The sequence below is a fragment of the Hordeum vulgare genome, chromosome 2H (assembly GCF_904849725.1).
Source record: "Hordeum vulgare subsp. vulgare chromosome 2H, MorexV3_pseudomolecules_assembly, whole genome shotgun sequence".
Taxonomy (NCBI): Eukaryota; Viridiplantae; Streptophyta; class Magnoliopsida; order Poales; family Poaceae; genus Hordeum; species Hordeum vulgare.
In genome coordinates this window covers 630,506,291-630,578,379 of record NC_058519.1, presented here as the reverse complement: position 1 = coordinate 630,578,379, position 72,089 = coordinate 630,506,291, and the positions used below count along the sequence as shown (strand labels likewise).

General features: G+C 42.8%; 4 protein-coding genes and 3 pseudogenes across 5 annotated transcripts; 6 read left to right on the top strand and 1 right to left on the bottom strand.

The window, feature by feature from the left end:
- Nucleotides 1-783: 783 nt before the first annotated feature.
- LOC123430994 lies at nt 784-2,353 on the top strand. Of its 2 annotated transcripts, none has more exons than XM_045114818.1 (2): nt 784-2,004; nt 2,036-2,353. In XM_045114818.1, exons 1-2 carry the CDS (start codon nt 1,415-1,417, stop codon nt 2,040-2,042), a joined length of 597 nt encoding a protein of 198 aa, XP_044970753.1. In that variant the 5' UTR covers nt 784-1,414; the 3' UTR covers nt 2,043-2,353. The 2 variants fall into 2 exon arrangements, with proteins under 2 accessions (XP_044970753.1, XP_044970754.1); XM_045114819.1 differs by having other exon boundaries at nt 784-2,007; nt 2,039-2,353.
- Nucleotides 2,354-19,175: 16,822 nt separating this feature from the next.
- On the top strand, nt 19,176-25,173 carry LOC123428084 (probable glutathione S-transferase GSTU6). The gene is made up of 5 exons (XM_045112248.1): nt 19,176-19,641; nt 19,744-20,939; nt 21,451-21,572; nt 22,540-22,597; nt 24,822-25,173. Exons 1-2 carry the CDS (start codon nt 19,297-19,299, stop codon nt 20,128-20,130), a joined length of 732 nt encoding a protein of 243 aa, XP_044968183.1. The 5' UTR covers nt 19,176-19,296; the 3' UTR covers nt 20,131-20,939; nt 21,451-21,572; nt 22,540-22,597; nt 24,822-25,173.
- A 9,012-nt stretch (nt 25,174-34,185) lies between these two features.
- LOC123428846 (serine/arginine repetitive matrix protein 1-like) lies at nt 34,186-35,994 on the bottom strand. The gene is made up of 2 exons (XM_045112967.1): nt 35,936-35,994; nt 34,186-35,067 (listed from the first exon to the last, which is right to left on the bottom strand). Exons 1-2 carry the CDS (start codon nt 35,992-35,994, stop codon nt 34,479-34,481), a joined length of 648 nt encoding a protein of 215 aa, XP_044968902.1. The 3' UTR covers nt 34,186-34,478.
- Nucleotides 35,995-37,414: 1,420 nt separating this feature from the next.
- On the top strand, nt 37,415-38,227 carry LOC123430993 (protein SRC2 homolog). The gene has a single exon (XM_045114817.1). It carries the CDS (start codon nt 37,508-37,510, stop codon nt 37,946-37,948), a length of 441 nt encoding a protein of 146 aa, XP_044970752.1. The 5' UTR covers nt 37,415-37,507; the 3' UTR covers nt 37,949-38,227.
- A 14,845-nt stretch (nt 38,228-53,072) lies between these two features.
- LOC123428845 lies at nt 53,073-54,933 on the top strand (annotated as a pseudogene).
- Nucleotides 54,934-55,883: 950 nt separating this feature from the next.
- On the top strand, nt 55,884-56,711 carry LOC123428843 (annotated as a pseudogene).
- A 5,077-nt stretch (nt 56,712-61,788) lies between these two features.
- Nucleotides 61,789-62,703, top strand: LOC123430992 (annotated as a pseudogene).
- Nucleotides 62,704-72,089: the final 9,386 nt, after the last annotated feature.

The window sequence follows — 72,089 nt, the reverse complement described above, 5'->3', positions numbered from 1 at the left end:
TTTCAAAAGTATAGACTTGGTTCTTCAAGATTTTATAGTATACATTTGGTCCTTCAAATCTCAAAACCGGATAAGTTTGATCCAAAACCAGATGTTGAACACGTTAACCAGGGTTTGACCATAGTTGACTGGATTTGACCATGGCTGATTGATGAATAGTTAATTTGAAAGAAATAGCAAACAAAAATTAAAAAAACTGAAATTTTTTGATAACTAACATGCTTGGGCACCCTAGGTGTGTGTAAATTTTTGTGGTGAAATAACATTCGAGGATCTCTAGCAAAAAATAATTGATTTTTTTGTGAGCATTTGTTTTATTTGCCACAAGCTCCTCAAATGTCGAAACACCACACAAATTTTCATGCACCTAGCATACCCAAGCATGTTGGCTGCCATAAAATTTCAGCTTTTTTTAATTTATTTGCCATTTTTAAAATTTATTGTTCCTCAGTCAAATCTGGTCAACATGGTCAAATCCCGGTTAACATGTTCAAAATTTGGTTTTGGATTAAACTTATCTGGCCCTTGAGAATTGAAGAATCAAAATGTATACCAAAAAAAAGTAAGGGGGCAATTCTATACTTTTGGGTAAGTGGAGGGACAAAAACATACTTCTCTTTCTACGATATAAGTAGTCACATAACGGAAAAACTAGACGTGGAAACTAGAAAATATCCAGGGTCAATAAACCGAATGCCTGCGTGACCACTACCTACTGTTAGAAGCCAATTAGCAGTTAGTAGCAGTTAACAGCAGTTAGCATGTAGTCGGTAGACGTAGGCTAACTAGGCAGTTACTAAATCTGGCGTTGTCCAAACGCTGTGTCCATCCAAGAGACACCACGACTAATAGAACAGTCGTGATATCATTGTAACCGACGTTGTAAGCGCCTGTTCAGGCAATATAAAAGCCCAGGCATCAAATCAATACGACAACTCATTCACTTCATTCCTTTCTACTCTCTTCACGTTATCATGCACGCATCGCTCTAAAGAAGAGTAGGCTACAGGAGAGAAGAAAGGTGAGAAGAGATGGATTCTCTGTCGGACCTTGCTTTTGCTTTTGCCAGGTTTGTGGCCAGGGAGCACCGTGTTTTTCGCTTTCCTCGTCGGACCTTCGGTCTGGCCGTCGCTCGTCGCCGGCGGCCCTTCGGCCGCCGCTATCAGCGTCGCCCGAATAGGAACGGTGGCCTCCGTCACCGTGGGGCACCATACCGTGTTCCTCGCCGTCGATATGGACCGGGTGGTGGCCTCCGCCGCCGCCATACCCATCGCCAGCACTTCCACCATGTGCATCGCCGAGTGGTAGCGTGGTTGCTGCAGTGCCGGAAGTTGCTGCAGAGGTTGGCATCGATGAGGCCTCTGCCTCCAACATCACCACTCAACTGCCGCCTTCTCCGCCAGTGTGCGCACCTATGGAATGGATGCTTGCCGGACCAAGCGCCGGATGGCTCGTTGATGACCCAGATCGCTCCTTCACCGACGAGGAACTCGCGGCACCGCCTCCGCCTCTGCTGATGTACTCTTGCCCAGCCTACGGGTACGGGTCGAGACTCCCGTCCCCGACGCCATCTGACGAGGACCCGGAGCACTTCAACCCGCCAGGCTACGATCCACTGCCGGAGTTCTCCTCGTCGCCGGCTGCAGTCCCTCTGGACGCACTCAAGCCCCGGCTCGTCATCAACCTCCTGCCAAAGGTGAAGACGGAGGAGATCGAGGCTACTGCACCGACGCTTGCTGTCGCGACGCTCCCCGACCTCAACCTCCCAGCGCTGGAAGTGGAGGAGGAGGAGCACCAGGAAGCAGCGCCGCCGTCGGCCCTCCCGACGCCCTCGCCGGAAGCTCGTGTGCTACTGCGCCGCTTCGCATCCGCCATGGCTGTCCGCCCCGCAGGAATCCGCGCCGGCACCTGGTCACCTGAAGCACTCGGCCTCACTGGCCGCATCGCGGATCTTCGCCTTGACGAGGCCGCCCTCCAACTCCCCTCCTCCTCTGCGGAGGGGCTGCTCCGCAACTGAGAGCTGGCCCGGAGCGCCGCTGTAAGCATGGCTAGGACTGAGTGCGATTTGGAGGAGAGGAAGTATGTGATTTGGGGTCGTTCCCTTATTCTAGCTAGTTCCCAGGCTTAAGCGGTGCCGACAAACAGCCATGGGCCAAACAGGATAAACAAGACACGGCTGGTTGTTTCTTTATTGTGCTAATGTGGAGTACTAAATAGACGTACATGCAAATTGTATTTAAGTGTGTTATATATGTTTAGGATTCTAGTTTGTCCTTTAGTCTGCATAACCATGTATGGTATTGTAAATATATGTTCTAGACCTTATGTATATTAAAATTTCAAATTTGTAAAATGACATGTTGTTAATAAATTTGCTTTTAGTATATTATAACATGTTATTTGATACAACAATTTTACTTTTGCATTTGAAATATAATTTTCTTGCAATTTTTTTTATTTTAAATATGAGATAAATGCCAAATAAAATATGAGATTATTTTGAATTATATTTATGCAATCACACAGTAATGACATCTCTACTGTATATTACAGTTTGCCTATTACTCAGAGGTATTTTCTTTATGCCTCCATAAGTGCTCTTCCAAATATATCAAAATTCGATAATTCTCTCATATATGGCTTACAAATTATAAATGTTCCTCTAGAACATATTTGTTGTTTACCAAAATAAAGTTTACTACCAAGTAAAATTAATCAAATGCATGCTCATACATGCAGAAAATATGGCTGACATCAATAAGAAAGAATTCCAAGAACTACAAATAGATAGAAGTAACTATCTATCATGGGTCATGGATATGAAAATATTCTTAAGTGGACGTAGCCTTGGTCCTTGCATTGCCGCACCCCCCGAAAATGCTCCAGAAATACCTCAAATGGCAAAGTATGCAGCATTGCACTACATAAGGCACCACCTCCATCCTGATTTAAAAAATGAATATTTGATATATTATGTATGTAATTTGATGAATATATGAATAAGAAGTAAATTTATTCTAAAATATTCTCTTTCTATCTATAGAATTTTAACGGGAACAATCCGATGGAAGAAGAGTTATGTCTAGTGGATAGTGCTACCAATAACACGATTCTAAGGGAAGCAAAATATTTCCAAACTCTTACTAAGAGAAAGGAAAATGTTATGACCATAACAGGAAGTAACAAAGCAATTATTGGTTCAGGAAGAGCCACATTCACACTCCCTATGGATACTACCATCGTAATTCAGAATGCACTCTTGTATCCTGAATCTACACGTACCATTATAAGTTTCAAAGATATCCGATCTAACAATTTCCATCTAAAAACAATAGAGGTGGATAACAAAGAATTTTTGCTTTTAACAAAAAGCAACGGATATGCGGAACAAACTCTTGAAAAATTCCCATCATTTTCATACGGATTATACTTTACATACATAAAACCCGTACCTTATGTTGCGTACAAAATAATTTTTCAAAATCTTGATAAATTCAAGACTTGGCATGATCGCCTTGGTCATCCCGGAATAGGTATGACGAAAAAAATTATAAGTAATTATGTTGGTCATAATTTATCAATTAAAAGATTTCCCAAATCATCAGATTTTGTATGCACCGCGTGTGCTACCGGGAAATTGATTATTAAGCCATCTTATCTTAAAATTAAAAATGAGTCACTTAATTTTCTTCAAAGAATTCATTGAGATATATGTGGTCCAATACAACCTCTATCTGGACCATTTAGGTACTTCATGGTGCTAATCGATGCATCTACTAGATGGTCATATGTGTGTCTATTATCCACACGTAACCATGCCTTTGCCAAATTAATTGCTCAAATTATCAAATTGAGAGCAAATCATCCTGAATACGGGATAAAAACAATAAGGATGGATAATGCTGCTGAATTTAGTTCACGCGCATTTAATGATTATTGTATGGCTTCCATCTAGAACATTCCGTACCTTATGTTCATACTCAAAATGGAATGGCAGAATCTTTAACCAAAAGAGTAAAATTAATTGCTAGACCACTATTACAGAATTGCAATTTACCAACCTCTTGTTGGGGACATGCAGTTTTACACGCCGCAGATCTGATGCAAGTCAGACCAACTGCATATCATGAAACTTCCCCATTTCAAATAGTACGTGGCAATCAGCCAAGTATTTCCCATCTGCGAAAATTCGGTTGCGCTGTATACGTACCGATATCACCACCGCAGCGTACATCTATGGGCCCTCATAGAAAACTAGGAATCTATGTGGGATATAATTCTCCGTCAATTATAAAATATTTAGAACCCCTAACAGGGGACCTGTTCACAGCCCGGTACGCTGACTTAATTTTTGATGAGGACCATTTCCCGGCATTAGGGTGAGAAACAAACCACAAAGAATGCCAGGAAATAGATTGGAATGTTACAGGCATTCGGTCCTTAGATCCACGTACAAAAGAATCTGAATCTGAAGTTCAGAAAATTATAGATTTGCAACACTTTGCAAATAACCTGCCAGACGCATTTACTGATCACAAAGGTGTCACTAAATCTTATATCCCCGCCGTGAACGCACCAGAACGAGTAGAGGTACCAAATAAAACTACTCAACTCCCAATTACAAATAAAAGGGGGAGAAATCTGGTCACAGGGGAAAAGGCTTCTCTAAAGCCTCCGCGAAAACATAGAAAATCAAAATCTATGACAGTAAATGCAAATCAACACCAAATAGATGTTCAACATCTAGAACCCAACATAAATGTGCACACAAATTATAATGTTGGGATATCGAAACAATCAGACTCCGTTGTTACGGGAAATCACACGGTGCCTGAAGAAATTAATGAAATATCCATAAATTATATTGATTCAGGAAAAACATACAATAGAAGCACTACAGTTGTCGACACAGATTTCTCCTCGAAAATTGCTGAAACCCTTCAACTGGATCCAGAGCCAAAATCTATGAAAGAGTGCCTCAAGAGATTGGCCTAAATGGAAGGAAGCAATTGAGGCATAATTACACTCGCTTAACAAAAGAGAGGTATTTTCTAAAATAATGCCTACTCCTCATAGAGTCTTCCCTGTGGGAGCTAAATGGGTTTTTGTTCGAAAAAGGAACGAAAACAATGAGGTGGTGAGATATAAAGCGAGACTAGTTACTCAAGGGTTTACGCAGAGACCCGATATCGACTACGACGATACATATTCTCCTGTAATGAGTGGAATTACATTTCGATATTTAATATCTATGGCGGTACAAATGAATCTATCAATGCAGTTAATGGATGTAGTGACCGCTTATCTATATGGGTCACTTGATGCAGAAATTTATATGAAAGTCCCTGATGGACTTAAAATTCCGAATCCTAATATAAATCGCAACATGTATTGTGTAAAACTACAAAAGTCACTCTATGGCTTGAAACAGTCGGGAAAAATATGGTATAACCGACTTAGTGAGTTCCTTCTCACTAAAAGATACTCGAATAACAATGATTGCCCATGCGTATTTATAAAGAAATCCTCAAATGGATTTTGCATCATCTCAGTATATGTTGATGATCTCAACATCATTGGCAACGCAACAGATATATCTGTAGCACGCAATAATTTAATAACGGAGTTTGAGATGAAAGATTTGGGAAAAACCAAATTCTGCTTAGGTTTACAACTTGAGTATTTTCCCTCAAGAATACTCGTTTGTCAACCCGCTTATATTCAGAAAAATTTGAAAAAATTTAACATGGATAAATCATATCCATCTAAAACACCTATGGTCGTCCGGTCCCTTGATATGAATAAGGATTCTTTTAGACCTAGGGATGATAACGAGGAGGTATTGGGGCCTGAGTTCAGTGCCATAGGGGCACTTAAAATTCCTTTCTACTCTCTTCACCTACTACTCCTAGCAACGAGCAAACACGATCACGTCAACAGCCACCGCAGCCTCCGCCACCGCCACCGCCACCGCCACCGCCACCGCACCCTCCTCCGCCTCCGCAGCCACCGCCACCGCCCCCACACCCTCCTCCTCCTCCTCCTCCGCACGCGGCGGCCGAGCTGACGACCATGCTCGCCAGCATCCCAGCTGCTGCGCCGGCGGCGAGGTCGTCCGTTGTGGTGCCGCTGGACGACCCTGTTGTCGTCACACTCTTCGCAGCGCTGGAGGCATGCGCAGGCTTGGCCGGAGTGGGAGGTGTCGACGTCCTGCAGCCAGATCCGCCGTGGTAGTAGATGGTGCCGCTGACGCTCTTCTGGGGCGGCTTCTTCTTGGCCCCCTTGGCGCACCCGAACGCGGCGATGGCCGCCATCGCGACGACCGCCACTGCGAAGAGCACGATCATGGCCGGGTTCCCCTGCAGGTCGCGGACGACGTCGTGCGCGGTCAGGGGGTCCAGCTTCACCATTGCTGATCGAGGCCGGAGGGGTCTGGCTCAAGGACTTGTCGACGAATAATTCTCTGCTCGATCTGTCTTTCGCGCGTACGCAGATACGATCGGGACGGAAACTCGCGCGGCCGGATACTCGATCTCTACGTGTGCGCGGGGTAATTGTAGGCCTATATATGTTTGGAATCCGGGTAGGCAACGACGACAAGCGAGTCAAGTTTATTGTGAAGAGACACGGACTCAGCCAGTTCCACTTCCGTCGGAACTACTCCTAGTCCTAGATGCAATGCAATGCAAGCCAAGGCTCCAGCACCGAACCTCGCACAGAGCTTGAGCGCCAGCACAATCCAACGCGGCCAGATTTCGAATAAAGCACGGTGAACAAGCTAGCCAAGGACAACACAAAGCCCGGCACCATGGAAACAAAACCAAGAGTCCAGACGTCCTAGTCAAAGTAAGTAACCATGTCGTTCATGTAGTTTCTCTGTTTGTTTGGCCTGACATGTTGTACTTTGTTTACATAATACTAGCACATATGCCCGTAAATTGTCACCGAAGAGAAAATTGACATGTCCATCGTCAGCACGGCCTAACAACATCTGAATTGTGTCCGGTCAGGCAGAGAGATGCACACTGAGGTATAGCAGAAATTCATATCAGTACAACTTTTAAAAAGCATAATATACATTTAATGATTCTCATACGGTTTTTGTATGACGATTTTGATCTTAAAGAGCCTAATTTTTTATTTTTCATACCAATGCATTATTTATAAGTTGAAGCAATGTTTGGATGAGAAAAATTTCAATAAAAGGATTATGTTAAATATGTTTTAGCTCATCTTTGCATACGCTTAAAGACTAACAAAAAACTGTCTACACATGATCGAGCGAAAAGATCCTAGTTCGTTACATACAACTCGACGCACTTATTCGATTGAAAATAACGGTCACGCACTGCATAGTAACGCACGTGCCCCCCCCCACATTCCTTGATATTATTTCTTTTTAATTATTGCATTGCATGCCTGCCACACCCTTGATATTAATACCAATTTTTTTTTTGTTATTCTCTCCTTCATTTTTTGGAATCCTTGTTCTTTTTTTCTATCCCTAGTGATCATGCCCTTTATTCTCTCCTTTCTTTATTACTCCTATGTGCCCATTGAGATTGATCATTTATACTCCCTCCGATCCATATAGGCCCTCATAACATATTTCATATACGTAACAGTTATATACAAGTTATATTGTGTTAGCATTTTCGAAAACACACCACAAATTAATTAGGTTAATTAAATTATATGCCCTAAACTAAATTTTGAAGTAGTTAGCAGGAACTAATAATTACAAGGTTGGAAATTAGGCATTTTTTGATCAAATTACATACAAATTATTTTGATTGAGTTAGGGTTGCAAATTTATAGTATAAGCATGTTTAACATATTCTCTATAAATAATAAAAGCCAGGGACCTAACGGGACGAAAACTGATTGAACTGGACCTATTGCAGCTAAACGCGGATTATTAACCGTCGCCCAGGCCCGCAAGATAGTCGATGCCGCAGTTGGCCCGAAGCCCAACATAGAAAGATGTTTTACAACTTCTCAAAAACTTGTTAGATTCAGCTTCTAAGCTTGGCTTCTCAGTTCTCACTTGACCTGGTGTTGGGATTTCGTTCGGTAGCAGTAGAGCTTCTCGTACGCTGGCTTCTCGCTACAGCACGCTTCCTGCCGAGATGATGGGGACTGCAGGCTCGCTCATTCCAGCTTGGGTCGGCTGGAATTAGTGCAATGCGAGGGCAAAGTACGTGCAGCCCACAGGCTATACAGAGATAGAGAAATGATGGCTGGGCTGATTTTGATCTTCTTTTAGAGCAACAATTTTCCTGCGATTTTGTGGTTGTACACAGAGCTATACATAGTGCTATTTGTAGTACTGTAGTGTTCAAAGTATAGCACAAATGTAGTTTCCAAAAGACTAGTAATATTCCCTGTTATGACAAGTTATAATAAAGATGAATGAATAAAGTTTTTTCATGTGTCGTACAACAAAAGCTTCATGAACATGCTGTGTCATATTTGCATATAAGTTTGCCAACCAAAATGGTCACACATCTAAAGACAGGAACATGATTACTTCACCAACTAAGAGCAATGGTGGTAGCTAGTTCAAGTCTAAATAAATCCATGGCAGGACCACTTTTCGCCAGTGTTGAAACATGTGATGCATTTGGAGGAATAACATACTTCTTGTATCTCTCTGGAATAGTTGGAATATAACCTGGATCTCTCTCCACCAAAGAAAGTGGAGATCCCCTTTGCCATGGAGACAGACGTAGTTGTATAGTGTCATGGTAGCCGCAAGAATCATTGTTTGTGTGTTAATCGAGTAATTCGGCATCTTAAGCAAGATTTGCCATTTCATCTTCCACACACCAAAGTCTCTCTCTATGGTATTGCACTTGGAGGAGCGGATCGAGTTGAACTTCTCTACAGGAGTAGTTGGAGGTGCACGTCTCTCAAATTCTGGGATCTGACAGAGTCTCATTTGTACGGTGCTAGGTAGCCATCCCTGTTAGGATATCTGGCGTCCACAAGGTAATACTTGCCTATAGAAAGTAACAACAAACATGATTCTGAGTTGGGGATATGTTACATAAGTTGCAATAACAAGAAATACTAACCCTTGGGAGGATGTGGGAATGTAGCATTGCCATTTTCAATTGCATGGAATAGCGCACTTGTATCATGCATATAATCCGATTGCCCAATTGAAGTGTAGGAGAAATGCATATCAAAGTCGCGTACTACCATCTGAGTTGTCGCACCAGTCTTCCAATATACCTTATTTTTGAAGGTCCTTCTGGAATAGAAGCCCTAATATATGTCCCATCTATTGCACCAATGCAATCTTTGAGGTGAGGATAATCCATTTTGTCACGATTAATCCTATCATGCATGAGTGAAAGTTTGGGTCTTGAAGCCTAATTTAGTGATATGACATACTGACCACACATTGTAGAACCTCATGACTTACAATGCACTATATGTGCTCCATGTTTGTAACGGTTTTGGGTTCGCCTATTTGATTCACACCCCTCAAGGCCCACAAGAAAAATAGCAAGACACTCATAAGTGGTAACAAATCATGGTTATTTGAGGCCATACTCTGCCACCAACTTGTCAGGAAGATCAAAGAAAACATTTGCACTCATCCTAAACATTGTGTAAGTCTCTTCGGGTGTTCCAATCATCTCTCGCAACCTTTCAAAAGCAATCAATCTAGATGCCCTAGGCTCGGCCTTCATGACACAACTTTTACAATACTTCGCGACTATGGATGACACACTCGAACAACGCTTGTCCATATCATGTAGATAGTAGAAAACCATAACTTTCTTTCTTTCATAAATAGAGTCATCATCACTTTCACTATCCGATGACATCTGCATATAAACAACCACCAACAAGTGTATCAAAAATTAGCACCAATTGGATACATAATGCATAAATAGAGAGATAACACTAGGTTCACAATGTTTGAAAAGATATCAATGAGTTCCCATCACTGAAGCACCATGTTCAACATAAAAGCCACAATTGGTTTTGATAGCATAGGATACATAAATAGGTGAAAATGTATCAAGTAGGCATGCATATCAACTAGTTACCATGCTTCAATTCATACTTCTTGCACAACCAACCCTTTCGGGACTCACATGCATGTAAAGAAACATCTCCCTTTGCGCCCTATTCATGAACTACTCGGTATCCATGAAGAACTCATCGACACCAGTTGTTGCACCACAAGCACTCGCTTCATTCATGACCGAGTTGACATGGTTTGCCTCATCTTGCTGTAGGAAATAGTTGAATGATGAGTGAGGAGCCTCGACAAAGACACCAGTTCTTGTAACTTGCGTAGACGCTTCTTCGGTCTTGAGTTTCTTGTTATTCTCTGGAATGATGATCCCAAGCCTCACTTTAGATGAACTAGGTGTTGCCCAAGATGCCTATTCTCCGGTATCATCCAAATCAAGATCTTCAATATAATTAGCATTGATAGTGGATTTCAATGCCGCACTACAGAGGGGAGGTATGCCAGAAGATGGATTCCAATGTTTAGACCCATCACTTGCGATATCTCTAAACACAATCCACAAGTTTTCCTAATTAGCAACTCCTTTATTCTTGAACTGGCCACAACCTTTAATGTACTATAATACAAAAAGGGAAACACATTCTTAGTAAATAAAGTGGTCTGAATAAATTAAAATATGCAATATAACAGCCAAATAATTCATAATTTGAGCATTTTTCAGCACTCGATATCTTGTGATACGGTATTGTTCACATTGTCCCATCCGGCTGCCATCTCCCGAAACTTGAGTTTCTTGAAAAAGTTGAAATCACTTTTAAGGCTGTCCATTTGTGTTTCAATTGCGAATATGTGTAGTCAAGCCTAGTTATCATCTTAAATTGCCTTCCCAGCTCATCAAATGCATTTGGTGTCAACTAATTGCCTGGCCTATTTCAAGTGTTCACTTGTGCAGCAAATGACTCGGAGATAATCCGAGTGTTTTCAACACTCCATTCTGCAGCCGTCCTCGACACTTATCTAAGAAAACGCATGTCACTTTGTCCCTCAATTGTACTAGGATATATATGAAAATTGTATTGTCTGAACTATGCAAATTGTACTATTAATATATGCATGCTTTAGTGGGGCTTTCTCAAATCCAAGAGAAATCAAAGTCCGATCAAGTTTGATGTTCCATGCCCGAAGGTCTTGCCGTCGCCCATACAAGACTTTGTGTAGCTGCAATACCTTGTTTTCTTCTCCCTCTTTGATGAAGCTCAGTGGTTGATTTACATACACATCTCCTTCTATTTCAATGTTCAAAAACGTGGATTTTACATCCATGTGCTGTATCTTCCGTGATCCTTGAGCCGCGAGAGAGATGAGTAATCTCACTAATTCCATCCGTGCAACGGGAACAAACATTTCTTTGAAGTCTACACCTTTCTCTTGCATGTATCCTTTGGCCACTATCTTGCTTTGTGCTTAACACAATTCCCTTCGGCATCTTTTTTTATCTTAAATTTTCACTTGAGATCTATGGCTTTTACATAGTTGAGAAGATCCACAAGCTCCCGTGCCTTGTTGTCGTGGATCAAATCCAACTCTTCTTTCATAGCATGACGTCGACACTTCATATTCGCATCGTCAAAATCCAAAAGTTCCTTGGCGTTTGGTAGACACCATCATCCACTCTTCTTCATCTTTACCGGGCCAATCTCCGAACAATATTCTCCACATATATGTCGATCACCGGACGTAGACGATCGGTTGTAGGTATACTTGGCTTATCTTCCTCCACAGGCACTAGCATTACCTCGTCGTTCATGTCTCTTTGTGTTGCATTGACCGTGCATGGAAAAATGGCACACACAATCTTTCCATAGCCTCCACTGAACGAGCTACCTTGAAGTGGAAGCTCGCCACGTCTAGCTAGCCCTCCTGAATCGGTGGCAAGGGTCCTAGGTGGAGTGCACCTTATTGGGCCCCCTCCTCCTTGCATACCATGCAGCGATGCAGCAGGCACGCTTGGGCTATGGTCCTGTAGCTGATCCGACTGCCATGTTGTCGTATCTTCGACGTGGCCACATGGCATGACTGTTGCACACTGACAAACAACCATCATCAAGCTGGTCGTGCTTCCGGTGCACTTATGTGCATGTCTTAAGCTAGCTTCATGACTCGATGCACCAGCTTCCTCTCGTACATACATAGTGGCTGCAATCATCTCCATTTTGGCATTAGCATCAACAACAGAAAAACAGAGGTTGTCATGCGCTCTTTGATTTTGTATGCACAATCCCTTAATGCAAACAGACGTCATGTTATATTGCCCTTTATAATAGCAACCTTTATTATGCAATCTGTCGCTTTTATTACTTTGCCATCACAAGTTCGTACAACGCTCAATTTTCTCTTACAGGAAATGATATTTAGAAGCAATTTTTATTGCCTTTTTTGCACAAATGACAACTTACTTGAAGGATCTTATTCAATGCATAGGTAGGTATGGTTGACACCATGGAAAGAAACTGGGCTTAATGGTTTTTACATACACAAGTAGTATCTCTACTTCGTACGAATTTTTGGCTAGCAAAAGATCCTAAGCAAACACCACATGTTGGAGGATCCATAACAATATAACTTCTATGCAAATATACACAACCATAACTCATTACGTTGTCTTCCTTGCACAACTTCAACTAATTTGCTCAAGTTTAAAAATAATTAATGGGTATTCACAATCAGAGAAGACGTCCAAGATAATATATTTATATGTGAAAGTTCTCTTCCTTATATCAATCATTCATGAATTGCTTGTATGGCCAATATTATGATTGTCAAGCTTCAAAAGATTTCACTTTATAAACCAATGTGAAGGTACTACTAGGCATGACATGAACATAGAATTTCAACTTGATGGTATTCAGTTCATTCAACGATTTACTCACAGGATATAAGTGAAGCACAAAAGCAAACAATCAAACTACTCTCAAAAGATATAAGTGAAGATCAAAGAGTAGTTAAACAATCAAGTAGCTATGTGAGGACTCTCTCTCAATAAAGATTTTCAGATCTGATATTTTATTTCAAACAGCAAATAAAACAAAATACACTCCAAGAATAGAACATATCATGTGGACAAATAAAAATTTAGGCTCAACACAGGCTAACCGATAGTTGTTGATGAACAAAGGTGAGATGCGTAGCATCCCCAAGCTTATATGCTAGAGACTTCTTGGAATATTTACTTGGGGTGCCTTGGGCATCCCGAAGCTTGAGCTTTTGTCTCTTTTTAATTCCTCTCATATCATGGTTTCACCTAAGTCTCAAAAACTTCCTCCACACAAAACTTGAAAAGAACTCGTGAGATAAGTTAGTACACATAAAAGTAAATCAGCACTTCATGTAATCCCAAGACAAGTTTCATAATAATGTTCAAACATTAGGTACTGTATATTATCATTTCCACAATTTATATCTACCAATATAAGCTTTGAGAACTATAGGATAAGTAGATAACAAAACTATGACAGCAATCTCTCCAAATAGAAAATTCTGTACAAATGTATTTAAAAAGTGTACTTATGTATCTGTATTTTTTTGAAAATTTTGGAAATGGTAGACAATTTGTATGAAAGTACTGCGTAAATTTTTTGGAAACTTTCCGCGTTCCGGTAAAATATGATAATTCAAATACAACAACAAAAGTTTCTATTTTTGTACAACACACATCATACATGCAATTCAAGCATTCTAAAGGCCATTCTTGGAACTTTTTATTTAAAACAAGATTATAAATAACAACTAACAGAGAACAACAAAATGAAATGATGCTCCAAGCAAAACACATATCATGTGATGAATAAAAATACAACTTCAAGTAAGATATACCGATAATGTTGGAGATGAAATAGGGGATGCCTTCTGGGGCATCCCCAAGCTTAGACACTCGAGTCTTCCTTGGATATAACCTTGGGGTTACTTGGGAATCTCCAAGATTAGGTTATTTCTGCTCCTTATTCTCCTCATATTGGCATCTCACTCAAAACTTGAAAACTTCAATCACACAAAACATAACGAAACTTCGTGAGATGGGTTCGTATGATAAATATAGATCATTCACTTAGGTACTGTCAAGACAAGATTAATACTTGTTCTAACATAATTACTACTGTAATATATCATTCCCGTAATTTATATCACAAATATAAGTTATGCAGACACTAAAGCAAGCAAACTATGCATGCAAAACAAAATATGTCAAAAACAGAACAGTTTGTCAAGATTTGCATGAAAAGCATACTTACCTGACTCTAATTTTTGAAAATAATTAGGAAAATGTAGAAAATTTGCATAACAAAACTGTGTAAAAATTTCAGAATTTTTTGACGCACCAGTAAAATCATAGAAATTTTGCGCTGGACGCAAAAGTTTTTGTTTTTGCACAGATTCAAACAAGCAAGTATCCACACTATCCCAAAGGCTTTACTTGGCACTTTATTGAAATAAAAGCTATAAAACATAATTAACACAGTAGCTTAATCATGTGAACACTCAAAAACAGAAAGGGTAAATATTGGGTTGTTTCCCAACAAGCCTTTTTCTTAAATTTCAGCAGTCCGAAGGGCGAAACCGAGACCTTTAGTCCCGGTTTATGGCTTGGACCGGGACTAAAGCTAGACCTTTAGTCCCGATTGGTGGCTCTGATCGGGACTAAATCCCTTTTCCTATTTTTGGTTTTATACCATTTTAGGATATTTTATTTTAGTCTTAGTTTTCTTTTAAGCATATGCATACATGCCTAGTTTTCATTTAATTCTTTTTTATATTAAAGTTTTTAAGAAAAACATATTTTATGAAAATTTTAGTTGGATAAATTTTATATAATTTTAAGTTAATATTATTTTGGTCATAAAAAAAGTTTTCTAAAAGCTTTCTAGTTGATTGTTTTTGCTATTGTAGAATATTATAATATATTTTTTGTTCACCTAATAACCTTATTATTTTCTTTATTGCTTTATTCATTGATTGTATTTTGATTGCTAGAATGCCTGCTAGACTGAATGCTAAGATGAATGCAATGTTTGATTATATAGATTTTCATGAGAGAGTGAAAAATAGTTCTATCAAATTATTTTTCATAAGAGAGTGAAAAATAGTTCTATCAAGTTATTTTTCATAGGTACCATTGCCGCACCATTTCGCATTGAAGGGCTAGCATCAGGTGGTGCTTTGTCAATAGGTTTTTGATAATATGACACAAGGTGATCAATGTTGTCAAAATCTTTCTTCCGGAATCTAAAGCCCTTTGGGTATAACCCAACATACTCATGATGTGGGTTTGTACCCCTAATGTAAGATAATATAAAGGTGCCTCTCTTATGTCATACAACGTTTCCCTCTTATCATCTCCGATGCTTCTGCTCTATAAGGGGTCCTCCGATCAGAGAAACCACACAGTAGCTCCAACTTTATGTGATAGAACATTTCTCTCTTATCACCGAGCGCCTTAACTTCTCTCTCAAGCCTAATTTACTGGGAGCAACCGAGCAAGCGAACCCGTGTTCCTCTTATCGTCGCCCCTCTCTCAGCTACTCTGCTGCTCTATAAAGATCTCCAACTGGTGCTCCAAACCTCCGACCTACCCATTTTATAGTCCCCAAGACTTAATAAATAATTAGTATAAAATCATGTTTCAAATGCTAAAATGCCCAAACACATATATACCCTATTTCTTACAAAGATTCCCTCCGGATTGTCAAAATCTTTCTTCTAGAATCTAAAGCCCTTTGGGTATAACCCAACATACTCATCATGTGGGTTTGTACTCCTGATGTAAGATAATATAAAGATGCCTCTCTTATGTCATACAACATTTCTCTCTTATCATCTCCAATGCTTCTGCTTTATTAAGGGGTCTTCCGAGTAGAGAAACCACAGAGTAGCTCCAACTATATGCCATACAACGTTTCTCTCTTATTGTCGAGTGCTTAACTTCTCTCTCAGGCCTAATTTACTAGGAGCAACCGAGTAGGCGAACCTGTGTCCTCTTAGTGACACCCAATCTCGGCTACTGTGGTGCTCTATAAAGATCTCCAACTGGTGCTCCAAGCCTCTGACCTACCCATTTTCTAATCCCCAAAACCTAATAAATAATTATTCTAAGATGATGTTTCAAATGCCAAAATGCCAAAACACATGTATACCCGAACTCTTACAAAGATTCCCTCCGGTTTGTCAAAATATTTATTTCGGTATCTAAAGCCCTTTGGGTATAAGCCAACATACTCATGATGTGGGTTTGTACTCCTGATTTAAGATAATATAAAGGTGCCTCCATGTTCATAAGATATGCCAAACCAATAGACTATGCTCATAGGATTCTTTGATTTCTCGGTCCTCAACATATGATGAACTTCCCCTTTTAACCCTTTCCTAAATTTGCGATAAGAGAACATGCTTTTCACGTTGCCTATCAACTTGACTGACATGAAAACACCTCTAGCGCTTAACTTCTCTCTCAGGCCTAATTTACTTGGAGCAACCAAGCAGGCGAACTCGTGTTCCTCTTAGTGCCAACAAGTACTGGTCATCTCCAACAGTGTTCATACTCATGAGATATGTTTGCAACCAACCGTCGAAAGTCCCCATATGTTCATGTACAATCCAATCGTCAGACTGCTCCGGGTGTTTGGAACATAGAATAATCTTGTGTTCATTGATATACAGGGCCACCATTACAGAACATCACGAATAGAGAAATGACCAAATTAATACAAGTTCATCATCACATTAAAACCGAAGTACAATAGTTATTACTGCAAAAATAAATACATAAAGTTCATACATAGTTTACATAAGACAACATAAAACTATGTAAAATATTTAAATGCAACAACAAATGCGATCAAAATCGCAACTAAGGTAACAATTGATCCAACAACATAATGATACCAAACCTCTTTATCAATGATATATTTTCTAATCTTTTTAATCTTCAAGCGCATTGCATCCATCTGGATCTTGTGTAGATCTACGACATCGGCAACATGCAACTCCAATTTCATCTTCTCTTCTTAAATTATTTTCAATTTTTCTGTCAAATAATTGTTTTCTTGTTCAACTAAATTTAACATATCGACAAGAGGGTTAGTTGGAATTTTCGGTTCACATACCTCCTACATAAAGACATCTATATATGTCTATTTGGTCGGCATAATTGCCATAAACACTAAATGAAACAAATAGTTATAAAAGATAATTTACCACATCTGAATCATAGACCGGACGAGAGCCGACGGGGGCCGATACCAAAACCATGACACTATATAATAACAAAACAATAATACAAGTAAGAAAATCATACAAGTAGCTATCTCAATCATACAAATAAAACCCACAAACCACTCTACTTCTACATCATATGAAAGAGCTAAACTAGAAGTTAGAGATGAAAGGATGAAGTTGCTAACCTTTTAGAACAGTTGGATAGTTGGTGCACCGCCAAATCTAGACAAATTTTGAGGAAAATGGAGCTTGGAGGTCGAGCTTGGAGGAAGAGCAGAGGAGAAAGCTTAAGTGTGAATCGGGCATTTCATCGAACACCTCATGTACATATAGAAAGGCATAACAGAGCAGCACACACACCTCCCACACCTTCTACGACCAAAAAACAAAGGAGAGGGGCACATGGGCGAGGATATATATATATAGGCATATTATTAGCCCCGGTTGGTGTATAAACCCGGGACCGAAGGCAGACCTGTAGTCCCGATTGGAGACACAAACAAGGACTAAAGGGGTTGCGCGAGGAGCGAGGCCCGTTAGTCCCCGTTGGTGTCTGGAACTGGGACTAAAGGTCCCAGTCGAACCGGCACTGATGGATGCCGAGGCCTGGTCGGCTTCCTAGCTGCTCGACCGGGACCGATGCTCACGTTAGTCCTGGTCCGTAACAAGACCGAGACTAATGCTCTGATTCGGTCAGAACTAAAGCCCTGTTTCTACTAGTGGTGTATGCGAAACTACGAAGGAAAATTTGATGCACACATTAGTAGAATGTGTAAATGCAAAAGCATTCTGGATGACAGCGAAGGAGAGGTTTGATCTTCACCTTCTGGGACAACATCCACAAACTTGGGCTCACGACATCTTGTTGGATCCAATGTTTACATATGACACGATGCAAGAGTATTACTACAATGCATGCAATATGGTCTTCGTGAAACGGATGGACCAACGATCGAGATGGCTACGATCCGGTGTGGGCCATCAGATGGGTACATCAAACACTCGCCATCCTAGAGATCCCGAAGAAGCGCATGGTGTCAGCCGCTCAAAGCTGGCGGCCGCCTGAGGCGGGCTGGATCACCATCAACATAGATGGCTCAATCTTCCCTGACTCCTGGACTGGATGAGCTGGTGGTGTTACTCGGTCTCATCTAGCTTTCCTTGAAACATGGAGTAAGCCGATGTCGGGTATCTTTGATCCTTTTGTCGTTGAGCTACTTGCCCTCCGGAAAGGGGTGATGTTTTTGCACAACTACATTGCTACTCACATGTGATAATGGAGGTTGATTGTTTGGAGCTTGTCAACCTATAAAATTCGTGCCGCAATTCTGATTGCAGCGCTTATCTTGAGTGAATTGAAGGATCTCACACTTAGCTTTTCCTCGTTTGTGGTTCGGCATATAGCTAGGTAGGGAGATTAATCTACCAGCTGACCTTTCCGCTCAGCGATTCTGTACGCTTGAGGGTACTGATAGTTGGGTTAATCATAGCCCAAATTTTCTAGCTAGTAGACTGCCAAATTTTCTAGCTAGTAGACTGAGGGTTGATTGTAACCGAACCATAATTTCTTGAAAAAGTCCCCTTTTAAAGCAAAAAAAAAAAGATAATTCTGTGCTAAAAAAACATATCAAAAAATTCTAAAAATGAGAACACATAAAAATATAAAAGGCATATTTACCTGAAGGCTGTGCCAGATATTTCTATCCGGGCGGCGACTAAATACAAAGAAGTTTGTTCAACGGCTAACTAGACCGCTCGTTCGCAGTAATAAGGGCAATCAACGGCCCACACGAATATTTCCTATCGTTGTGCTGGGGCCGGTTGCCGCCACAATTATAGCCGCCGGCCGTCGACGTCGCATGGTACATACGAATACGTACGTAGTACTATTGACGACCACCGCACAAGAATCACCTTAGCTTATCACCTTATCTATATAGATCGTGTGCCGCGCCGTCCCTCCCTCAGAGCGCGCGCAGAAGAAAAACCTCAGCCATCGGCCGGAGATCACGCGAGAAATCAGTCCGTCCGACATGGCGGCCGGAGGAGGGAGTGACGACGAGCTCAAGCTGCTGGGGTTCTGGGCGAGCCCGTTCGTGCACCGGGCGCGGGTCGCGCTGCACCTCAAGGGGATCACCGGCTACGAGTACGCCGAGGAGGACCTCACCAGCAAGAGCGACCTCCTCCTCGCCTCCAACCCCGTGCACGCCAAGGTCCCCGTGCTCCTCCACGGCGGCAAGCCCGTCTGCGAGTCCATGCTCATCGTGCAGTACCTCGACGAGGCCTTCCCCGGCTCCGGCTCCGGCCCCGCCCTCCTCCCCGCCGACCCCCACGACCGCGCCGTCGCCCGCTTCTGGGCCGCCTACGCCGACGACCACGTACGTACTACGAATTACTAGCTAGGTGCATCAGATCCAATTGCAGGCTAGTCTCTCTCAGCTCCTTAATCAATCATAGATCCTTTGCGTCCGACCGTGCAGTTCTTTGCCTCGTGGATCAAGGCGTTCGCGGGGACGACGGACGAGGAGAGGGCGGCGGCGACGGAAGCCGCGGCGGCGGCGCTGCAGAAGATGGAGGGCGCGTTCGGCGAGTGCTCCAAGGGCAAGGCCTTCTTCGGCGGCGACGCCCCGGGGTACGTGGACATCGCGCTGGGTGGGTACGTCGCGTGGATGCGCGCGTTCCACGCGGTGGCCGGCGTGGACCTCCTGGACGCCGCCCGGACCCCGTTGCTGGCGGCCTGGGCTGAGCGCTTTGCCGCGCTCGACGCCGCCAAGGAGGTCATCCCGGACGTCGACCGCATCGCCGAGTTCGCCAAGCGCGATTTGCTGCCGCTGCTCCAGAAACTGCATACAAAAACAGAGCAGTGATCGAGCCAACCATTTACTGCTAGCGCTAGCAGTAGGCCTCGAATTGGTGGCGGTGCTGCTGCTTGAAATAAGGATGCACAGTACTCCCTCCGTTCCTAAATATAATAAGACTTTTTAGAGATTGCACTATAAACTACATACGGATATATATAGACATATTTTAGAGTGTACATTCACTCATTTTGTTCCGTATGTAGTCGCCTAGTGAAATCTCTAAAATGTCTTATATTTTGAAACGGAGGGAGTACAAGTTAATATGGGGTATCATTCTTCGGCATGTATCTTCTTCATCTGCTGATCGTGGGTTGTTATACACATGCACTTGGTACTAATTCTTCCACATGTATCTTCTTCATGTGTGACATTACAAGTTAATAAAAATGCCCTTTTTCTTTTTGCAAAGATGAAATAAAAAAACCTAATCGATGTCCAGCGAGTAGGCGCGATGCAGCGGCCGCGTCACAACCGTCCATCTAAACGAAGCGGTAGACACGTGGGTCCGACAACGCGGGGCGGTGGGGGCTTTATCTTCGAATTTTTAGGGAGACGAGCCGTCCACACTCCACTTCTCATTACCCATTCCCCTCCCTCACTCTCTCCGCCAAATCCCTAGCATCGGAGTCCACCATTGACGGGAGAGCTAGTACGGGGGTGGTGCGGGAGGAAGCGGGATTGGGGGGCGGGCAACAAGTGGATCGGCGGGGGAGACCCCGCGCCGCGCACTCGACCGGAGGAAGGGTGCTCTACACACGGAGGCTGTGGGCCGACGAAGATCCAAGTCGTCTCTGCCGCATCCACGGAAACCACAGGTTAGCTTTTCTCCGGCGACCTGATGCTAGCCATTCCCCCTCCCTCCTACATGTTTCTCTGGCATACGAGCACGACGGGGAGGTTGATTCCGTTTGGGAGCAAATTGGAACAAAGTCGAGGGAAAATCGAGAGGGGGGAGGCGAAATCATAGTCATAGTTGGTACCAACGGGTTCATGGAGGGGAGTGGGAGGGGGGAGCAGGACCTATGGTTCGATTCGAGTTTTCTGTAGGCAACTGAATTTTCGTCTTTGTATGTTTTGTAGGCAAATCAGTTAGGTAACCGAAATATAAACGCAGGCAATTTAATTGTCCCCATGGATTCTGTAGGCAAAAATGTCCCCCATGGATTTCGTAGGCATCCTACAGAGAGATAAGTAGGCATTTCCCTTGTAGGCATCCCACACACAGAGATTGTAGGCTTTGTACTTGTGTTCCAAATTTTGCCTGCAGATATGTGCCACAGAAGTTCAATGTCGTTTTCCTTCACCATGAACTTGAAATGTATACAGCATTCGCTGCTATCACCAAAAGGTAGAAGGGCCAGCTGTAGACCCGCCTGGAGAGAACTCAGGGTCCATCCACATCCATCTCGACTCCAAGCATCTAGAGAAACACGAAAGCCAGTTGAAAGGTACCTTTCATTCAGATCCGACCCACCTCTTGACACTTCTGCTGCTATATTATGTTATGTTTACGCACCTTATTCTCGGGAGGCTGCAATGGGCCAAGAAAAGCTCTGCTCCAAAACAGTCTTAATTAGCTCTAGAGCATGTGTCAAATATGGATCCTGTCCTGCATTTTGTATGTGCGCGCTTGTCCTGTCTGTTTGAAATCTTGCGTGTAAAGGGGATCTTGCTTGCTTGCTATGGCTGGAAAGCTCTAGGTTTCACAAGCAAGAGGAATCATGTGCCTCGAGAGAGATTAGTAGGCAAAATGCATTCCATGTGTTTTTTGTAGGCATCCCACGGAGATATTAGTAGGCAAAACGTATTCCATGGATTTTTTAGGCATCATTAGTAGGCAAAATGTATTCCATGGATTTTTTTTTGTAGGCAAGATACACCCATAGATATTTTGTAGGAAAATCACTTGTTTGTGTGTTCCATCAACAGGCAACAATTTATTAAAACACAAGAACAATTTTTTTTCAGGGCAATACTATAAGTCCCTACCACAAGACCTACTATAAGATATGTGAGAAATGTAGATAGCTTTTGATATGACATGACATGGCAAATCAGATAAGAGTAAAGAGTAAAGTGCTACTAATCTGAAGTAGATGCGGAGATTTTGGTGCGGGAAATAGTAAGGACCGGGATCTTCAGAAATGTGCATCGGAATCCGACCCATGATGCTTATTTCTGCCAGTTGGGGGCCATTATAGATTCATTTCCCTGATGGTTTAGCAGCTGCAGTAGCTGCGGCACGAAGCCAAGCATGTCCTTTTTAGTAGCTGCAGCAGCTGTGGCATGATTTAGCTGCAGTCCCTGTAGGCAATTTGAGGGCAACCTCTTTTTTCATACCCTTTTTTTGTGGCAAGCTGTTTTGAGGAGCAAGCCTTATCAGTGACCATTCTTTTTTTTTTTCCTTTTTACCAGGCAAGACTTTTATACTGGTTTTAAGATGGAGGACTTCGCAGATCAAAATGATAGCGAGGTACAGACCACATTATCATATCCTTTACTTGCGGCATTTTTACATTTTTACATGTATTAGGTAGAGAATCAGTCAGCAGCACCAACATGTAGTTAAGTTATTCAGTTCTCGCCCACCCGGACGACCTAGGTCACCTAACACGGACGACCAAGTTGCCCAAAGCCCCGTCGAACACCGTCATACCAAGTCGCCTCAACACAAATGGGAGCTGCGACACTTCTCGCCCACCCAGGTGACCTAGGTCGCCTAACACGGACGACCAAGTCGCCCAAAGCCCCGCCGACAACCGTCATACCAAGTCGCCTCAACACGAATAGGGGCTGCGGCACTTCTCGCCCACCCCGACGACCTAGGCCGCCTAACACCGATGACCAAGTCGCCCAAAGTCATGTCAACAACCGTCATACCAAGTCGTCTCAACACGAATGGGGGCTACGGCACTTCTCGCCCACCGCGACGACCTAGATCACCTAACACGGACGACCAAGTTACCCAAAGCCCTGTCGACCACCGTCATACCAAGTCGCCTCAACACAAATGGGGGCTGTGACACTTCTCGCCCACCCCGACGACCTAGGTCGCCTAACACCGACGACCAAGTCGCCCAAAGCCTGTCAACCACCATCACACCAAGTGGCCTCAACACGAATGGGGGCTGCGACACTTTTCGCCCACCCCAACGACCTAGGTCGCCTAACACGGACGACAAAGCCGCCCAAAGCCCCGCCGACCACCGTCGTACCAAGTCGCGTCAACATGAATGGGGGGTGCGACACTTCTTGCCCACCCCAACGACCTAGGTCTCCTAACACGGATGACCAAGTCACCCAAAGCCCCGTCGACCACCGTCTTACCAAGTTGTCTCAACACGAATGGGGGTTGCGGCACTTCTCGCCCACCCAGTGACCTAGGTCGCCTAACACGGACGACCAAGATGTCGAAAGCCCTGTTGACCAACATCACACAAAGTCGCCTCAATACGAATGGGGGCTGCGACACTTCTCGCCCACTCCGGTGACCTAGGTTGCCTAGCACGGACGACCAAGTTGCCCAAAGCCCCGTCGACAACTGTCATACCAAGTCGCCTCAACACGAATGGGGGGTGCGACACTTCTCGCCCACCCCGATGACCTAGGTCGCCTAGCACGGACGACCAAGTCGCCCAAAGCCCCGCTGACAACCATCATACAAAGTCGCCTCAACACGAATGGGGGGTGCGACACTTCTCACCCACCCCGGTGACCTAGGTCGCCTAACATGGACGACCAAGTCGCCCAAAACTCCGTCGACAACCGTCATACCAAGTCGCCTCAACACGAATGGGGGGTGCGGCACTTCTCGCCCACCCCGGTGACCTAGGTCGCCTAGCACGGACGACCAAGTCGCCCAAAGCCCCGCCGACAACCGTCATACCAAGTCATCTCAACACGAATGGGGGTGCGACACTTCTCGCCCACCCCGGTGACCTAGGTCGCCTAACACGGACGACCAAGTCGCCCAAAGCCGTGTCGACAACCGTCATACCAAGTCGCCTCAACACAAATGGGGGGTGCGGCACTTCTCGTCCACCCCGGTGACCTAGGTCGCCTAACACGGACGACCAAGTCGCCCAAAGCCGTGTTGACAACCGTCATACCAAGTCGCCTCAACACAAATGGGGGGTGCGGCACTTCTCGTCCACCCCGGTGACCTAGGTCGCCTAGCACCGACCGTTTGTCGCCTACACGCGACCCCCACGCACCCAAACACACGGTTTCTATTGGTAGAAGTTGCCTAACCCCGGCAGACTAACTCGCCCGCATACGTAAAAAACAACAATAACCGATCGTCTATTGGCAACAACAAGCTTTAGCAACAATTCCTCTGACTCGCCCACACCTTCAATAGAAATTGGCACTTTCTTTGGTTGGGCTTGTGTGCAGGATGCAGGGCCACCATCATAATCAGTAAACTCGTCAGGGAGCTCATTGAGATAAATGCCACGCATCTGCATTTCTTTAGAAGTCAGGAATGAAAAAATTGTTAGCATTCAGATTTTTTGTCGCATCATGCAAGCAAAAATGTGTATAGTACCAGCTTTTCTCCAGGCTATTTTTTCGATGGATAAGTCTGTGTTTTTGTAAGAAACTAGAGTTTACTACTAGTTTCTTGCCGTAAGCAATTAAAAAATTTCCCAGCATATACACAATTGCTTCTTTTTTCATTTCATTTTTCTTTTTTGCAGAACAAGGTACAAAACAATAGTCAAGCAAAATTCAAGGGCCAGGAGTCAGCAGCTTCTTATGTTCATAGCACCAAGTTCAGCAACATTCAGTACAAAGGCTAGTTTTTGCAGTTTTTGTAGTTTGTAGGCAACATTCAGCAACACCAGGTTCAACAACAACTCAGTACAGAGGCTAGATTTTGCAGTTTTTGCTCTGAAATAGACAGGGAAATCTACTAGTTCCATTCAGCAATAGACAGGGAAATCTACTATTTCTTAAGACAGTACCTAGACAAACTGAATTGCTCTTGATAGACATGTTTACCTTTTGCTGTTTCACTTTGAAGAGTTTTACCCAGTTGTGGGAGTTGAATTGCTATCAATCTCTGGAAATTGTGTCTGATCAGGAGGAAGAAGTTGCAGGCACAACTGCATTCAAGATTTATCACTATGATTTTTTGCCTTATTTTTTGATCTCTTTTCAATCTGATTTCGCTGCGGCAGGGGAGCTCCTAGAAGTGGGGGACGCTAGGTTTTCTGGCGATGGGAGAAGTGGGGAGAGAAGATAGGTTTTCTGGCGATGGGTGAGTGGGGGAGGGGCTAGATCACGTGAGGAGAGGAGGACGCTAGCTCCCTGTTTTGACGTGGGAACGGACGAAGGGAAGGCGGGACTGCCTTTTTTGCACATGGGTGGGGACCGGTCGATTAGGACTTTCCTAATCTACAGGCCGTGTCGGACGCCCGCATAGCGCGCGGGCGCTGCGTAGTGCCGTTCAATAAAAAAAAATGCCTTTTTAAATACTTATTCGGGGGCTTTTTTTTTTGGTTTTGAGAAAAATTCGGGGCATCAATGATAAACAGAACCAGCGGAGCGAGTGACCCACGCATTTATTAATCGTTACCTATAGATTTGACATAGTGCATTCTTTTGGCAAATCCTTATACGCACATTTACTCTTAATTTTTCTCCCTCAATTTAACACTTAATGCCATCCTACTTTCCTTAACTATTACTACTTGGGTTCATCTTCATTCTGGTCACGATTCTCTAATTCTCAAACACACCATTTTTTTTGAACAATCACCGGGGAGAGAGTCCCTACCTGAATATAATACTCACACGTCCAGAGGGCAAGTTACATCAACGATAACAGCGAGATGAGGGGTATAGGCGCCAAGACATGGCCATCTCCTTGCTACCGGGTCTTTAAATCTGAAGGCCCAAAGGGTAAAGTCCGAGATGATGTTACAGGAAGTATCGGTGGGTGAGTGTAGCTCCTTGCAAAAGATATGAGCGTTCCTGGATATACATGGCCATGCGCAACCCGACCGGTCGGCCCGACCCGACCCGGGCCAAAAATCTCGGGTCAGGGCGGGCCTATTTGTGCCATCGGGCCGGAAAGTTGAGCCGGACTGGTGTGGCCGGGCTCGGGCCCAATATTTAGGCCCGATGGTCGGACCGGGCCGGTCGGGCCTTGTTGTGCCTTTTTGGACTCGGACCGAGCTTGGGCCCAATATTAGACCCGATGGTCGTGTCGGGCCAGGCTTGGGCCTGGGATTTTAGCATCATGTTTTTTTTGGGCCCAGCCCTAAGCCCGACCCGGCCCGAGTAATGCCTAGGTATATTCCCGGAGTCCCACAACTTCCATATGATGGCAAGGGTGACAGTGGGCCAAATATTGATGTCGAGGCCCACCGACGTAGGAGTAGCCCAAACAAGGTCGATGGTGTGGGGTCCAGCCCCAAAAGGGACCAAACCTGTGTCGCGTGTGGGTAGAGGACGCTTATGTGTGTGGCGTCCTTGAGCGTGAGGGCGCACCGAGAGCATGCCGACTCCGAGGTAATGGTCTTGAGATGCAAGTTAGCCATCGTGCTCAGCTTGACACGACACAGAAACCAACCGAAGATCTAGATCTTGATAGGTGTGTTAGAGCTCCAGATGTGCCCAGCGTTGAAATCAACCTTGTGGTCGGAGAAGAGCAGCGAGTAAGCGCACCTCGAGGTGAATGAGGACCCGTGGGTGAGGAATCCGTTGTCGGACGTGTCGTTGGTCATGACATCCTGCAACAAAGACAAACACACACGATCTTGTTGATACATCTAACACATGCTTTCTATTTTAAATTGCTACAAACTATGAAAGTATGTCAATACATTTGAGGTGTGTTACGCATACATTTTCTACACAATCAACACTAAAGAAAAATACTTGAATACAACTCACCATAATTTCAATTCTGAAGTTGCTACGACCACATACCGGTGGCCACCATTTGTTTTCGTAGTTGTGTGCTCAACTTTGAAGTAGTAGTTTCATCCGGGCAAACCGATGAAGTAGTAATTATTTTTCTATAAACAAAATTAACCAAAAAATTTATGTACCATGAAATAAAAAAGTTGATTAAATCCTTTTTTGGAGGGGTTAGTATATTAGACAAGTTCTAATTACCTAGATGGAACAAATATATGTTGCACCTTGTTATTTTCTACCACATGATCAGCAAAATTGAAAATAGTAATTTTATAACTAAAAATAAGTTCCGCTGATAATTATGTTGTGGTACTAACAATAACACTTCTAATTCTCATATCCAAATTTGAAACATAGTTCCTGAAACAATAACGGGAAATTTTTTGCATGGCGAACAAAATGTTCCGAATCCACAACCAGTCTGTAATTATTTTAGGATGCAAATTTAACCTTCCATCTCCATAAAATTATAAGAATATTCAACCTCGGAAATGAGAATTGTTGAGAATAGGTGCACTGCATACTCCCCCCCCCCCCCCCCCCCCCCCCCCCCGGGAATTAGATATATGGCCAAGGTTACTAACAAGACGATAATATTTTTTATCCCAAATATTTTTCGTATATGTGGTGAATTTTCTAAAATATGTTATGGACATATTTTAAATACCGGCAAACATTTTTTCAGTATACAATAAACTTTTTCACATATACGATGAATATTTTTTGAATATGTGGTAACCATATTTTCAATACATGCGGCTATTTCTGAAATTGGTGAATATTTTTCAAATAAGTGACAAACATTTTGTAAATATGCGATGCACAATTTCCATATATGATATGTGGCGATTATTTTAAGTCCACTACGAACATTGTTTTCAAGTACACAATCAATATTATTTCTAATATGTGATGCCCAATTTAACAATACCCTTGATGTTTCGTTCTTTAATTTTATCTTTTGAAAACGAATGAAATATGAAAATCAAACATACTTTTCAGGGAATATGTACCAGTAGAGGACAAAACAAAGGAAGGAAAAACAACCAGGCGAGTGTGCAGCACCTTCATGCTTTTGCTGACCTGCGGGGAACCTCGTATTCGCTACTCGCTATGCCGAAAGGTCGGGCAAACGCACAGGTGAGGCGAGGGATTTTAATAAGCTGACCCATTAGTGCCTTTTACCGATCCCGGTTAAAACCTTCTAGAGGTTTCGGTCGTGTTTTTTCGGTTCTGGAAACTTCTGAAAGGTTCATTGGACTGGTTTTTTGTTTTCTTTTTCTTTATTCTTTACTTTTCTTTTTTGTCTCTGTTTCAAAAAATGTGCTCGATTTTATTTTTTTCTTCATGTATGAAAAATGTTTTTTGTTTCTTAATGGATGTTTTAAATTTTAAATATTTCCCTTTTTCAAAAACACTAATAACTTCAAAAAAAAATCGGGATTTTCAAAAAACTATTCGCGCTTCCAAAATTTTCAGGATTTTACGAAATTATTCACGATTCCAAAATTAGTTCTCAAGGTTCAAAATTTGTTCATACTTCCAAAATTGTTCGGTATTTTTCAAATTGTTCTCCGTTTAAAAATGTTGTTCTCAAGATTCAGAAAATGTTCACGTTTTAAAAATTGTTCGCGCTTCCAAATTTGTTTGGGATTTTTCAAATTGTTCTTGGTTTCAAAAAACTTTCTCAAGATTCAAAAATGTTCGTTCTTTAAAAAACTGTACACACTTCCAAATTTGTTTGTGGTTTTGCAAAATTATTCTCCATTTTAAAATTTTGTTCTCAAGGTTCAAAAAATGATTGTGCTTTTAAAAATTCTTTGCGCTTCCAAATTTGTTCAGGATTTTTCAAAATTGTTCTTGGTTTCAAAAAAAATTCTCGAGATTCAAAAAACTCTTCGCACTTTCAAATTTGTTCTCCGTGTTAAAAAATGTTCAAAAAATTTCGCGCTTCCGAATTTTATTGGGGTTTTTGAAAATTGTTCTCCATTTCAAAATTTTATTCTCAAGATTCAAAAAAATACTCATGCTATAGAAAAGTGTTCGCGCTCCCAAATTTGTTCAGGATTTTTCAAAAAAATCGCAAGATTCAAAACATGTGCGTGCTTTAAAAAATTGTTCGTGCTTCTAAATTTTTTCGGGTTTTTTCAGAATTTTACTCTGTTTCGAAATTTTGTTCTCAAGATTCAGAAAATTTTCGTGTTTTAAAAAGTTGTACACGTTTCCAAATTTAGTCATGATTTTTAATATTTATTCTCCTTTTTAAAAAGATCATGTTTTTAAAAAGTAATTGGGAAATTCAATATTTGTTCGTTTTCATAAAAAAAGGAAATCAAAAAAAGGAAGAACGATCTAAAAAGGAAAAAAAAGAAAGGAAATAAACAGAAAAGAAAAAAGCAAACAAGCGGAAAAGTAAAAAACAAAAGGAAAAATGAACTCGGCCGGCCCAGGCAGCCGACCGTCCTGTGCGTCCGAGCGACTCCCTGTCAGCGACAGGTGAGGTATTGTAACACATTTGAACGCGCGAACCATGCCCATTATGTTTTACAGTCATCGCCCAGAAAGGTTGTTGGGGTGGGTGCTCGCATAAGGCGCTGCAGGCGCCCATTTCCGCTCCTTGCGCCCCTGCGCCGCTCCATGCTGGGCCGGCCCAATAGGAAGGTGATCGCTCGATTCCATACATCAGTTGCTGAATTTCTGCCTCTCAAAAAAAAAGGTTGCTGAACTTTAAAAAGATAAAAATTTCGCGGTTGATCGGTTGAACAATTGACCAACCGTTGCCTTTTGAATTATTATTTAAAAATTATGAAAATAGAAAATGTTCATGCATCTAAAAACAATATCTCAAATTTGAAAATTAGTTCATAAAATATGAAAAGTTCATCAAATCTTTCGAAGTTTTTTTACCAATTCGAAACAATGTTCAATAATTTTGGAAAAGAATAAAAAAAAACATGTTTATTGAATTTGAAAAACGGTCATCAATGAATTTTAAAAAAAGTTCATCAGATTTGGCAAAAGGTCATAAAGGTTGAAAAATGCTCATACAGTTTGAAACAAATGTTCACCGAATTTGAAAAGAAATGTCAATTTTTTCAAAATTTCACTAAATTTAAAAAATCTTCATAAAAAGCAAAAAAAAATCATTTATGTTTTAAAAAAGTTAGTTGAACTGAAAAAAGTTCATCAATTTTCAAAAAAAATCATCCATTTCAAAAAAAAATTCATTAAAAATTGAAAAAAGTTCATTGGAATTCTAAAAATTCATACAATTATAATAAAAAAATCATAAAATTTAGAAAAAGGTTCGTTGGTTGGGAAAAAGTTTTGTTCATTTAGAAAAATAGAAGTTATATAAAAATAAAGTGGAAATAAAAAATAGTAAAAAATCAAAGAAAAGAAAAAATAAAGAAAAAAGAAAAACCGAGGAAAAACCAGTTCAAAAACCTGAATGATAAAAAACCATCTAGGAAGCTTCCACAAGCTTCACAAAACCGAAAAACCTCCCTCCGTCAGGAACTTATATCGGCCGGCCCATGACCGAACGTTGCAGGCGCCGGTTAAGAAAAATGCATTTTAACCGACGCCTGCAGCGTCAAATAAGATTTACCTGTTTGGGTATACAACTATTGAACACGAGAGAATGACACCAATTAATTTCTCCTAAATAGCATATGTATATATTTAAAAACCTACTCCCTCCGTTCCTAAATATAAGTCTTTTAAGCGATTTCACTAAGGGTCTACATACGGAACAAAATGATTGAATCTATACTTTAAAGTATGTCTATATTCATCCGTATGTAGTCCCTTAGTGAAATCTCTACAAAGACTTATATTTAGGAACGGAGGGAGTAGAAGGCATGGATTCCAATGCAACAGTGTTCGCACCACATAGCGGCCTCCAAGTAGCCCGGCCTCTAAAATGACCCACTACTTGTGTGACTGTTTTTCCATTTTTGAAATTTATACCTTTTGCCATGTGATAAGTAGTCTGGCATTATAAGGTTTACATTGGATGGCAATTTTCTGGTCATACCGATTGACAACTTTAGGATTACATGGAGGACAAAAAAAAATCTCGTGTTTGAATGTTAAATTTAAGTTTACATATACGACAAATTAGGAGAATTCAAATAATTTTTTTGTTTCCTAAACATGGTATTCTTTTTTTTTTCTAAATTCCCACAAGGATCTATGAATTTTGAAATTTGTCAGATGGCAAATTTAAACCTTTTTTTAATTCTCAAATGTCAAATTTGTTCTCCACATTGTTTTTATTATTTCTACTAGTCACATGACAAAATACTAACATTTTTCTTCCAAATATGGCAAATTTATGTCCTTTTTGTCATGCTCCCATGGCAAGCTTTATGGATTGTTATCCTTTATTCACCACGATTTTGGGAATGTTTACTTATTTGTCACATGGTAATTTTAGATGTTTTTGTATTTTCTCATTTTTTACACATTGCCATTTTTGTAAAATATTCCTACTGGTGACATGAAAAGTTGATAACATCTTCGTTTTTTAAAACATGGAAACTGTATATAATTTGCATATAATGTCAAGATGACATATTTATGAACATTTCAAGCTGTCAGACAGTAAATTTACACATTTTTGTAATGCTCACCTGTCAACTTTTTAGAATTTTTGGCTTACTAAAACATGGTTGCTCCCCCATTCTTGACGCTATTTTTAGAGATAAAATCATGGCAAATTTATTGTACACACCATGGATTTTTTTCAACTTCTCTTGGTGATAATTTTTCTGCGACGCAAAATTCGCCACATGAGCACAAAGATGTTTTATGAATTTTCCACGAATTTAAGAGAAACCAATTGTTTTAGCTAGACAGCCTTTTTGTGAAACACCTTATTCTTTTTATAATTTCTAGCAAAGGGCATGGACCATGATTTTTGTTTTAATTGGGCTTGTTTCTCGTACAAATACCATGGCAATTCTACCATGCGTGTGGTTTTTGTTTCTCATACACTAAGATAGGTTCTATTGAAATATCTATCTGGTTATGTTGGTAAAACTTTTGAAAATCTTAAACAAGGCAGACTTGCACAATTTGTCCACATCGGGTTCAGATAGTCATATCATAATGTTTCTTGTTGCATCGTCAGGTTCCTGAAGTTCAGAACTGTGTATGGTCATGTCCTCGCTATCGCTCTTTGGTTTTTTCACTGCCCAAGGTCTCATTGCCCTCATCTTGAATCTCCCTCTTGGTCCATTGCCTATCCCAGAACGACACCTTTTGTTACCCACAAAAAAAATGACACCTTTTGTTTTTCCAATGTATGCAGGCGCCGAGCTCATGAAATTGACCTGTATGCACAGGAATACGGAAAATCCTATATATGCCGTTCATTGCGTCCAACAATCGATGCTTCGCACAGGGTGACATGAGCGATGGATGCAGTGGGCCGGCTTGTTTAGCGCGTTTCATAGATCCCGCTTTTGGGAACCTTCTAGACATTCTCAGCCGGTTATTTTCGGTTTTGGCTGAACCGTTTTTTTTTTGTTTTCTTTTTTTATTCTTTTTTATTTATGTTACAAAATGTTCTATATATTCGAAAGATGTACATGATTTTTACAAACTGTTCTTAAAATTAGAAAAATGTTTTCGCTTTTAAGAAAAATGTTCAGGATTTTCAAAAAATGTTCTTCAAATTCGGAAAGTGTTTCTGATTTTTTCAAAAAAGTATTCCGGATTTTAAAAAAATGTTCAGGATTGCCAGAAATTGTTCTTCAAAATCGAAAAATGTTTTTTGCTTTTCATAAAAATGTTTTGGATTGTAAAAAAATGTTCTGGATTTTCAAAAAATGTTCGAATTTTAAAACAATGTTCCTGTTTATAAATTTGTTTGGGATATTTCAAATTCGTTCTCATTTTGAAATTTGTTCTCAAGATTCAACTAATGTTTGTGCTTCAATTTTTTTTCACACTTCCAATTTTGTTTGGGGCTTTCAAAATTGTTCTCCATTTCAGAATTTTGTTCTTAAGATTCAAAAAAAAAATCATGATTTAAAATTTGTTCCTGATCCCAAATTTGTTCAAGATTTTTTAAAACTATTTCCTTTACAATTCAAAAAATGACTTATAGCATCTCCGAAATGACCCCATATGTTAATTTATAATTCTGTTCAGATCTGAACTTACACGTTTTAATATTTGTTAAACATTAAAATAAGGTGATTCACGTGAAACTACATGTCGTCCTAGTCCCTTTACATACATGAAACATCTCGAACGGAGCTACGGTTCAAAAGATACGATCACCGCAAAGTATAATGGCATGAATGCAATATGTGTGCAACGACGTTCACAAGCATCCTAAAACATACAACCATCAAGATAATATGAAACTACATGAGATTCACAAAATGACATCTCACACACAGTTTCAAACTTAGAGAAAATAACAGTTTTGACAGTGCAGTTTTCGATCTGAAGGCATTTTGACAGCAGCAAAATGCTACAGGGCATCGAATGACATGAAAATTTACAGCATGCTAGAGAATCTGAAGGACTACAAATAACTTCATTGAACCAACCCCAAAGGAGTTGTAGATCACTAGAAAAACTCATGGAAAGACAACATCAAAATGTAATAGATTTCAGACTTTGAAATATTTCAGCATCTCCAAATCAGCACTATTTTCTAGCATGTTGACAACAAGCAAAAAACACCTAAACATGTATTTATATTGCAACTAAAATTATGAGGGCTAGCCTACACATCGAGAGCATATCTCTAGTTCACAACTGATTCATATCACGCACGGAATAAATCACACAAAATAAACAAAAAGACAACATGGCAAAATATCACGCATACTAACTTACTCAAAATACAAAAATAAATGCACAATTAAATTATATGGATTTTTCTACCCCAAAAACATATAATATATGTTGGATTCGAAAAATAAATTAGCGCCACACATATATGCGAGAATATGTCCTAAACACGATATAGAAAGCAAGCGACGGAACCTACATGCAAAAATGCAAACAACTAGGCAAAGGGTCTATGCAACAAATAACCTATTAGGACAGCACACCATTCTAGGCAAACGGCGAGTCAAACCACTCCCAACACGCATGCAAGTTGCAAAATAAGAATCTACGCGAAAAATTACACAAGTTACATACAGAACACGTCGCGATCCGACGCACGGTTAATTATCTACGGGCGTTTGAAATTACTCTATTTCCTGAAAATACTAAACCGCAGAAATCTAATAAAAAATCTAAACGGGCCGAAACCAGTGGCGCAATATAGCAATACTACGCGCAGGCGAGAAATAGAGGGGCTCAACGGGGGGTCACCTTCGGGCCTTCGGGCCGGCTGGAGAGGCAAGGCCGGAGGGGCGGAGGCGCTGGGTGGGAGAGGCGAGTTGAGCCACGGCTCAGGCGAGCGGCTGGGCCAAGGCCCACGCGAGGCACAGTGGAGGCGGCCCAGGATGGCGCGGCCAACGGGGGCTCGTCCCTCGTATCCCTCGTGTTTGCTCCCGAGTGGGAACCAGATGCGGCGACGGCGACGACTTCCGGCGAGCAGGCAACGAGGCGGGACAGTACCGGCTAAGGCGGTGGGGACGGGGTCTCCCGGACCGGATCTGGCTGGATCCGGTCGGTGGCGGCCTTGAGGCGGCGGCGCGACATTTCAGGCGCGAGGAGGCGCCATGGAAGCAGCAATTGCGGGCGGCGGCGGCTGTGGACGGCGCGGGGCAGCGGGGTTCACCTTCTCTGGTGGTCGTCGTCGCTGGGGTTGGCCTCCGACGGCCGGTCGGCGAGGCGCTGGCAGGGAGCTCGCTCTCCCCAAACCAGATCGGGAGCGGTTGCTGTGCACACGAGGTGCACCTCACGGAGGGGATCCCGGCTCGGGCGGGCCCCGGATGGGCTTTGGCAGGCCTGGCGGCTAGCAGGAGGTGGGAGGAGGTTGGTTCACGGCTAGGGTTTGGGGAGGCACGGGAAACGAGGGAGAGAGAGGATGGCTGCCTATTTATAGACAGAGGGGCTCGGGTTTGCTATCTCGGACGTTTTCGGACCCTCCGATCTTGATCGGATACTCCGGAAATGTCCTATGGTTAGGTTAGATCGTGTAGAGTGGCTTAGGCGGAGATGAGAGGGACATGGTATGGCACGGCAACGCGATTTAAAATACAGAAAAACGCCCGACGAATAACCGAAGACGGTGCCGCTATGGTCGACCGTTCGGGTACCAGACGAACTCCGATTGCGACGAAAATTGGCAAGCGGCCTACCTATATTAAAATAAGGCCGCACGTCAAGTTTCGACTCAATCCGAGAATATTTTATACACACTTTTAAAAACAAGGTTTAATCGATGCCGCGGGCGCGTGCGTGTGTGGTTGGTCTCAAAACGGTCATCGTCGAAAATGGAGAGAACCGGCAACTACTAACGGATGCAGGTTTAGAAAACTGGCGGCAACGGGATGCCGATGCAATGCAGATGATGTGAATGATGTGATGATGAATGCGACAGACAAACGAACCACACGACGAGAACGAAATAAAAGGGGAATCTTTTGGAGCGTCGGTCTCGGGCTGTCACAAGGACTCCCCACCCCTGATCTCGCCGTGCCCGCACTATGACTTGGATGCCCATGGATCCAGGTGCTTCGGGTCCTCCCCCCTGACTGCGCACGCAGGTACAACAAGCTCGTCATGTGGCCCACCTGATGTCGATTGTTTCACCCCCCCTCCCGACACGTGTGTGGCCAGCCCGACACCGCCTCCTGTGTTCCGCCCCAAAGATGCTATCCTTCTCCACCACATCTCTTTCCGTCATCGGCCTCCCCGACGCCTTCCTCTTACATCATCTAACTGAACAACGAATGAGGACCTGCTGTCCACGGGATCTCGCCGTGTCACCGAGCTCAACCTCTCCCTGGACTCCCACATCGGGGTTGGGGGGAGGATGGGAGGGAAGAGGAAAGCAACCTAAGAAGACAGAAAAATAGAAAACGTTGGCCATGCCTACCTTTTTTACAGAACGAATTCATTCGTTGACGTAGCTGATGTGCCCTGCTCTAAGATTCATGCCTCAAATCCAACGGTAAAGGAGATGTTCGCCCACCAAGTCCAGAAAACCTAACGTCGGATATTTAGCCTTTTCAATCTTTTTTTTAAAATAAATCTAAAACCTAACTGCAATTGCCCGTGAGAATCTGTGGCTTCTCTCTCTCCTTGCCCGCCTCGATCAGGTAGCGATAAACAATTTTTTTTTTTTGGCAAAGTTGTTGGCAGCAAGTAGGTGTTCTGGTTCCATGATACACGAATCTAGTCACGTGCCAAACGCCGAATATAAGCAGCTTGATTTCGCATGGCAAGACATCATGGAGGCCGTACGTAATTCTGGCCTTTAATATGACCTTTGATGAGCTTAATCAGCAACCACATATTGATTTCGCATGTCAAAAATACCAGCAGTGATTGTGGAAATGAAGAAACCCACGGGTTCTCATCCCAGCATGCATGCATGCATATCCTACATACCGCGCTTTTGAGGTTGGCAAAGAACGAAAAAAAGGTGGACGTACGTGGCTCGGAAGAGTATGTATGCCGTCGTGTGCGAGTGCAATGTAAATTAATCCAAATTACCTATCGTCTCCCGCACGGATAATTGGATATGCCTTTTCTTGTAAGCAACGTACGGCTGAGCCGAAGTTGTCTCAAGATAATAGTATATAATACCCCGCTACTAGATTACAAATCGATCAAAATCATGGGATTTCTTCCATGGCAAAAAACAAAAGAACCCATGGCGTTTCCCTTGCGTCCGAAGCAACTGGACGGTTATAAACGGCGCGCAAATGCAGGGGAGGGTTCGTGCGAGTTCCGCTCTGAATTTTCGTGCTTGCCTGCGAAAGCGAGAGATCGATCCGGGAGGAAAATTCCCTGGTGCCCCAAAGTCTTCGGTCTTGGGAGGTTGCACGCGTAGTTTTGCATATACCATCCGACTAAGAGCATCCTCTACAACAGCGCAAAAAATTCACATACAACAAAAAAATTAACGCGTCACTGTAGTATTTTAAAGCACGGGAACCGGAACATCTTCAACACACACGTGCTAGTGCGGCGTAGCAACTCAGAGTTTGCTGCGCGCGCAAGCCGACGCATTAAATATGGTGTTAGTGTTTTTAAGCGCGTGTCCAAATTTTTTTAGCACGCGCGCTGTTTTACAGCGTTTGTTGAAGCTGTTCGACGTTCGAAACGCGTGAAGTAGTTTTTGGGACCAATGCTCTAATCCATCGCTCTCACACCAATTGTTTGTTAGTTTAGTCGAAACCAACGCCGAAGACTTTGACTCGGCGATCGGGCCGCGCCAGGTTTATTATCTCCCCGCCTCGCTACCCTCTTCCCACAGTTTTCCTCCGCCCTCGGCCCTCTCCTTCCTCCACCGTACCCCAAAGCAATGGTGAGGCTGGGGCCTCTGGCCGCGCAGCACGCCGGACCGTTCGCCCGCGACCTGGGGCTGGGAAGCCCCGCGGCGCTCCTGGCCTTCGCCGTCGTCGCGGCGGTGGCCGTGGCGGCCGTGGCGGCCTTCGGCTGCGCCAAGGGGGCCAAGAAGCCGCGCCGGCAGGACAACAACAACGTCTACTACTACGGCCAGGGGTACCCGCCGCCGCCCCCCGCCGGGGCGTACGGGTACCCGCCGCCCCCGGGCTACGCGTACCCTCCGCCGCCCGTGGACGCCGGGAGGAAGCAGGGAGGCCGCATGGGAGCCGGCGCGGGGCTTGCCCTCGGCGCCGGCGCCGGCCTGGCCACCGGCGTCATCGTCGGCTCGGCGCTCAGCTCCGGCTGCGGAGGAGGCGGTGGCTGCGGCGGCGGGTGCGGTGGCGGGTGCGGCGGTTGACTCGATCGTATCGTGCTCCGTGTTTATCGCCTTGCGTTGGCGTGCGTACGTAGTGGTTAGACAGTTGGGCTTTGATAATTGTAGATACTGGTATACTATTATACGTACTGCCTCTACGTCCACTTGTTTAATTATTACTATTATACGTGATGAGTACATATTGTTAAACAGCGTGATTTGGGGCGTGCATGCCGTTCGTTTTCATGTAACAAACGATATGTATAGTGATGATCAAGACATGCATGGAAATGAGAATGATGGTTTGGTTGCAGGACAAGATATCTTTCAGTTGAAAAACTTCACCTACTGGTGCTGCATTCTTCTTAAATCTGCCTCCCTACTCGTACACAGGAAAAGTAGCTAGGACTATTCGTCGGTCTCTGATTTGCAATAAAAAGCCTAGTTAGTGGCAGGCAAGGGTAGGAGGCAATAGCCTAACGTTAATTGTCAAACCTGCTGTCGCAATTTCATCAAGCATGTGGGAAGAAAACTAACTCCTGCAGAATGAAGGTCGGGGCATCAAACTTCAAACCCTCTACAACCGTGCGGACACGTCCGGACATGTTTTAGTTACCTACCGGACTCTGCTCCTCCATTCTTTCATTGCTTTCAGTTTTTTTTTCTTTTGCCTTCCCGCTGCTCCACCTCCCTGGCCATCATGTCAAACCCCTCTCAGAACTCGACGAATCTGTCAGCTCCAACGGTACAACTGGGATCGACGTCGCTTCTCCTTCGTCGTTGTTTCATACCTATCCTCCGACCATCGCGCATGTACTATCCGATCATACAATACTCTCCATGCCGAGTAACTGTTCGGTGAATTGCTCGAGCTAATTTCTTTTGTTCCTTCTTTTTTGAAGCAACGGATTTGGATATAGAATACATATACGAACACTATATTAAGTCGTCCGACGAGGATTACACGAATGAGATATTGATGATGCAAATGATGTTTGTAGATGCGGAGCATGCGGAGGAGACTGTTCTCAATTTTAAGGGATCGATCAAGGGCCATCAAGTTCTCAGCCGCAATAGCGCGGGCGGCCATTTGAGGTTGATGGACGACTACTTTGCCCCCTATGCTCTCTTCATTGACAATGTCTTTTATTTTCTCTACCAAGACGTCCGGTATTTTCATGACTACTTCGTCTTGAAGAAAGACGTCATGAGAAGGATTGGGTTCTCTGGTTACCAAAAGTGCACAGCCGCAATGCAAATGCATGCATATGGCACGGTCGCGGGTTCATGGGACGAATACCTATGGATGTTTGAGAGAACATACAGAGATGCCTTGGTTAGGTTTACAACAGCTGCGGTCGAGGTGTTTGGACCTCAGTACCTGAGTGAACCAACTGTGACACACACTAAGAGGATCTCAACAATCTTGGAAGCAAGAGGGTGGCCAGGTTTGCTCGGATCTCTTAACTGCATGCATTGAAAATGAAAGAACATCGAAACTTTAGAAGAGCAATTCCATTGTCATGTTAAGAAGTCCACCATCATTTTTGAAGCAGTTGCATCACATGATCTATGGATTTGAAACGGTTTTTTTTTTTGCATGCCCGGATCTTACAAAGACATCAATGTGCTACATCGATCATCATTATTTGCTAAACTGACTGAAGGAAAAGCTTCTCCTTTCCATCATTCTATCAATGGGCATGAGTACATCATGGGTTACTCTCTGGTTGACGGTATCTATCCTTCGTGGGATACATTTGTCAACGCCATCTCTAACCCAGTTGGCCAGACAAAGTCTCACTTTTCCCAAACACAAGGCAGCTAGGAAGAATGTCCAGATGACACTTGGAGTTTTGGGGGCATATTTTTCAGTTGTTCGTGGACCTGCTAAACAATGGATCTGAAGATTTTGTAGGAGGTGATGACATGTGCTGTAATAATGCACAACATGATCCTAAACAATGAGGATGAGGATGCTGGCGCTACTTTTTAATTTGAGAACATGGCTGATCCTATGAAACTTTCAAAATAGAATACAACCACACATGAAGAGCATGTTCAACTGCTTCAACACATTTGGCATGGAGCAACTCACAAGTAACTATAAAAATACCTGATTGAGCTTCTATGAGCGGTTAAAGCGAACAACAATTTGGAATATAATTTTTGATATAAAAAATTACGACTGCATTTTAATATTTGAACTATTTTAGACTAGAAATGCGGCTAATTGTATGTAACAACAGCGGTCAAGAAATTTTTCAGCACTGGCAATGTCTCAACCATATAAATGCTCTCTTCTGTTCGAAACTGAATGCCCATTGGTACAACACGGACAGGTGAGAGCTGTGTTGGGAGTTTCTAGTTTGGTGTTTGAAGAAAAATATTTAGTCCTGCCTACTCAAGAAGGCCGGATGTCAAAAGGATGCTTCCAAAATCTCCACACAAGGCTCATTTGGTGTTTGAAGAAAAGTATTTAGTCCTGCCTACTCCCGAAGGCCTGATGTCAAAAGGACGCTTCCAAAATCTCCACACAAGGCTCACCAAAAGATTGATGCAAATGGGGCGATGGTTTTCTTGCCCAACTTGGTCGGGAGGTTTTTATCAAGGCTGTAGCTCAAGCTTTGCCAACCTACATCATGGGGGTCTTCAAACTTCCATTCTCAGTGTGTGACGATCTTACTCAAATGGTGAGGAATTTCTATTGGGGATCAAAGAAAGGGAAGAGGAAGGTCCACTGGAGAGGATGGCACCACGTGTTACAACCTAAAGATAAAGGAGGTGCATGGCTTAGAGATTTTCGGTTATTCAATGAGGCGTTGTTAGCTCATCAAGCTTGGCGGTTGATCACTAAACCTGAAAGTCTCTGTGCACAGATCCTCAAAGCTAGATATTATCCTCATGGCAATCTAGTGGACACACTTTTCTCAGGTAATGCGTCTTCGTCTTGCGAGGCTATTAGCCACAACCTTGATCTTCTGAAGAAAGGAATCATCTGGCGAGTTGGGAATGGTCAAAGTATTCGAGTATGGCGAGATAACTGGATCCCACGACCTCATTCGTTTAAGCCCATATCTGCATAAGGCCGATGTCGCATACGTTTTGTATCGGATTTACTTAACAACAATGGTTCTTGGAATCTACAGCTACTAAAGAGCTATTTCCTGCCGACGGATGTGACTGAAATCTTGAAGATTAGAGCATCGCCAGGGCTTGAGAAGGATGTTGTTGTTTGGGCGCCTGCAAAGCTAGGGGTTTTCACAGTGAAATCTGCTTATATGTTTGCTTTTGAGGAGTCGAATAGAGAAACTGCGGTTTCATCGAGCTCGACGCCTGATGGGAGCAGAAGCTCTTGGAAATATATTTGGAGCTGCAATGTGCCACCAATAGTGAAAAACTTCGCTTGGAGATTATCGATTGATTCACTACCAACCTGGAGAAACAAACACAAGATTCGGTTAGAAGTGACAAATCGTTGTCGAGTTTGTGGTATGGAGGAGGAGGATAACTTCCATCCTTTCGTTAAATGCCAGTTTGGAAGAGACATCTACCTTGCAATGTCTGAAGTTTGGGAACTACCAGCGCTAGAAATGATGGAAGGAAATGGGAAGGAGTGGTTGCTTCATGTCCTTGCCTCACTTTCCGGAATTCAGAGAGGCTTGGTATTGCTAATCTTTTGGAGAAGCTGGTATGTACGCAATCAGCTGGTGCACTCTAAACCCGCTCCACCGTTGATGGTCTCGATGAGGTTCTTTCAGGATTATGTTGCGTCATTATCAAGCATCGGTGATGGCACATCTCAAGATCAGCTCAAAGGGAAACAAAGATTATGTTTCAACAAAGTTCCAACTAAACAAGATGGCGAGAATGCTCCTGCAGTCCCATGGACACCACCCTAGATAGGATGGATAAAATTGAACACCGATGGCTCTTACTCGGCAGATGGTGGTGCAGGTGTAGGCATGATCCTAAGGGACCATTTGGAGGCCATTGTGTTTTCCGCTTGCAGATCCCTTTACTCTTGTAGAGATGCACACGAGGCTGAATTATGAATTATGTGCTTCGATGAAAGGGATTTCTTTTGCTATTCAACGATCCAACCTTCCAATTCTGAATGAGCTAGACTCGAGCACGGCGGTGGCGATGATCTCAAACGTTGAACCGGGTCGATCGGTGTATGCATCGCTGATTGGTGAAATCAAGCATCTTATGAGTCTTAGACAAACTTGTATTACTCTTATACCTAGATCTCAGAATAAAGCTTCTGGTCGGCTAGCTAGTTTTCATAGGCTAGAAGGTCATACTATAACTTGGGTTAGTTCTGCTCCGAAGAATGTTTTGGAGTTGGTCCTAGATGATTGTAAGGACCTGCAAGTTGAGTAATACAAGTATTATTTTCGTAAAAAAAGCATGTCAAATATATATAAATAGCGTTGGATGACCAGTTGATGCGGGGGAGAATTTGGGGTCATCGTTGAAGACGACCTTACACCAGCTATGTAAATTATTGTTTCTTTCTTCTAGACCTTTTTTCTTTTCACGCCATTCACGACAAGGAAAATGTATAGGCAAGTCCACTCGAACGGTCAAGGGCTCCCTGAATTTGTGTGTGTATATTTGTACACCTACGTTGCTTGCTTCGGATGGAAGGGAAGTCCCATGATTTTAATTGGTTTGTTATTTTAGAGCATCTTTAATAGAACATGTAAATTTAAAGATGTAAAAATATAAATTTTCAAAAAAAATACCTTTTGCATCTTTAAAAAAAATCAATTCCAACACACGATGCAAAACGAAGATGTAAAACAACTACTCCAATAGAAAATGTAAAAGAAGACGTAAAAAACTATATTTCAACTACTACTTCATTTGAGGGGGTGCTGAGGTTGGGTGGCGGCGACAGGGCGGCCTCGCAGGCTCGGCGAGGTCGGGCGGGGGCAGGGTTGGTTGAGGTCGGAGCGGCGGCGTGCGGAGTTGGACGACGACAGGGCGGGCGATGTGGGGGAAACGAGGTCGGACGACAACGACGGGGCGAACGGTGCGGGGGAGGCGAGGTCAGGCGACTGTGACGGGCCGCATGGCACAGGAGTAGCAAGGTCGGGCAGGGGTGACGGGGCAGATGATGCGGGGACAACAAGGTCGGGCAGCGGCAACGGGATGGATGGCACGACGGCGGCAAGGTTGTTGGGCGAAGTCGGAGCGGTGATATTGAGCGGTGGGGTGGGGGAAGGGTAACTCGAGCGACGGTTGGGGCTAGCGGAGGAGCGGCGGCGGGGCCGAATCGGGCGACGACGGGTGGCGGAAATCAATGGAGGCCGACAGCATAGGAACTTCGGAGTCGACGAGGCAGGCGGCGGGGAACTAGGGGTCGAAGTCATGATGGGCCCGACGACAGTCGGGCGGGCAGCGGCGCCGGCTATTTGGGGCGATTCAGCCGGCAGCGAAGTTGGGCGGGTGGCGGCTGGTCGCGCGGGAGATAATTGAATGAAAGTTGGGCAGCTGGTGGTCAGTTACGGTTTTACATCTCCTATATATGGAGATTCAAATTTATACCGCGAGGTGTTATAGTTTACATCTATGAAAGGTGGAGGTGTAATTTTTTTGCATCGACATCATCTGTTGAAGAGGTGTTTTCGACCTTCATAGCTGCAAAATTAGTTATTTTTGCATATACATCTTTATCGAACATGCTATTACAATATCGAAGGATAGAGACAACCACGAACATCTTAGTCATACAAGTCTTCAAGGGAATTTCCTATTATCTCTGTGAGAGATAATATACACCTTACAATGTTTTCCGTTTTGTGATAAGGTATGTGATTTATATAGAAATTCCACATGTTGTACAAAGCACCTCAAAAGTGATAGAAATTACAAACAGGTCCTCTGACATGCGAACACAATGGACAAACAGGCGCGATTGCACATGTTTTCACTTCCACCTTCCAACTTAAAGCAAAGGCCTAGAAGAACTGCTCCCCTCGTGTCGGCCCTGCCCAGGACGACTCGAGGGCATACCCCTCTGGTGTGCGGCGACGGGCCTTAGCGTTTGGTCGACCGGGCTCCGTCGATGCACGGGCTGCGAGGCCTCGATGGTCGGATCCTCTGGCATGGGAAGGGTTCCCGTACCCCACATGCTAGATCTGAGATGATCCACATGCCCTCCTTCCTTGGATATGACACACCTTCTCCGGGTTGTTCCTAACTCCAACGTCTATGCTCAGGGTTGCTAGTAGTTGGCCACGAGGATGTCGGGATGGGATCTCGTCGAGGGAAACCCTTGGCCAGTTGCGGCGGCCACGACATCAATGTGTTGGGGAACGTCGCATGGGAAACAAAAATTTTCCTACGCACACGAAGACCTATCATGGTGATGTCCATCTACGAGAGGGGATGAGTGATCTACGTACCCTTGTAGATTGTACAGCAGAAGCGTTAGTGAACGCGGTTGATGTAGTGGAACGTCCTCACGTCCCTCGATCCGCCCCGCGAACAATCCCGCGATCAGTCCCACGATCTAGTACCGAACGGACGGCACCTCCGCGTTCAGCACACGTACAGCTCGACGATGATCTCGGCCTTCTTGATCCAGCAAGAGAGACGGAGAGGTAGAAGAGTTCTCCGGCAGCGTGACGGCGCTCCGGAGGTTGGTGATGACCTTGTCTCAGCAGGGCTCCGCCCGAGCTCCGCAGAAACGCGATCTAGAGGAAAAACCGTGGATGTATGTGGTCGGGCTGCCGTGGAAAAGTCGTCTCAAATCAGCCCTAAAACCTCCGTATATATAGGTGGGAGGGAGGGGAGGAGGCAGCCTGAAAACCTAAAGGTTTGGCCGAAATTGGAGGTGGAGGAGTCCTACTCCAATCCTACTTGGAGTAGGATTCCACCTTCCCACTTGGAAACTCTTTCCACCTTGTGTTTTTTCCTTCTCAAACCTTATGGGCCTTAGTGGGAACTTATTCCAGCCCACTAGGGGCTGGTTTATCTCTTCCCATAGCCCATGAGACCCCTTGGGGCGTGACACCCCTCCCGATGGTCCCCGGCACCCCTCCCGGCACTCCCGGTACACTACCGATGAGCCCGAAACTTTTCCGGTAATGCACGAAAACCTTCCGGTAACCAAATGAGGTCATCCTATATATCAATCTTCATTTCCGGACCATTCCGGAAACCCTCGTGACGTCTGTGATCTCATCCGGGACTCCGAACAACATTCGGTAACCAACCATATAACTCAAATACGCATAAAACAACGTCGAACCTTAAGTGTGCAGACCCTGCGGGTTCGAGAACTATGTAGACATGACTCGAGAGACTCCTCGGTCAATATCCAATAGCGGGACCTGGATGCCCATATTGGATCCTACATATTCTACGAAGATCTTATCGTTTGAACCTCAGTGCCAAGGATTCATATAATCCCGTACGTCATTCCCTTTGTCCTTCGGTATGTTACTTGCCCGAGATTCGATCGTTAGTATCCGCATACCTATTTCAATCTCGTTTACCGACAAGTCTCTTTACTCGTTCCGTAATACAAGATCCCGCAACTTACATTAAGTTACATTGCTTGCAAGGCTTGTGTGTGATGTTGTATTACCGAGTGGGCCCCGAGATACCTCTCCGTCACATGGAGTGACAAATCCCAGTCTCGATCTATACTAACTCAACGAACACCTTCGGAGATACCTGTAGAGCATCTTTATAGTCACCCAGTTACGTTGCGACGTTTGATACACACAAAGCATTCCTCCGGTGTCCGTGAGTTGTATGATCTCATGGTCATAGGAACAAATACTTGACACGCAGAAAACAGTAGCAACAAAATGACACGATCAACATGCTACGTCTATTAGTTTGGGTCTAGTCCATCACATGATTCTCCTAATGATGTGATCCCGTTATCAAGTGACAACACTTGCCTATGGCCAGGAAACCTTGACCATCTTTGATCAACGAGCTAGTCAACTAGAGGCTTACTAGGGACAGTGTTTTGTCTATGTATCCACACAAGTATTGTGTTTCCAATCAATACAATTATAGCATGGATAATAAACGATTATCATGAACTAAGAAATATAATAATAACTAATTTATTATTGCCTCTAGGGCATATTTCCAACAGTCTCCCACTTGCACTAGAGTCAATAATCTAGTTCACATCACCATGTGATTCCAACGAATCCAACACCCATATGGGGTCTGATCACGTCTTGCTCGTGAGAGAGATTTAGTCAACGGTTCTGAAACTTTCAGATCCGTGCGTTCTTTACAAATCTTTATGTCATCTTATAGATGCTGCTACTACGTGCTATTCGGAAATGCTCCAAATATCTACTCTACTATACAAATCCGTTTCACTACTCATAGTTATTCGGATTAGTGTCAAAGCTTGCATCGACGTAACCCTTTACGACGAACTCTTTAACCACCTCCATAATCGAGAAAAATTCCTTAGTCCATTAGTTACTAAGGATAAATTTTGACCGCTGCTAGTGATTCAATCATGGATCACTCTCTGTACCTCTCAACATACTTTGAGTCAAGGCACACATCAGGTGCGGTACACAACATGGCATACTTTAGATTCTACGACTAAGGCATAGAAGACGACCTTCGTCTATTCTCTTTATTCTGCCGTGGTCGGGTTTTGAGTCTTACTCAAATTCACACCTCACAACGCAACCAAGAACTCTTTCTTCGCTGATCTATTTTGAACTCCTTCAAAAACTTGTCAAGGCATGCATTTTATTGAAACTTTCATTAAGCGCTTTTGATCTATCTCCATAGATCTTTGATGCTCAACGTTCAAGTAGCGCAATCCAGGTATTCCTTTGAAAACTCCTTTCAAACAACCTTATATGCTTTACAGAGATTCTACATCACTTCTGATCCACAATATGTCAACCACATATACTTATCAGAAATTCTATAGTGCTCCCACTCACTTCTTTGGAAATACAAGTTTCTCATAAACCTTGTACAAACCCAAAATCTTTGATCATCTCATCAAAGTGTATATTCCAACTCCGAGATGCTTGCACCAGTCCATTGAAGGATCACTGGAGCTTGCATACTTGCTAGTACCTTTAGGATCGACAAAACCTTCTGGTTGTATCACATACAATGTTTGCTCAAGGAAACCGTCGAGAAAACAATGTTTTGACATCCTACGTGCAATATTTCATAAATAATGCATCAACAACTAACATAATTCTAACAGACTTTTAGCATCACTACAAGTGAGAAAGTCTCATCATAGTCAACTGTTTGATCTTATCGAAAACATCTTTGCGACAAGTCGAGCTTTTCTTAATAGTGACTTATCACCATCATCGTCTGTGTTCTTTTAAAGATCCATTTTTTTTTACTCAATAGTCCTATGACCATCAAGTAGTTCTTCCAAAGTCTACACTTTGTTTTCACACATGGATCCTCTCTCGGATTTCATGGCTTCCAGCCATTTGTCGGAATCTGGGCCCACCATCGCTTTCTCCATAACTCGTAGGTTCACTGTTGCTCAACAACATGACCTCCAAGACAGGGTTACCGTACTACTCTGCAGCAGTACGCGACCTTGTCGACCTACGAGGTTTGTAGTAACTTGATTCGAAGCTCAATGATCATCATCATCATCAGCTTCCACTTCAATTGGTGTAGGCGCCACATGAACAACTTCCTGCGCCCTGCTACACGTTGGTTGAAGTGATGGTTCAATAACCTCATCAAGTTCTACTACCCTCCCACTCAATTCTTTCGAGAGAAACCTTTCCTCGAGAAAGGATCCGTTTCTAGAAACAAACACTTTGCTTTCGGATCTGAGATAGGAGATGTACCCAACTGTTTTGGATATCCTATGAAGATGCATTTATCCGCTTTGGGTTCGAGCTTATCAGACTGAAACTTTTTCACATAAGTGTCGAAACCCCAAACTTTCAAGAAACGACAGTTTAGATTTCTCTAAACCTCATTCTATACTGTGTCATCTCAACGGAAATACGCGGTGCCCTATTTAAAGTGAGTGCGGTTGTCTCTAATGCATAACCCATAAACGATAGTGGTAATTCGATAAGAGACATCATAGTATGCACCATACCAAATAGTGCGTGGCTATGACGTTCAGACACATCATCACACTATGATGTTCCAGGTGGCATGAACTGCGAAACAATTTCCACATTGTCTTAACTGTGTACCAAAACTCGTAACTCAGATATTCATTTCCATGATCATATCGTAGACAGTTTATCCTCTTGTTACGACGAACTTCACTCTGAAACGGAATTGAACTTTTCAACATTTTAGACTTGTGATTCATTAAGTAAATACTCCTGTATCTACTCAAATCGTCAGTGAAGTAAGAACATGATGATATCCACTGCGTGCCTCAGCACCCATTGGACTTCATACATCAAAATGTATCACTTCCAACAAGTTACTATCTTATTTCATCTCAATGAAAACAAGGCCTTGCTCATGTGGTATGATTCGCATGTCACTAGTGATTCGAAATCAGGTGAGTACAAAGATCCATCAGCATGGAGCCTCTTCATGCAGTTTATACTAACATGACTCAAGCGGCAGTGCCACAAGTAAGTGGTACTATCATCATCAACTCGTATCTTTTGGCACCAATATCATGAACATGTGTAACACTACGATCGAGATTCAATAAACCATTGAAGGTGATTATTCAAGAAAATAGAGTAACCATTATTCCCTTTAAATGAATAATCGTATTGCAATAAACACGATCCAATCATGTTCATGCTTAACACAAGCACCAAATAACAATTATTTAGGTTTAACACCAATCCCGATGGTAGAGGGAGCGTGCGACGTTTGATCATATCAATCTTGGAAACACTTCCAACACGTATCGTCACCTCGCCTTTAGCTAGTCTCCGTTTATGCCGTAGCTTTCATTTCGCGTCACTAATGACTTAGCAACCGAACCGGTATCCAATACCCTCGTGCTACTAGGAGTACTAGTAAAGTACACATCAACATCATGTATATCAAATACACTTCTTTAGACTTTTGCCAGCCTTCTTATCTACCAAGTATCTTGAGTTGCTCCGCCTCAGTGATTGTTCCCCTCATTACAGAAGCACTTAGTCTCGGGTTTGGGTTTAGTCTTGGGTCTCTTCATTAGCGCAGCAACTGTTTTGCCGTTTCACGAAGTATCCCTTCTAGCCCTCGCCTTTCTTGAAACTTAGTGGTTTTACTAACCATCAACTATTGATGCTCCTTTTTGATTTCTACTTTCGAAGTGTCAGAACATCACGAATCTCTCAAGGATCATTGTATCTATCCTTGATATGTTATAGTTCATCACGAAGCTCTCACAGCTTGGTGGCAGTGACTTTGGAGAACTATCACTATCTCATCTGGAAGATTAACTCCCACTTGATTCAAGCGATTGTCGTACTCAGACAATCTGAGCACATGCTCAACGATTGAGCCTTTTCTCCTCTGCTTTGTGGACAAAGAATCTTGTCGGAGGTCTCGTACGTCTTAACAAGGGCACAAGCATGAAATCACAATTTCATCTCTTTAGAACATCACTTATGTTCCGTGACGTTTTACAACGTTTCGGCGCCTTGCTTCTAAGCCATTAAGTATTTTTGTACTGAACTATCGTGTAGTCATCAGAAACGTGTATGTCGGATGTTCACAGCATCCACAGACGACGCTCGAGGTGCAGCACACCGAGTGGTGCATTAAGGACATAAGCCTTCTGTGCAGCAACGAGGACAATCCTCGGTTTTACAGACTCAGTCTGCAAAGTTTGCTACTATCAACTTTCAACTAAATTTTATCTAGGAACATATAAAACAGTAGAGCTATAGCGCAAGCTACATCGTAATTCGCAAAGACCATTAGACTATGTTCATGACAATTAGTTCAATTAATCATATTACTTAAGAACTCCCAGTCAAAAAGTACATCTCTCTAGTCATTTGAGTGGTACATGATCCAAATCCACTATCTCAAGTCCGATCATCACGTGAGTCGAGAATAGTTTCAGTGGTAAGCATCTCTATGCTAATCATATCAACTATACGATTCATGCTCGACCTTTCGGTCTCATGTGTTCCGAGGCCATGTCTGCACATGCTAGGCTCGTCAAGCTTAACCCGAGTGTTCCGCGTGAGCAACTGTTTTGCACCCGTTGTATGTGAACGTTGAGTCTATCACACCCGATCATCACGTGGTGTCTCGAAACGACGAACTGTAGCAACGGTGCACAGTCGGGGAGAACACAATTTTGTCTTGAAATTTTCGTGAGAGATCACCTCATAATGCTACCGTCGTTCTAAGCAAAATAAGGTGCATAAAAGGATTAACATCACATGCAATTTATAAGTGACATGATATGGCCATCATCACGTGCTTCTTGATCTCCATCACCAAAGCACCGGCACGATCTTCTTGTCACCGGCGTCACACCATGATCTCCATCATCATGATCTCCATCAACGTGTCACCATCGGGGTTGTCGTGCTACTCATGCTATTACTACTAAAGCTACATCCTAGCAAAATAGTAAACGCATCTGCAAGCACAAATGTTAGTTATAAAGAAAACCCTATGGCTCCTGCCGGTTGCCGTACCATCGACGTGCAAGTCGATATTATCTATTACAACATGATCATCTCATACATCCAATATATCGCATCACATCGTTGGCCATATCACATCACAAGCATACCCTGCAAAAACAAGTTAGACGTCCTCTAATTTTGTTGTTGCATGTTTTACGTGGTGACCATGGGTATCTAGTAGGATCGCATCTTACTTACGCAAACACCACAATGGAGATATATGAGTTGCTATTTAACCTCATCCAAGGACCTCCTCGGTCAAATCCGATTCAACTAAAGTTGGAGAAACCGACACTTGCCAGTCATCTTTGAGCAACGGGGTTACTCGTAGCGATGAAACCAGTCTCTCGTAAGCGTACGAGTAATGTCGGTCCAAGCCGCTTCAATCCAACAATACCGCGGAATCAAGAAAAGACTAAGGAGCGCAGCAAAACGCACATCACCGCCCACAAAAACTTTTGTGTTCTACTCGAGAAGACATCTATGCATGAACCTAGCTCATGATGCCACTGTTGGGGAACGTCGCATGGGAAACAAAAATTTTCCTACGCACACGAAGACCTATCATGGTGATGTCCATCTACGAGAGGGGATGAGTGATCTACGTACCCTTGTAGATCGTACAGCAGAAGCGTTAGTGAACGCGGTTGATGTAGTGGAACGTCCTCACGTCCCTCGATCCGCCCCGCGAACAATCCCGCGATCAGTCCCACGATCTAGTACCGAACGGACGGCACCTCCGCGTTCAGCACACGTACAGCTCGACGATGATCTCGGCCTTCTTGATCCAGCAAGAGAGACGGAGAGGTAGAAGAGTTCTCCGGCAGCGTGACGGCGCTCCGGAGGTTGGTGATGACCTTGTCTCAGCAGGGCTCCGCCCGAGCTCCGCAAAAACGCGATCTAGAGGAAAAACCGTGGATGTATGTGGTCGGGCTGCCGTGGAAAAGTCGTCTCAAATCAGACCTAAAACCTCCGTATATATAGGTGGGAGGGAGGGGAGGAGGCAGCCTGAAAACCTAAAGGTTTGGCCGAAATTGGAGGTGGAGGAGTCCTACTCCAATCCTACTTGGAGTAGGATTCCACCTTCCCACTTGGAAACTCTTTCCACCTTGTGTTTTTTCCTTCTCAAACCTTATGGGCCTTAGTGGGAACTTATTCCTGCCCACTAGGGGCTGGTTTATCTCTTCTCATAGCCCATGAGACCCCTTGGGGCGTGACACCCCTCCCGATGGTCCCCGGCACCCCTCCCGGCACTCCCGGTACACTACCGATGAGCCCGAAACTTTTCCGGTAATGCATGAAAACCTTCCGGTAACCAAATGAGGTCATCCTATATATCAATCTTCATTTCCGGACCATTCCGGAAACCCTCGTGACGTCTGTGATCTCATCCGGGACTCCGAACAACATTCGGTAACCAACCATATAACTCAAATACGCATAAAACAACGTCGAACCTTAAGTGTGCAGACCCTGCGGGTTCGAGAACTATGTAGACATGACTCGAGAGACTCCTCGGTCAATATCCAATAGCGGGACCTGGATGCCCATATTGGATCCTACATATTCTACGAAGATCTTATCGTTTGAACCTCAGTGCCAAGGATTCATATAATCCCGTACGTCATTCCCTTTGTCCTTCGGTATGTTACTTGCCCGAGATTCGATCGTTAGTATCCGCATACCTATTTCAATCTCGTTTACCGACAAGTCTGTTTACTCGTTCCGTAATACAAGATCCCGCAACTTACATTAAGTTACATTGCTTGCAAGGCTTGTGTGTGATGTTGTATTACCGAGTGGGCCCCGAGATACCTCTCCGTCACATGGAGTGACAAATCCCAGTCTCGATCTATACTAACTCAACGAACACCTTCGGAGATACCTGTAGAGCATCTTTATAGTCACCCAGTTACGTTGCGACGTTTGATACACACAAAGCATTCCTCCGGTGTCCGTGAGTTATATGATCTCATGGTCATAGGAACAAATACTTGACACGCAGAAAACAGTAGCAACAAAATGACACGATCAACATGCTACGTCTATTAGTTTGGGTCTAGTCCATCACATGATTCTCCTAATGATGTGATCCCGTTATCAAGTGACAACACTTGCCTATGGCCAGGAAACCTTGACCATCTTTGATCAACGAGCTAGTCAACTAGAGGCTTACTAGGGACAGTGTTTTGTCTATGTATCCACACAAGTATTGTGTTTCCAATCAATACAATTATAGCATGGATAATAAACGATTATCATGAACTAAGAAATATAATAATAACTAATTTATTATTGCCTCTAGGGCATATTTCCAACACAATGGTGTTGTGGGCCTTCTTGGGAGTGACATTCAGGATGGCTCCCCTCGCTTCCCATGCCCTATGCGCCCAAGTGAAATCACAAGTTCTCGGTGAGTGGGTGGCGGTGGCGCTATGGTGTCTTACTTCCTTGCATGCATTGTCTTGCACGCTAGTAGGGAGGGAGGGGGGGTGCGCTAGAATCTCGGTTGGGCTACTCCGAGGGAAACCCTAAATCTTGACCTCCTGGATTCGATGACGTTGCCTTTGATGTCGTTCTCCTTCTGGGGCATCGCTTTAAACAAGGTGCTGGCTGAAGGTATAAAGAAGTTGAGCGGTGTTGTATCTACCGCGTCGACAACGGATGATCTCGGCACCGGCGTCTAGACGATGAACGCGTGTTGATGAACCCGCACAGGATGATGGCATCGATGACAAAATGGCCTGACAAGATGAATGTGTTGATGGTCCTCAAGGTAGGACGACGGAAGATGGCGGCAGCGCATCCATAATATGTGCATGTGATGCTTGTTGTGCTCTCAGCCCGATGCGGGATAGTTACGTGAGGCTATCAGATTAGATATTGTGCGTTTATATGGTTCGGGCATATTATTAAAATAATAGGTATTGCGATCTTGCTTGCCAGATACCCTTCCGTTCCTAAATATAAGACCTTGTAGAGATTACACTATAAACTACTTACGGAGCAAAATGAGTGAACCTATACTCTAAAATATGTCTATATACATCCGTATATAGTCCATAGTGTAATCTCTAAAAGGTCTTATATTTAGGAACGGAGGGAGTAGATGACTTTGTGCTGAATTTTAGAGGTAATAGCATCCCAGATCCTAAAACTTGCATCAGATGTGATGATTTGAGCCTACAACTCGCAAAATGACCCTACCCAGTCCCACAACTTGTAAATCATGTGCATACCCAGTCCATAGCCAATAGCTCGCCAACTGGACAGGAAGGCGGGTCAGCTTTGATCATTTTGCACATAGCCCCGCGTTTAACATTAATTAATATAGCTCCAGGCAGTATAGCAAGTCAACACACCCACAGCAAATTTAACTCTACCTACACGCTCATGCTGCATGCGTCCATACGTGCGTGCTGCATGCGTCCATATGTGCGCTAACCAAGAACACATCTAAGCTAGCTAAGTCAAAGCCCCTCTCTCTCTCCCAGGCCAGAGCGCATGGGGGCCGCATGGCGGCCAGCTCCTCGGCGCCGACGAGCAGGACAACACCTTCGGGTGGGACAACAAGCACGCCGGCGCGAGGATCCTGCTCTCCAAGTCCTTCCTGGTGCAGAAGGTGGGCGCGCTGCAGGAGTACAAGGCCCACGCCGACAGCTTCATCTACTCCATGGTGCCCGGCACCCCCACCGACCAGACGACCTACACCCGCGGCGGCCTCCTCTTCAAGCTCAGCGACAGCAACATGCAGTACGTCACCTCCAACTCCTTCCTCCTGCTCACCTACGCCAAGTACCTCGTCTCCGCCAAGAAGACCGTCTCCTGCGGCGGCGTCGCGGTCACCCCGCAGCGCCTCCGCGCCATTGCCAGCTGGCGTGAGGTCCGTCGGCTTCTTGCTTGTTCTTCTCTACCTGTCTACCATCGTCGTCGGTTTCTTGCTTCTCCTTCTCTACCATCGTCGTCGGCGTCGTCAACGGAAGAGTACATTAGATCATCATGTTGTTTGTTTCTCCTTGCTGCAGGTTGACTACTTGCTGGGGAGCAACCCGATGGGCATGTCGTACATGGTGGGGTACGGCGCCAAGTACCCGAAGAAGCTGCACCACTGGGCCTCCTCGCTGCCATCCGTCGTGGTGCACCCGGGATAGATCGGGTGCTCGCAGGGGTTCACCGGCCTCTACTCCGGCGCGGCCAACCCGAACGTGCACGTCGGCACCGTCGTGAGCGGCCCGAACCAGAACGACCAGTTCCCCGATTGACCAGCGCAGCGACTACGAGCTCTCGGAGCCGGCCACCTACATCAACGCGCCGCTCGTCGGGGCGCTCGCCTACCTCGCCCACTCCTCGGGTCAGCTCTAAAAAATCCAGGGATGCGCCGCACTGTCGGTCCCAAGATTGTTCGTTGCCTTGATTGTTCTGGCGATCTAATTGATTGTTGTGATCCGGAGACCCCAGTGCAAGGGTCTTGATTATTTATCCATCCTAGTACTACTTACTGCTCTAGGTGTTAGGGCGATGCATATTTGTCATGCACGTTCGGCTAGTTTGATGATATCATTATATTTTCTGCTCAGTCTTTTTTCCATACAAAATAAGGCATTGTTCCATCTATATCTCAATCTCCTTTGTCGAATCAGATTGGAATACAGATAAAGAAACGACAATCTTATATAGATGAACAGAGTAAATGATTGCAAGCAACCCAACTAGCTTAATAAATCGGCACATCTAGAGCAACTCCGTCATTATATGCAAACAAGTAGGAACATCAAATCTTGACAATTTCCCCAACCCCCATTAGTAAGTAGATTTCATGACTAGTTAAATAGAAAGCAAAACTATAATGTTTTGTGAAATATTGTGTTGGAGAGACAAAAAGAGATTTAGTAGCGCGGGTCAAATTTTTGAATTATTTTTCTCAATATTCACTGATGTTTGACCACACTTAAATATAATTTTAGCCGATTAACAACAAGGGTCAGATTTAGTAGCATTTGATCTTTTGATGGCATGATTTCTTTCACAGCATGGTCGCATTGACAGTGTTGTAAATCAGTAGATTCTCGATTAACGGGTAGAAGAATACCTAAATTATCAGCCGACGAGCTCTTCCACAGCCGCCCTGCTTCCAAATCGACTAAAATTGGGGGATTTTAGCATTCTCTTAGAGAAGATGAATTATGTTGTGTGGTTAGCCAATGATTAACGACTAGATAATAAGTTCAGTTCATCACCTGATTAGCGGATTAATTCCATATGTGAACATATGTGAACTTATTGTTCACGCATGTATATCGTGTTGGATAGCTAGAAGTACTTTATTTCTTCTGCTGAAATTTATTTGTAGGTCAAACTTTCGCCTCATGCCATCCTCCTCGGGGCCCTCCATGTTCCGCTCCCAGGCCACAACCTCCTCTCCATTCTATATGGGCGGCGGCGCCGCCCAGGAATTTGCGGAAGATGACGTCCACCGTTTCCATGGCAACCAAGGCTCTCTCCTCCAGGGAAAGTCTTCCGCGGCCTTATGCAACTTCCGGACCAGCACCAGGGAGGCGGCGGTGGTAACGGCGATAACAACCTATCGAACCTTGGCTTCTTCTCAGGAAATGGCAATGGGGGCGGCCAGGACTCGCGCCTGGTCTTCCAGAACAAGTACAACGGCAACGCCGGAAATGGAAACAGCAGCAATGGAAATGGAGAGAATGGCGGCATGGTCGCGTCCGGCAGCGTCCTGGGAGGCGGTGGCGGGGGCTTCCCTTCGCTGTACAGCTCGTCTGAGCAGGGCGCGGGGCTCCCGCAGATGTCCGCGACTGCGCTGCTGCAGAAGGCCGCGCAGATGGGCGCGACGACGAGCAGCCATAATGCTGGCGCCGGCAGCGCCGGGCTGCTCCATGGCCCGGGTATGAGGGGCGACAGCGGGGAAGGCGAGTCGTTGGCCGCGGCAGCGGCGGCGAGTGAGAGGCAGTCGTTCCATGACCTCATCATGAACTCTCTGGGTAGCGGAAGCGGCGCCAGTGCTACAAGCCTACAACCGGCAGCCGGCCCGGGCCGTTCGGCAGCGGCGGGGCCTCGTGCACGACGACAAGCTGAGCACTCGGGACTTCCTCGGCGTCGGCCCTGGCGGCGTGGAGCAAGCCGGCATGGGTCGGCCCAGGCGGCACAGCGGCGGCGCCGGGCTCCATATGCGCTAGCTTAGATGTGTTCTTGGTTAGCGCACGTATGGACGCATGCAGCATGAGCGTGTAGGTAGAGTTAAATTTGCTGTGGGTGTGTTGATTGGCTATACTGCCTTGGAGCTATTTTAATTAATGTTAAACGCAGGGTGCTATGTGCAAAACGATAAGAGCTGACCCGCCTGGTCCCACCCTGTCCAGTTGGCGAGCTTCGATTGGCTGTGGACTGGGTATGCACATGAGTTATAAGTTATGGGAGTGGGTAGGGTCATTTTACAAGCTATAGGATCAAATCATCACATCTAGTGCAAGTTCTAGTATCTGGGTGCTATTACCTTTGAATTTTAATAAGAAGATGTATACATACGGATCGATGGAGAGATCGGGTTAGAGCAGAGCAGCCCCGTATGATGCCGACACGAGGCTCGATCTACGGCTCTACCAGACCAGACACCGGCAGGCAATAGAAAGAGGTGGTGAGCAGAACCACGGATGCTGGGTACCGGTGGTTTCCCCCCATAGATTGGACGGTTGCTCCAAAAAAGTTTGGTTTTTATTTCTTGATTGATGTGACATGCAAATCATGATCCAATTTCCGCTTAAGGTCATGAAAGGTCACATTATACGTCGCAAATATCGTACGGCCTCCTTGAAGACTTTCCAAAAGCAACGCACGGCAAGTTGCATATTTTTGGCGTTTGGCACGAGGTGGCGAGGTGCCCACAGGCCACAGCTACTCTAATGAATGCCTAAATTCGTGTTACGTTGAACCGGAACGCCTACTTGCTTGCATAGGATGCCAGCAACTTTGCGCAGAGGATCCCCTCAAAAAGGAAAAGAAAAAGAACTTTGCGCAGAGGACAAATGAATAGTTTAGCCGACATGGGCAAAGAGATAGAGAGGTCTTTTCATTTTTTGCGGGTGAGATGAAGGGAAGTCGGGGACATGGAGTTTTTCTGCCGAGCTCACATACTCGTTCATGAACAGTATAATAAAAATAATAAAATTTCAAAAAGTTTCGAGTTTTTTTGGTAAACTTCAAGGAATGTATTGCACGCTTGCAAAATTTCAGCTCGAAATAACATTTATGAAAGTCATGAAAAAAAAAACAAAATTAACACTCCAAAAATACTAGTTTTGAATACATTTTGAACCGTTGATTTTGTTTTTTTTTCGCCGTGACTTTCATGAATGTTATTTCGTCCTGAATTTTGATACACATGTAAAACATTGGTCAAAGTTTACAATAAAAATTTAAATTTTTTTAGACTTTTTTACTTTTTTATTTTATTTTATAGTTCACGAGGGAGCATTTGAGCTCGGAAGTAGAATAGGACTTTCGAGAAGTCGGAGATTTTCATATGAGGTTTCATTTGAGGTGGGTCCCTGCTTGCGAGCAAGGTTTAAATTTAGATAACAAAAAGAAATCACAGCTTGCCGAAATATCCAAAATTTTAGGAAATTTGAAGATTGCTTCGGCACTATATCAAAGAAGTCTTAGTTAATTTAAGTGTTCTTTTTACCAAAAAATCATTTTGTTTTAAATTTCATTTTGAATTAACCTAAAGTTCGAGGCACAATTTTTGATACAGACCAAAATTACTGAATTTTGGAAATTTCGTCACAATTTTGAAACTTGTTCGAGTGAATATAGAAATTTATTGCACGAATAAAGTTCAAAAATTACATCGCTTATAGTATTCTCTATAGAGTTAACAACATCCTAATGATCTATAACTCCATGCCCCTAGTTTTAAAGAGCCCACTTATAATTAAGGTCTCTAATTGAAATTGAGTCATTCAATTTTGACTCGGTTAACAATTTCTCAAAGCTCTATCTTTCAGATATTTTACACAAAATACCATGCTTCCTAATTTTTAAGGCCTCACAATTGATTGTTGTGTTTGATTTAGAGTTGAGTCACCCGATTTTGACTGGGTCAACAATTTCTCAAGGAGATCTTCCATATAATTTTTTAATTCCCTAATTTTGGAACTCTTTAATGCAATTGCGGTATTCAATTTTGGATTTGATGAATGATTTTGACCGAGTCAATGGTTTTCCAAACCAATCAGCAGCAATCGGTCTGTAAAAACAAATCAATTCCGCGCACCCTCTCACCAGCTAGAAAAAGGAGGCGCCACCAAGTAGTATACACTATACTCCCTAATTTTTAAGCTCCCTCAATAAATTGAGGTCTCTAATTTGGAATTCAGTCATCTAATTTTGGCCGAGTCAACAATTTTAGAACAAGCTCTCTCATTTAATTTTTTAATACACTATGCTTCCTAATTTTTGAACCCTCCCATTCGATTGAGGTATACAATTTTTAATGCCTTGATGTTGACTTGATCAATCTTTGGTTGTGGCTATGAAATTCGCAACTTCATTAAGATCCATAATTTTAAAAACCCCTCATTCATAGAGGTCTTCAATTTGGATTGGACACACAATTGATTGGGTCATTGACTTGGCTTCATGGTAGATCTCACAATGAATGGTTCCTTAGTTAAGGTCCTGGGTGGTGTGGGCCATCGTTGAAAAAGGAAGTGCCGCCTGTGACATGTTTAGCACCAACATATGTATTAATTAAGAGATGTCCTCCAATCGCACAACCAAAAAGACTCATCCAAACACCACAATAAAAAAGAAAATTGATACACTCACGGAAGATTCACTATGGATTGGTCATATCAAACACTCTTCCAGCAATCACTTCCGTGTTTTTCACCGTTGGGCCACTCTTCCCCGAATTTCCAATTATAAATTGACACATCTGGTCGTAACCTTGATTATGTAAAGTCTGTCAATAGGTGTAGCATCTCCAATAAAAAAACACTCCATTGTTTCTCCGACACGCTAAACCAACTACCATGTAAATATTTTTGACAACTTAAAAAAAAGTAACAATGTAAAAATAAACATATGTATAACCCCATGAACATAAGTAGCGAAACAAAGCGCGCACTGCCCTTGTAATTTAGAATAAGCACAAATACGATGCCGCTTGCTAGAAGGATCAACCGCAATTAAAACATAATTTTGTTTTGACTATATAAACTTCAAATTTTAACAAAGATCAAGTACAATGATAGGTTGGTGGGAATTACAAATGCATCCACATTGTACTGCATCTGGCAACAAACTATTGCAAAATAAACATGTTAAATCATGTGAAATCTTTGTTGGGTTTAGTATATAGAATGAAATGCAAAATGAAATAGCATTAGACCAAGATCATGAAACCTTCGATTTTTTAGGTTGGAAAAAAATAGTCTTGTTCCATGGAAATTTATAATCATATCATGACTTGAGTATTTACATATGTATGTTTATTCTACTCCTTTTATCATTTGGAAAATGTTATTTCACACACCCACGACCACCTTATTTTTTAGGTATACCTCTCAACCATCTACTCTTTTTAGTACGTGTTTGGTATTGTAGTAGTTTGTGATAACCATGTCTTCCCAAATAACATTTCATTATTTGACTGCTTTGTGAACCAACTTTTGATTCAAATCCGGTTTGTTCTCCAACGACCCTAGCATGTCCCTCAAACTAAACACATCCATAGTGTATGTTGGTGAGGGATAAGAAATGCAATCTAGTTCCCTATCCGTTCACTAGCGCCACCGACGGTTCCTTTCCATCCAACAACCGGTGAGGAATATCAACATGTGTGTGTTTGCACATATAGGGCTTTATTCCTGATTGCACGGTTGAGATGGGGCAGACGGAACTCCATCCAAATAATTGATTTCGGGCTTGATCCCCTTCCCGACAAGGCCTCAAGTGGCGGTGGCGAGGAGATGAAGGCTTGGTCACCTCTCGTATTCATCAACCAGTTGAGGCGAGTGTCTTCTGGTGTGGCCGTTTTACTATAGGACGCGGCCGTGTTGTGGACCTCTTGCCCCACGTGTCTGTCTCCCATGTGGTATTAAGTGCTCTGTCCATGTCGCAAAGGTTGTGTGGCTTGCACAGGGGTGGCTTTTCCCCGGAATGGAGATGCCCAACGTGCTATAATGGCGTCGGTGACGTATGTTGTTCGACTCGGGATGAAGGTGTTGCATTATCTGAAACAAACGAGGGGGGTATGTCTCGTCTTCAGCGAGGGGGGGGGGGGGATAGGAACCCTCGGTGAAGGGGAGCCAGAGATGGGCCAGCCCAGGAGCGCAGGAGGCAGCGACCTCCTTTTTATTTTATTTGTATGTTCTATGTTTTTCCTTTAAGTTTTCAATTTTGTTTATACTTTAAATTACAAAAAACACTCTATAAAACATTCGTAAAATGTTGACCAATCATTTAAAAAATGTTAAATGTGTATAGAAAAAATGTTTACCGTGTATATGAAAAATGTATTACAAATTTGTATAAACTTTGATCATGCATTAAAAAAATGTTAATAAAGCATTTTTTTTGAACAAGTATTTGAGAAATGCTGATTAAGTATTTTAAAATATTGATTAAATATTTGAAAAAAGTAAAATCTATATCTATATCTATACCTACCAATAAAAAAAATAGGTATTCTTAATCCGTCATCATAATTGATAGAAAGACCCTTTACTCTTTATAAAAATTAACCTGCAGTTCAATATTAAATCTGTCCCAAATCATGGTAAAAATAGCTAGCAGACTTGGGATCGAATTTGTTAGAAATTAATTAGTAGATTAATCCAAGGGATGTATCCAACCCCAAACAGTCGTGTCTCCTCTCTCTCTCTATTGCCAACATGCACCTGTTCTCGAGGGATGCCTCCGAACATACACCTCTTCTTCGCACCTCTTCCAGATCTATATATACTTGAGAATCAATAGAAACGGAACTAACCATCCATTCACTTTCATTCAATTTTGTATTACTTTAACACGTTATCTCCATCTGAACGATTTCGAGATCAAGAAGAACACACACAAAAAACAGGCAAAAGTAAGAAGAAAACGAGTCGCCCATGGCTCTGGATGCGGCCTTTAGCGCCGCAGGACGCAGCCGCCTGCGCCGCGTTCCTCGCTAGGCCGCCGCCCCGCGCCGCGCCGCGCCCGTGCCAGGACGTGGCTGCATTCGCTCGCGCTCGGCCGCGCCCGCTCACGCCAAGCCGTGGTCAGTCCCGCCCGCCCCTGCCATGGCCTCGCTGCCCGCGCTTGGTCGTGGTCGCGCAGGACCACGCCAGGCCGCGCCACGCCGAGCCGCCCTCGTGTGCGCCTGCTCTGCGCCAGGCCGCTGCCTGGCCGCGGTCGCGCTCATCCGCTTTGCGCCAGGCCGTCGCCGGGCCGTGTGCCGCGCTCCCCGCCCGGCCTTCTCTGTGGTTCCTCCTTAGAGGAAGACGAGGGAGCGCCTGGTCCCTCCTCACCCCATTTCCCCAATCTCCTCCCTGCTAGCGTTATCCACCATGACGTCGGCGTCGCGCGCGCTCCTCCTCTCCAGGGCCTCGCCCCTCCACGCCACCGCCTCCCGCTTCCTCCGCCCGCTCGCCGCCGCGGGGAGCCTCCTCCTGGCCGCGCTGGTCCCGTCCCCCGCCGCGGCGCCCTGGGCGGCGGCGAGGCGATTCGCGACGCAGTCCGCCAACTCGTCGATGTGGGACTCGTCCCCGAACTAGAGCAACCGCCAGCCCAAGGAGACGATCCTCCTCGACGGCTACGACTTCGAGCACTGGCTTGTCGTCATGGAGCCGCCCCCAGGCAACGACGCCCTCAGGCGCGGGCGCGCGGCGCGGAAGCCAGCGGCTGCAGCACCCTCTGGTGTGCAGCAGAGGCGCCCTTTGGGGCGGATCGCTGCAGCGGACTTCCATGGCTGCTCACCATGGCGCTGAGAATGCGTACCAACACAGGAGAGACAAGGGATCTTATCCCTTGTGGACTTTTTGCAATATAGTCTCCTTTTATCTATATTATTTATCTTAGTCCCTCAGGCTTATTTCAGCACATAGGATACTAGGTTAACTCTTTGATCTTTGTGTTTAAGCCCGCATGCTTACTATTTGCAATAATTTAGCCATCTAGTTATTACTACTTGCGTTCTAAGAAGTATATGTGGGAGAACCTTAGTTCACCGTAAATTACATATAACATAATTATATGTTATTTTGCAATGGGTAAAATTGCCATTTGAAGACCTCATGTCTTCATATATTTGCGTATTTGCGTAAGTATATAATTAACTTTTATAAGTATATGTATTACCGCAATAATATTATTGCAAAAGAATGTTTTGCTTACATTCCAGATCATATTCATTTGGAATTTAAGGCATCTTTTGTCTCTACTCCCTAGCATTACATGCAATTTGTGATAACCACTACGATTTTGCAATAGAAATAAATTTTCTTGCAAACTTAATGAAGTTCTAATAAGAATTATAAAGTGTCATACTTAATATGACTAGCCCAAATTTTATTTGTGAATCACAAGGTATTGTTGGCATCTACTGCACCCTTTGCAGATTATCCATCATTACTGTAAGGTCTACATCTGGTCAAATTTTACAAGATGATTACCTTCAAAGTGCTCTTCCAAATATTAATATTAGATGTGACTACCTCAAAAAAATAAAAATCATAAGGTAATATTGGCATCTACTACAAAATTTTGCAGACTATCCATCATTACTGCAAAGTCTACATCATGTCATTCTCACAGATGACTACCTTCATAGTGATTTTCTTAAAAATAGATAACATAAAGTAATAGAATTATGAACATCTACTGACAATAGTCAGACTATGTTTTCTATTACTGCGAGATCTACACCATATTGGTGATTATGTTCAAAGTGTTATCCTATATAAATTGAGGTCTACACATATGGCTATAAGGCATCAACCGTACTATAATTTGCTCATTCGAAGCATTCATTATTGTTGTTCACTAAAATATTTTACTCTCATAGTAAATATTGTTCTTGCACATTTTGCGTGAATATGTCATAGGAAACCATGAAAATATTTGCATATGCATGTGATTACCTTCTATTACATTCGTAAAAAGCATGGCAATGGAGCCTACGTCACTATTTCTAATTATAATGTCATCCATCCATTAAGATGGATACCATAATTTATAATGGGTGTCTCAAACACTATTGCAAGATCCACATCACATTGTGGTTGTTATTTTCATAGTGACTAAGCAATGTTAAAATTGCAAAGTCTATGTTTTGGTCGTGACTCTAAAGTCACACTTTTTCTCATGAATGAAGCCCAAAACATTAGCAACAATTTCATCGCATGCACTATATTGAAGGTTTACACCCCATGTCCACCAAGCATCACCTTGGTGGATTTTGCTCAACAAGATCATTTCAACTATATGTTTTATTTTACTCTAAGAAGTAAATTAAACAATGCATGATCATTTCATGTAACACATGGCTATTCTATTGATGCACATATGCATTTTATATGTCACCAACTTCACTTGGTTATCAAAATAAGTACATAATGGATGAATATTTATTCACCTTGAATATTTCCCTTAAGAGAAACATGTTGCCATGAGCACATCACAAATAATCACCAATTCGTTTCTGAAGACCTCAAGTCTATCACAACTCACATTTTTGTCACTCAATCAACTTTAAGTTGAGATCTCATGATCAAATATTTTCATCCGAAGATCCAGTTGAAAAGCCCTCAATACACTTTACATCTTCTTATGATAGTCCTACCATTTTCATGATGAAGAAACATGGTATTTCATAAAATCATCCGATTCACCCAACGGGTGCTATTCCATTATTTGAAATTCTTGCTAGTATTGTGAATAATAATCAAGTCATTGGTCACAAAATAAAACCATGATGTATTCAAGGTAAAGTGGAGGCTAAAATACAACCGAAGATGGAATTATTTCTAAATAGGGAATATATCATTTTCCAACGATCAACGACAACTCTCAAGTTTGTCAAATGTGTGGTTATTTAAACATCGTACCTATGATTACCAAACTCTCAAACATATGGTCAAATCACACAAAAAATTTATTAAAAAGGCAAAGAAGTCATTGGTATAAATTTGAAAAATTGCAAACTTATAACTCAAAACTATTCTGGTAAATGATTGTTTTCAAATCTTCCTCAGAAGGAGAACCAAAAATCTAGTGCGAGAAAAGGTTGGTCAATTCCTTTGCACACAAGATATGTTTGCATATATAAAAAAGTCACTACTACTGGAGACCTCATGTAATCTCCTGATTATTCCCAAAATATCATTAGCCTATACTTGTATTATTACATGTAGGGTGATGTACAATATCCTATTTTTCGGGCATGATATTTGATAAATTTTGAATGTATGAATCAATTCATACTCAATATTGTTGCGTACAAAATAATTTTCTAAGTATTAATAAATTAAATATTAAGCTTAATAGCCTTAACCATCCTCGTTTGGGGATGATTAGAAAATTATTGACAATTCTATTGGTCACAACTTAACAAGTTGCAAAATTTCCCAAATCATCAGATTTTATGTGCACCACATGTGCCATAGGGGAAAATAATTTAAAGGAACTCTCACCTTACAACTCTAAATGGGCCAACTCATTCTTCCTTGAACACATCGAGAAGATATGTTGATTACTTAACAATTATGTGGTATTATATAGATACTTCATGGTACTCATGGAAACATTTATAAAATGATTTCCAGTGTGTCTCTTGTCACACAAACCATGAATGATATAACTAAATTAGTTGCTCAAAATCTCAAAGTAAGAGCATGTTATCCTAAACAAGGGATAAATCCATTCGAATGGACAACTTCGTTGAACTCATTTCACAAGCAATGTCTAATTATACATAATACTTTATATACATACACATAATGGTTTAGTTCAAAATCTTATCAAAGATAATGAAATTAATAATATGACCAAACTTATAGAATGTAATTTACTAGGCTCATGCTAGACAAATACGGTATTACACACCGTAAGTATGATATAAATCATACCAATTGCATAGCATACTACTTTCCCCTTGTAGTAATTACGTGGAAATCAACAAAGTATTTCCTATCTGCGATAGTTCGGTTACATACCGATATCACCACTCCAGAATACATCAATGGGCTCTCACAGAAAATTAGGGATCTATATGAGGAATAAAAAATATATTCGTCAATCAAAATTATTCATAGCATGTATGCTGATTGCACCAGCAATAAGGACATTTTTGGCATTATGGGAGATAGGTACCACAAAGAATGTCAAGAAATAAATTAGAAATATTATTCACATTCAGTCCTTATATCCACGTACTCAAAGAATCTGAACAAAAGTTTAGAATCACATATTTGCAACACATTGCAAATCTGCCACATACATTTACTCATGACAAAGGTGTCACTCAGATTTATATTCCTGTAGTAAAGTGTCAAAAAGAGTGGAGGTACCTGAAAACCACTCTTCTCCCCAAATGAGAGAAAGAGGGGGAGAAATCGGACCACATGAGATATAATCTCGCATATGCTTCCGCGGAAACAGAGGAAATCAAATCATCAACCAGTAAATGTAATTCAACATCAAGTTGAAAGACACCTCACTGGATGCTCATCATCCAAAGCCCGACATAAATGTGCACAAATGTTTTCATGTCGGGACATCGAAACACCTTGACTCCATTATTGTAGGAAATCACAAGGATTTAAAAGGAATAAATACATTTCCACAAATTTCATTGATTCCTCCAGAATCATATAGCATAAGTCTACATTTGTCGACATATATTTCTTCTGAAAATTGCTAAAACCTTTTGGTCCCTAAACAAAAATCCATGGTAGAGTGCCTCTTGTACTCATATTGGTTCACATAAAAGGAAGGAAGTAATGAAGAATAACACTCGCTCATCAAAGAGTGGTATTTACCATAGTAATACCTACTCCTCATAAGTATCTTCCATATGGAATACTAAAAACTTCTCATTCATAGACAAAGTCAATGAGGTGGTGAAAAAGCGAGGCTTGTAGCAAAAGGGTTCACGCAGAGACCCGACATCAAATTATGATGTAACATACACTCCTGGTATGAGTGGAATTAAGTTTTGATAATAAATACCATTGGCAGTACAGATAATATTATCCATGCAGTGAATGGATGCAGTGACTACATACTCATATGAGTCACTTATTTCGGAAATCTATATTAAAGTCCCTGAAGGGCTTCATTTCCGAATCCAAAAATAAATTGCAACATGTATATGGTACTACCGACTAGACGAGTTCCTTCTTCAGAGGATTACTCAAAGGATGATGATTGTTTATGTGTTAATAAATGAATACCAAAATTTTATTTCCTTACATCACCTCAGTGTATATGATGATGTCATCATCAATGTCTCTACAAGACCTAAACATACATAAAATCATCTCAAGACAGAAAATTTGGATTCAACCAAATTTAGCTTAAGTTTACAACTTGAGCATTCTATCAAGAATACATATCAGTCTACATATATCCAAACATATACGAGAAGTTCAATTTGGATATATCATATCAACAAAAGACATGTATGGTCATACTACCTTTGATAAGGTACAAACTATTCATACCTAGGGGTGATAATGAAGTGATACTAGGACCTGAAGTTCTATATCTCACTAATACCAAAGCACTCATATACTTGCAAACTAAATCAGGCCTGACACTATATTTGCTATCTTTATTCGGAGTGCAACCTCAAACAAAAGGCATATGGTTGATATAAGTACTATCATCTTATATCTGAAGATTACAGTAAATCTTGAATATTTCCATGAGGAAATAGAAGATATGACCATGATATGATGTAATGATATTGGCTCTTTATTTGACCCGAACGACGCCATATCAATGACTGAATTTGCTAGAATAACCTTCACATGAAAGTCATATAAATGGATTTTAATGGTTATTTCCACTTATCATTCTGACATAATTGCTTTATCCTAAAGCATTGCAAAATATGTATGGCTCGGCAGAATGATTAACCACACGCAAAATCGTGTGGTTGAGATTCATCAGAATCACATAACTTGATTTATCAAGATACTTCCACTTGTGTTACTCAATACCTACAGGTTATATGAAGAGCAATATCATAAATCACATTGCTCAGAAATTACTTATCCTCATGGATTATAGAAAGTTAAGGAAATAATTTGCAAACAAAATATTGTGATAATCCAACAGATTATGCACAATCTCATGTTCATGTCAATGGCATGGTATGAGACATCCTACATATTTGCAAAGTTCAGGGGGAGTAATCTCCCAAACTATAACCTATTAATAATCATCAGATTGCATATATTGTACTCTTTTTCCCTTGATAAGTTTTCCCTAACGGTTTCTCATAAAAGGTTTTTAACGAGATAATATAAACACAAGTGTCTTTATATGCCATATCATTTTCTCCTTGTATTTTTCCCACTGGGTTTTAAAGGAGTTTTCAATGGCATGTACGATAGCACTTTTTTCCCTTGTGAGTTTTCTCTCAAGTTTCTCATAATGGTTTTTAGTGAGGCAATATCTCCTCAAATATCATATGTCATACTTTCTATTTTCCCTACCGGGGTTTTTAAAGGAAGTACTCAAGACATATTAATTGTTCTCTGAACTTATCAATGAGTTTTCTCCTTCTTCCAAGGTTTTCTCATATGAGTTATCAAGAGACAATGATCATCATGTGTTGCATCATTTTCTCCTTATTTTTCCCATTGGGTTTGAAGGAGTTTTAGCAACATATCTACTCTATTTTCCTCATATTTTTCCCACAGGGTTTTTGGGGAGACTCTCAAGATTATCTGGAAGATTTCTCAAGATGGAAGATCTATATGCAAGAAGCTTTCAACAATGAAATATTCAAGGAGCGGTGTTGTACAAGGGGGAGTGTTAGAAATTAATTATTAGATTAATTCAAGGGATGTGTCCAACCCCAAACAGTCGTGTCTCCTCTCTCTCTCTATTGCCAAGAGGCACCTGTTCTGGAGGGATGCCTCCGAACAGACACCTCTTCTTCGCACCTCTTTCAGATGTATATATACTTGAGAATCAATAAAAACGGAACTAATCGTCCATTTACTTTCATTCAATTTCGTTTTATTCTAACAGAATTCACGCCCATCAGACAAGTCGTAATGCTCCGGCCAACATAACCACGTGTGAAGGGCAGCAGAAAAAATATAACGCACGTCCACCCGAGTCCGAATCAAGGACACTATACAAATGAAAGAAGCAAGAGGCCCGATCAAGCTAGCTTCACGGGTTCACATCAGAAAATAAGAAATTAAAGTACATGAACACTGAGCTTATGTTCAGGTAAAAAAGCTACCTTCATGGGTTTTTATAAAAAAATATGAACGGGTTCACGTCAAAAGGCCCGAGTGCTCTATATATTCGTGAACAATTAACTTTATTGTGTCAGTGTTGGAATGTGAGATTGAAAACTGAGCCTCGTAGAAAATAGACAGAGGGGCTACCGAATACGATAGTCAATCTCATAATTTTTTTGCATATTGATTTATTCATAAATGATGCGATCAAAATTGTCGTACAAAAATCGTACCCGATGTATTGTATGTGCAGCATGGTTCTTAATGTACGGTTGATATACATTTTACCTAGACCTTTGTGTGTGCCTCCTTGCTGCCATCGGTTGGCACCGTCCAGATGTTGTTGTGTCATGTTGATTGCCGTTTTAATCCGCAATTGTAGGATGGCACGTTTGAATATTGTCCCATCATGATTATTTTGACTCACACAACCATTATCTCATCCGTTGCAACGCACGGGCAGTTGTGCTAGTGTGTATAAAAAATGTTGACCATGTATATAAAAATGATGAAATTATTGATCATGTATATAAACATGTTAATCAAGAATTTGAATTATTTTCAATAAGTATTTGAAAAATGGTGATCACGCATTTGAATTTTTTTCAACAAGTATTGGAAAACTGTTGATTAGGCATTTAAAAAAAGTTAAATATGTATAGAAAAAGTGTTTTACATCTATTAAAAAATGATGTAATTGTTGACCATGTAGTTATATATTCTAATCAAGCATTTGAAAAATATATTGAACAGTTAAATGTGTATAGTAAAAATGTTTACCATGGTGAAAAGTTAAAAATGTTGAATAAGTATTTGAAAAATGGTGATCAAGCTGTTGAAAACGTTAAATGTGTATAGTACTTTTTTAACAGGTATTAAAAAACTGATGAATTTTTTTATCGTGTATAAAAGATGTTAATCAAGCATTTGAATAATATATTGAACAGTTAATTCTAAAATGTTGATCAAGCATTTGTAAAATATTAAATGTGTATAGAAAAATGTTGACTATGTGTTCTGAAAATGTTATTATTGCATTTAGAAAAATATTAACGAAGCATTTTTTTAATATGTATAAAAATGTTGACCATGTATTAATAATTTTTTAATTTGCATTGGAAAAGTGTAAAATGTATATTAAAGAATTGTTGTTGATATAAAAAATGTAGAAATGAAAAAGAAAAGAAAAAAGTTAACCAAAAATTTAAAACAAAAAAAGGAATATAATAAACCAAACGAGAAAAGAAAATGAAAAATAAAACTGAAGAAACAAATAAAAAATTCGTAGAAGAAAAAAAAGGGAAAAAACCAAGAGAAAACTGGATAAGAGAGAAAAAAATGGTGGAGAAAATTGGCTCTTTTATTTTAAGTAGGTCGTGCCCTTTATTTCATCATGAACTTGGTACTGGCTGATTAGCTATGGTCGCTCGCTACTATCTAGTTGACCTTCAGTGAGAGAAATCGTTCAACCTCGCTTAATACGATTTTTTAGGGGTAAAACTACACTTTATTGATCATAGGTCATAGTTTGTGGAAGGGTTGAACAAGCAAAAGATGGCGTCCCTGTTGTAAAGAAAGCAAAGATATAGCTATATTATGATCATCATCGTTAGAAGAACGACCATCGAAAGTAAATTTACAATTGAAAACAGAAAATCGTTGGTTGATCTCAGAAATAATCAAACCATACTTTCCTCGGTGGTCGTTGTTGATGTCATTGACCACCTGTTTTGTGTCTGAAGCTATGATGAAATCATGAACATGCAAATCTTCAGCCAATGATAGTGCCTCCTGGCACGCAATTGCTTGCAGCTTCGTCACATCATAAACTCCCGGGATTACCAAGGTTGAGCTGCCACCTATCGTCCCCTGTTGTACCGTGCCACTCCGGCAACAACGTGCACATCTTGGCGAAACCTGCTAGTGGAGCCCTAGGCCGAGCAATGGGTACAACGTTTATGTTTGCTGCACCTCCCGTGTTACCCTTTGGTTTCATGTCTCACACAATCTCCAGCTCCCCCATGAATTGCTTGCCGTCGAGCCCATCATACTACCCACGGTGTCACTAACACCCTGTTCTTTTGAGCTATGCTGTGGAAATAGGCTCCTGTGAAAATAAGCTCAAGATAAGCTACTGTGAAAATATGCTTAAGATAATAAGCTAGTCACTTCTTTTCAGTGCCTGTTTTTCTAGTGTATATGTGGTACAGATAGTGAAAAGTCTATAATGCCCTTCGACTATACTGTTTGTTTGGATTAAAGATATTGCACTATTTTTTATCATTTTGTTACCTATATGAACATAAAATCGACTTTCAAACACCACAACCGTCGCCGGAGAACAGGGCAGAAGGGGGAACGAAGTCACCGCCGAAGAACGCGGCGGCAGGGGGAACGGGGTCGTCGCTGTCGGTGCCCTGCTCCTCCGCCCGAGTGGGGCGTCGGCGGTCGGAGTTAGGTGCCCGCCGGGTCAATTGGGAAGAGATGCTTGGACCGGGGCGGCTGGGGGAGCGCCCGAGGGAGGAGTGGCGGTGGGGGATGGAGGTCTACCCGATGGGAGGAGCAGAAGCGAGTGGGGGCATCGGTGGCCGGATTTGGGTGCCCGCCGAATAGATCTGGAAGAGCTACCGGGACCAGGGCGGCTGGGGGATCGCCCGAGGGAGGCGCATCGACGGGGGATGGAGTCCTACCGGCCTTCCATGGGGTCACCCAACGGGAGAAGGAGCGGCAGAGGAGCAGAGCACTGGCGGCGCCGACTCTGGCGGCAAGAACTGGCCCGAACCCTAGCGCGGTGGCATCTCTGTTTTGCGGGAGCTCGATGCGGAAGGAGCGCGTGTTGGGTTTATTTTGAGGAGGAAAATTGAATCTGGCAATGGCATTTTAGCTGTAAATTGAGCAAACAATAGGGCTACATAGCTATACCCCTCCGGGGTTAAGTCAGAAGCTGCGGGAAGCTCCTCCCCTCTAGCCTTTTCTCATTGTGAAGGGAAGAGAGATGGAAATAAGCTGAGCTAGGTTTTGTAAATCTAGTTCTTTTCAGCTTTTGGTTTATTTTAACAATAAACTGAAAATAAGCTAGAAAAGAAC

What these genes read in the sequence shown, in the direction of transcription:
- LOC123430994 (XM_045114818.1), top strand. Translation starts at nt 1,415, where the DNA reads ATGGAATGGATGCTTGCCGGACCAAGCGCCGGATGGCTCGTTGATGAC.
- LOC123430993 (XM_045114817.1), top strand. Translation starts at nt 37,508, where the DNA reads ATGGTGAGGCTGGGGCCTCTGGCCGCGCAGCACGCCGGACCGTTCGCC.
- LOC123428846 (XM_045112967.1), bottom strand. Translation starts at nt 35,994, where the DNA reads ATGTGGGAGTCCAGGGAGAGGTTGAGCTCGGTGACACGGCGAGATCCC. An exon ending in CGAGATCCCGTGGACAGCAG is followed by an intron (nt 35,068 to 35,935) that starts GTCCTCATTCGT and finishes GTCTATAAATAG; the next exon opens with GCAGCCATCCTCTCTCTCCC.
- LOC123428084 (XM_045112248.1), top strand. Translation starts at nt 19,297, where the DNA reads ATGGCGGCCGGAGGAGGGAGTGACGACGAGCTCAAGCTGCTGGGGTTC. An exon ending in CCGCCTACGCCGACGACCAC is followed by an intron (nt 19,642 to 19,743) that starts GTACGTACTACG and finishes CCGACCGTGCAG; the next exon opens with TTCTTTGCCTCGTGGATCAA.